Source organism: Oryctolagus cuniculus, chromosome 4 (assembly GCF_051225735.1).
Source record: "Oryctolagus cuniculus isolate XC-2025 breed Fujian yellow rabbit chromosome 4, ASM5122573v1, whole genome shotgun sequence".
Lineage (NCBI taxonomy): Eukaryota > Metazoa > Chordata > Mammalia > Lagomorpha > Leporidae > Oryctolagus > Oryctolagus cuniculus.
Genome location: NC_142870.1, coordinates 57,360,958 through 57,433,046, shown reverse-complemented (window position 1 = coordinate 57,433,046; position 72,089 = coordinate 57,360,958). Strand labels below are relative to the sequence as shown.

The 72,089-nt window shown below is 39.5% G+C and overlaps 1 protein-coding gene and 1 pseudogene across 1 annotated transcript; one reads left to right on the top strand and one right to left on the bottom strand.

Moving 5' to 3' along the window:
* Positions 1 to 31,089: 31,089 nt before the first annotated feature.
* LOC100349261 (3-keto-steroid reductase/17-beta-hydroxysteroid dehydrogenase 7) lies at positions 31,090 to 47,632 on the bottom strand. Its single transcript, XM_008267201.3, is given in 6 exon segments — positions 31,090 to 31,436; positions 31,439 to 31,777; positions 31,780 to 31,815; positions 34,085 to 34,245; positions 34,247 to 34,322; positions 47,563 to 47,632. Coding segments are annotated over 6 exon segments (1,029 nt in total).
* Positions 47,633 to 48,899: 1,267 nt separating this feature from the next.
* Positions 48,900 to 61,607, top strand: LOC100349515 (proline-rich nuclear receptor coactivator 2-like; annotated as a pseudogene).
* The last annotated feature ends 10,482 nt before the right edge of the window (positions 61,608 to 72,089 follow it).

Sequence of the window (72,089 nt, the reverse complement as noted above, 5' to 3'; positions counted from 1 at the left end):
TCTCTCCCTCTGCTACTCTCTACTATCTGCAATTTTAGAATCCTGCCTACTTCTGCAGCTGTTATAGTAAGAAAGCGGAAAGTCCTACTCCCTTTCAGAGGATGCAACTTTGTTACTTCTACCCACTTAGATGTAACCTATGCATTGCCTCAACCCTGTATCTTAGAAAGCCAATATAAATAGCATTTGGAGAAAGGTGATCTAGGTAGTCTAATTTAAGACTTGGGATGAAATTATTCCTTCCTTTCCATACTCTGAGTTTGCTTTTTTGCATTCAGAATTGTATCTTTGAGCTAGAGAGAGAGAAAGAAAGGTTCAGCAGTTAAGAAACACTTGCAAATAATTTTCCGTATCAGAGTAGCTGACGCAAATCTCACTGGACTTCCCATTCATTTTCTTTCTATGTGCCTCCTTGGAGGCAGCAAGTGATGGCTCAAATATGCAGTTCCCTGCCACCCTTGTGAGTGGGAGACAGACTGGGTTCCAGCACAACCCAGCCCTAGTTCTTCAGTTCTTCAGGTGTGCACTCTTCTCCTTCTCCTTCTCCTCTTTCTCCTACCTCTCCCCTCCCCCCCTCCTTCTTCTTCTCTCTCACTCTCTCTCCACCACCTCCTCTCCCTATCTTTCTCTCCTTGTCATTTAAAGTGAAAATAAATAAAAATTTAAGATATATAAGGAGATCAAAAGTGGCTTTGACTACTTGTAGTGTTCTAGGCTTTAGCTACTCTGAAAGCCGAAGGAGCGCACCAGTAATGCCACCCATCAAAACTTACATAGTGCTTACTTGGTGCCCAACTCTTACCAGATTTGTTCCTATGTGTTGTAATATGTGGCAATACGTTGCTATATTATGTTCATGTCACAGAAAAAAAAAAAACCTAGGAACAAAGAAATTACAGAAACTCTTCAAGATTAATCAGCTAACAAGAGGCAGAATTGGGATTAAAATTCTTTCCAGGCCAGAACTGTAGTATAGTTGATTAAGCTGTTGCCTGTGACATGGACATCTCTTATAGGCACTGGTTCATGCTCTGTCTGCCGCACTTTCAATTCAACTCCCTGCTAAGAGCCTGGGAAAAGCAACAGAAGATGACCCAAGTGTTTGTATCCTCTGTCACCCACAAGGCAGACCTGGATGAAGTTCCTGGTTCCTGGCTTCGGCCTGGACTACTTTTGGTCATTGCAGCTATCTGGGGAGTGAACCAGTGGAATGAGGATCTCTCTCTCTCTCTCTCTCTCTCTCTCTCTCTCTCAGAAAGTCAGAGTTACACAGAGATGTCTTCTATCCTCTGGTTCACTCTCGCATTGGCTGCAACAGCCAGAACTGCACCAATCTGAAGCCAGGAACCAGGAGCTTCTTCCAGGTCTCCCACGTGGGTGCAGGGGCCCAAGGGCTTGGGCCATCTTATACTGCTTTCCCAGGGCATAGCAGAGAGCTAGATTGGAAGTGGAGCAGCCGGGACATGAACTGGCGCCCATATGGGATGCCGGTACTACTGGAGGCGGTTTTACCAGCTATGCCACAGTGCCGGCCCCCATCTCTCTCTCTTTCTCTTCCTCTCTCTGTGTAATTGTGACTTTCAAAATAAACCAAATAATGATTTTTAAAAATAATTCTTTCCATCTGGCTCCAGAGTTGTTATGTTCTTCTAAATTGGATTTCTTAAAGAAACGTTTCACTCGTGGAAATCTTTCATTTAGGTTTTTTTTTTTTTTCCCCCCAGAGTGTCTTGGCTTTCCATGCCTGAAATACTCTCATGGGCATTTCAGCCGGATCCGCATGCCTTAAGGGCTGATTATGAGGCCAGAGTGCTGTTAGGACCTTTGCCATTCTATGGGTCTGCTGTGTATCTCACTTCCCATGTTGGATCATTCTCTCCCTTTTTGATTCTATCAGTTAGCATTTGCAGACACTATTCTTGTTTCTGTGATCCCTTTGGTTCTTAGTCCTATCATTATGATCAATTGTGAACAGAAATTGATCACTGGGACTTGTGAGATGGCATTGGTACATGCCACCTCAAAGGGATTGAATTCTCTCCACGAGTGAGATCCCAGTGGATCATCAAATGGGTCATCAAAGAAGGAGGTACCTTTCTCTGAAGGGAGGAGAGAACTTCCACTTTGACCATGGCCTTGTCTAAACATGATCAGAGTCAGTGAACTCAGGGAGCTTCCATAGCCTTGGCAGCTCAGGACAAGAGCCTAGGGTGACTACTGATGTCATAAACAAGAGTGTCAATTTGTTAAGTCAACAACAGGAGTCACTGTGCACTTACTCCTCATGTAGGATCTTTGTCCTTAGTGTGCTGTACATTGAGATTTAATGCTATAACTAGTACTCAAACAGTATTTTTCACTTTATGTTTCTGTGTGGGAGCAAACTGTTGAAATCTTTACTTAATGTATGCTAAACTGATCTTCTGTATATAAAGAGAATCGAAAATGAATCTTGATGTGAATGGAAGGGGAGAGGGAGTGGGAAAGGGGAGGGTTGCGGGTGGGAGGGAAGTTATGGTGGGGGAAGCCATTGTAATCCATAAGCTGTACTTTGGAAATTTTTATTCATTAAATAAAAGTTAAAAAAAAAGAAACGTTTCAAAGAAAATTCTTTCAGATCTAATGGCAATACAATATCATCTATTTCAAATAAGCTAATAAACACAGTGTCTTTGCCTAAAGTTTCCCTTGGTATCACATTCCCTAGAAAATCTCTCAGGAGATGTGATGGTAGCTAAAGTGTTCCTGTGTCAATGCATTTCTCAACCTCTCTCCATGAGTACCTGCAAATAATGTTGTAAATAACTGGGGCACAATTCTGCTACAGAGAAACCAATTTACTTACATTTCCCCCAAAACCCCATGATTCACAGACTACTGCGCCTTGACCAAGCTGTACACTTCCCTGATAAGGATTCATTCACCTTTTCCCTTCCAGTCGTCTTGACTAACTGCCACCTGGAATTCCAAGCCACACCTAAAGTGTTACTCTCACATAAATTTATTCTCTGAAACTTGCAGCAGCACAAGATCCAGACGGAATAGAATTATCCTCTCTTGGGATTCTGATTGGGACCTACAGAAGTGACACTATTACCAATGCAACATTAATTCAAAATTTTTTCTTCCAAACAGAGACTGGACAATATTCAAGCAAACAATTCTACCTACAAATCTAAGTACTCAGGGGAAGCTAGCTCACATCCAGCTTTAGAGTGCAATTGAGTTTTCTGGGGGCAGTCTCCAAGGTTCTGCAATGGCTCAGGACAATCAGGTATTGGGAGAGATATTTTTGGGCTTCATTGAGTGTTTCAGGAATCAACATCTTCTTTCTTGTCTGGACAATGTTAAGCTTAGAAGTTAATTCCAGAGCACAGACAACTATCTCATTTCCAGACTGAAGACAGAGTTGAGTCACAGAGGTGGGGAAAATGGAGCAAAATACATGAATCAAGTCAACCCTGAAGTTGCTAGTCTTCTGGATAATCATATTTTAACTTTTCTTTTATTTCCATTTGAAAGCATCTGACTGAACACATTCACCAAGTATCATTTACACGCCTTCTTAAAATTAACTTTAAAATTGTTTGCAACTGAACTATTAGCTCCTTAAGGACAGGCACTATGTCTTCAATCTGTCTATATCTGCAGCATCTAATTCAGACCTGAAATATGGTAAGAATTCAGGGTCCGGTGCTGTGGCATAGAGGGTAAAGCTGCCTCCTATAGTGCTGGCATTCCCTATGGGCGCCAGTTAGAGTCCCAGCTGTTCCACGTCTTATCTAGCTCTCTGCTATGGCCTGGGAAAGCAGTAGAAGATGGCCAAAGACCTTGGACCCCTGCACACTCGTGGGAGACCTGGAAGAAGCTCCTGACTCCTGGCTCTTGGCTTCAGATTGGCGCAGCTCTGGTTGTTGCGGCCAATTGGAGAGTGAACCAGTGGATGGAAGACCTCTTTCTCTCTCCTTCTCTCTCTCTCTCTCTCTCTCTCTCTCTCTCTCTCTCTCTCTGCCTCTCCTTCTCTCTATGTGCAACTCTCACTTTCATATAAATAAATAAATCTTTAAAAAAAGAATTCAATAAAGTTTAAAAATTAATGGCTACATAAGTGAAATTACCATTAAGTATTCAATAAAGAATCATTACAATGTATTCTGCAAGGGAATTGGGTCAGATCCTAAGACTTTATAGCTAAACTAAACAATTTTTGAATATAGACATGTAAAAAAATCTTTCCCTTGTATATCATTGTTATGGAAAATAGATTTACATATCAGATAGTTTCTCTAGCAGCATGTTCAAAGGTGATTAGGGGTTGACATGTGGCCTAGTGGTTAAGAAACCTGCTAATATGCCCTAATCCGTGTTGGAGTGCCCAAGTTCAAGTCCTAGCTCCAGCTCTAATTCCAGCTTCCCACCAATCAGACCCTGGGAGGCAGCAGGTGATGGTTAAAGTAGTTGGATTCCTGCCATCCACATTGCCTGGCTCAAGTACCACCCCAAACCTGGCTGTTGCAGTAATTTAGATACAGATTTAAAAGCACAGCCTACCTCTTTTCCAACCATGTCCCCACTCTCCCTTCTCCTTCCTTTCTTATTTTTTCTTTTAATTTCTTTTAGTCTTTATTTTTTAAAAGTGTCAAGTTTAAGTGTAATTTCAGGTGCAACTGATAAGAACACCAATGAAATAGTAAATATTACTTCTTTTTTTAAGATTTTATTTATTTATTTGAGAGGTAGAATTATAGACAGTTTGAAGGAGAAACAGAGATAAAGGTCTTCCTTCCGTTGATTTACTCCTCAGATGACCTCAACATCTGGAGCTGCGCCAATCCAAAGCCAGGAGCCAGGAGCTTCTTCAGGTTTCCCATGTGGGTGCAGGGGCCCCAAGCACTTGGGCCATATTCTGCTTTCCCAGGCCATAGCAGAGAGCTGGATTGGAAGAGGGGCAGCTGGGACTAGAACTGGCCAATATGGGATGCCGGCGTCGCAGAAAGAGGATTAACCTACTGTGTCACGGCACCAGCCCATAAATATTACTTCTTTTCTTTTCTTTTCTTTTCTTTTTTTTTTTTTTTTTTTTTTTTTTTTTTTTTTTGACAGGCAGAGTAGACAGTGAGAGAGAGAGAGAGAGACAGAGAGAAAGGTCTTCCTTTACCGTTGGTTCACTCCCCAGTGGCCGCCACGGCCAGCGCGCTGCGGCCAGCACACTGTGCTGATCCAAAGCCAGGAGCCAGATGCTTCTCCTGGTCTCCCATGCGGGTGCAGGGCCCAAGGACTTCGGCCATCTTCCACTGCACTCCCTGGCCACAGCAGAGAGCTGGCCTGGAAGAGGGGCAACCGGGACAGAATCCAGCGCCCCGACTGGGACTAGAACCTGGTGTGCCGGCGCTGCAAGGCGGAGGATTAGCCTAGTGAGCCGTAGCGCCGGCCAATATTATTTCTATTACTCATGTTCAAGATTAACATGCAAGGCTCCAAAAAGGAAATAATGAAAAGAGTTTCGTGTTCTTAGATGACCATCTGCTTTTAGGCTAAATGGAAATTGAGGGTTAAAAAAGAGCTAGACATTGCAGGAGGACTTTTAAAAGAGTCAGTGTGTTATTAGTCTCATTCTTCTTTAAAAGTAGAAATTATAGGGACTATTTCACCCTATACCTGAATTCTAACGGGAGAGACTAGAGTGGAATGGTTAGGAAAATTTATATTTCACATGCACAACGGAGAACAGTGAAGACTAGTGACTAGTTCATACGCATTTGGGTAGGAATGTAGCTAACAAAAAGCAGCTAAGGATTGCCAGTACCTGTTCTGTATCCCCATATGCACTGTAGCCCCATCTGGACCACTGAAACCCCATGTCCTTTATGTACCTGACACCACGACACTTTTTAGATTTCCAAAAAAGAGCACATGAATGGGCAACACTCAAGCCCCACCCCAAACTCTGCTTCTTGGTATGTTCAATTAAGCCATGTCCTAGACACCATTACCCACATTCCCAGATAGTATAAAAGGACAGCATCAAACACTTTTAATAGGAGCACTGTCTTGAGGTTTTTCCACATGCTTTCCTGAGTGTGCTGTTACATTTGCCTTTAAGCAAATTCTGATTTCCTGATCTGTTTTATCTATGTCTTTTCTTTGAATTCTTTCTTGCATGGAAAAAAGAGCCTGTACCAAGCCTAGCAAAGAGCCCCTACCCTCACAGAAATACATCAGCAGTCTAAACAGTGAGGCACCCTTGTCTAGCTGTCTGTCTGACAGAGGAGTGAAGAGCTGTCTGCTGCAACTGGGATCAGTCTGTCATTCCCATCATTTGTCCAGGCCATTAGGAGCCACACAACAGAATAAACTGACAAGGGTCTTTCTTAAGAGGTCATTGGAATTCAGGGGTAAAATTCTTCATTTAACTTAGAGTAAAGACAAATTATTTACAAGATTGTAAATAATCTGAGTTTGTCCTTAAACCCTCCTTTCCACTTATCTCCTGTTCTCCTGCTCATATCGCGAGTTCAACCCCCTTGTATCTTGTAGTGGCTTCCCCCTTTAAATGGTTTGGAAAATTGTAAATTTTTTCTCTACTTGGGCTATCGTGTCCCAGTAGGCAAACTAAAACTTCTCTTGGAGGCAGAAAATTCTTAACAACAGAAAAGGCAAATCCCAATACACAAGCACTTTTTATGCCTTCAGTTTGTTCAAATTTTACTTTTTAAGATTTATTTACTGATTTGAAAGTCATACTCACAGAAAGAGGGAATGAGGGAGAAAGTGAGAGAGGGAGGGAGGGAGAGAATCTTCCATCTGCTGGCTCACTCCCCAAATGGCTGCAATAGCTAGGGCCAAGCTTTTCCTGTGTCACTCACATGTGTGCAGGAGCCCAAACACTTAGCTCATCTTCCACTGCTTTTCCCAGGCCATTAGCAGGAAGCCAGATTGGATATGGAGCAGCTGGGACTTGAATGGGTACCCATACAGGATGCCAGCATCGCAGGTGGTGGCTGCCACAACGCCAGCCGCATGTTCAAAGTTTTTAATGTCTATTATCCAAAGTAAATCATCAAGGGGTGAAGAGATTTCACCTCATAAGTAGCAAAGTCACTATTCAAAGTCAAGTTCATGCAAGAATAGAAGTTGCAACCTACCTTCTCTGTCAGAACTAGTGTGAACATCCTACCGAAAATTGCAATTTGGCCCTACCTAAGCACTCCTACTCCTTCTTAATATGCTCTACATTTTCTTGTTTCCATAATATACATTGTTCTCTAACATAATATGATATTTACCCAATAATTATGTCAATTGTTTATTGTTCTGTCTTCACCTTGAAAATATGTTTATAAGGTAGAAATCTTTGTTCCCTAATTAATCCACTTAGAAGATTTCTGACACATAGTAGGAGTATCCCAGCAATGGACACAGATGAGAATGGACCCTGAAGAATCTAGCAAAACTATCCAGAGTGATAAAGTCACATCATAGAAAGGTAAATAAATAAACCAACAAAGGTAACAACCTGATAACCGGAACCCAATTCAACACAGTATTGGTCAAGTTACAATGTTCTTGTCTCTTTAGGATTAGGAGTGTAAATCAGTAGAAGACGAAAGGAGATGGTCTGCTCCTCTAACAATGCAATAAGCAAGGGATAAACTGCAACAAAACTGAACTGAGAAAAGGGAAAGAGCTGTAATTCAAATGAGGTTTGAAATTTTAATTATCACATGAAGTGAGACCTATAAATTGCTGACCAAAGAACTTTGATTGTCTGAAAGTTATCAGAAAAGTCAAGTGGTTTCCCTTAAATTTCCTCTAGGATACAAGGTAATACCAGCCTCAGCAAGTAAATTAAAAAAAAAAAAAAAAAAAAAACAGTGGGAGGGTGGGATGAAATTGCATTATGATCACATCCCACAAGCCATACTTGTCAGACATCATGGTTATAGTGCCTTCCCAATAATGAGAGATTCAGTTGCAAAATGACTGACTCATTCTTCATGTATAGGAACACCTACAAGGAGAAAAGGAATGCTTATCAGAGATATGAAAGAAGAGAACATTTATTGAATACATGCAAGGGGATGAGAGCAATGTCTGAATTATTTCCCACCTGCTATAAGATAAGTAGTATCACCATTTTATACATGAGAAAATTGGAGTACAGAGAAAATTAATGACTTGCCGTAGTTCAGACTGTTAGGAAGTGGCAGGGCTTGGCTGGAAGCTGGATTTTCACTGACTCTAAACTCCCTGCTCTTCCATTACAGGTCACTGCCTTCCAAACTGAAGCAAACTTACATATAAATCCTCTACTCAATTAGTTTATAATCTTGCAATATCATAAGACCCTGGAGGGTGTCTGTAAATCACTATGATGCAGTATCCTAAGTGCTTTAGGAAAGGCCTTGGGAAGTCAGAAAAAGAAGAAATTACTTCCCACTGAAGATCAGGGAAAATGTCATGGAGGGAATGGAATTTTAATTTCACTGCATAATTATGACAGGTCTGGTTGATATTACTTGCCTTCTTTCCCATCTTTGAGAATTTTAACAATCATATTTATATTTTTCAACTGCTTAAATAATAAACTAAACTAAAAGTAACTTAGGCTTTCTTTTTCTTCCTTTTTTTTCTCTTCCTTTTTTTTCCACATAAATATCTAAGTGAAGAGAAAGAATTAAGTAAACTTCCCACTTCTTTTTTTTTTTTTTGATATATGACACAGCCAATCCATTTTTAAAGTTCTACTTTGCTTATTTTTCATTTATTTGAAAGGGAGAGAGAAACAATGAGAGCTTCCATCTGCTGGTTCATTCCTCAAATGCCAAGAAAAGCCAGGGATGGGCCAGGCATAAGTCAGGAGCTCAGAATTCCATCCAGGTCTCCCATTGGGTAGCATGTAGTATAGTACAGCAGGTGTCACTGGCAGCCTCCCAAGATGCACATTAGCAAGAATCTAGATTGGAGGCCAATTCGTCAGGCCTTGAACCAGGCAGTCTGATATGGGATATGGGCAGCCCAAGCAGAAACTTAAGCCATTTCACAAAAAGCCTGCCCCAAACCCTCCACTGTTAAAGCACTTTGATCTCCTGTTTAGTATTGAACTGGTCTAAAAGTGAGTAAAAATATATAAATCATTATAAAAGTTATTAATTCATATTTACATGTTTTGACAAATATAATTTTTATTTCTACCATTTTTCTAAACCTCTAAGTTATTTATCATGTTAAATTGCAGTATCAATTAAATTCTTGTAAGCTAGAGATAAGAGTAAACATCTGATAAATATCACTTATATATGATAAACTATGACATTGCAAGTCCAAATGTCAAAAAGAGTATAGTTAGGCATGAAACTTGAAGTGATTGAAAATTGTAGAGTAGAACAGGCACTTTGTTTTGCCAAAAATCATGTTTAAATGATACAAATGATAATAATCAATTTTCTTAAGTATATGCCATGGCACTACATTATTGAAGAATTTTTCAAAGTGGGTCTTCTGTAAACATTTAGAGATCTGATTGAATCTAATGACCTCGGTTATCACATGAAATTACAGTATTAAAAAACCTGGGATCTGGAATTGGGATTTGGTAAAACAACACACCCCATATCAAGAATCTCTGAGTTCAAGCCACAGCTTTGTTTCCAATCCAGTTCCCTGTTAATGCATTCCATGGAAAACAGCAGGCTCAGGTACATGGATCCCAAACTCAATTCAAGGCTTCTGGCTTTAGCCTGGGCCAACCGCAGCTGTTGTTCTAATTTAGGAAATAAATCAGTTGATAGAAGATCTCTCTCTCTCTCTCTCTCTCTCTTCTCTCCCTGCCATTCAAATAATTTTTTAAAATAAAATAATGTTGTTTAAAAAAGAAGACCTGGATCATTCTAAATATTCCGTGTGTGTGTGTGTGTGTGTGTGAGTGTGTGTGTGTGTGTATGAGAGAGAGAGAGAGAGAGAGAGAGAGAGGGAGATGGTCATTCTTTCTGGAAGTATTTCTATTTCTCTTTGCTCTTCCAGAATTTAATTATAGTACACCTAGGTAATAATGACAGCTAGCATCTAAATAATGATTATGTATAAGACATTTTTCTAAGGGCCTTACATACGTTAACTCATTTACTCTGTATAATGACTTCTTTGACATACACATTTTATTATCCCTACTATTTTATTAGTAGGTAAACATCAGTTAAGGAAGTTTGTCTTATGTACCATTTCAAATAAGAGGTCTGTCATCTTTAGTTCTAGGATATTCAGTGTCTTTATTTCTTCAAATTTGCCTTCCTTTTATTTTCCCTAGCACTACTATTTTCTTCTGAGGATCTTATTAATTGAAAATTGCCACTATTATTTCTGTTGTACAAATCTGATAGTTTACTATCATATTTTCTCTCATTTCGTCTTTTATTGCTATCTTTGAAGGGTTCAATCTGATTTTCTAGCAAACTAATTATCTCTTCAACTGAATCTATTTTTCATCTTACTTCTCCTGATCTTTATTTCAACTATTAAAACTTTCATACTTACAATTTCTACAGGGTTCGTTCTTATGACTCTTCCCAATTTTATTTACATTTTCCTTATCCTTTTTGGTATTCAAAAAGACTTTTTTAAAATTTTTTCTCCATCTGTTTCAGGAATTATTTCATAGATAATATTTTTAATTTGTCATCATTTCTTTTAATGGTTGTTGTGTCCATATCCTAGATGTTTCCCTATATAAGTACATGACACTGTCTGATAGTATGACTTAGAAAAGAGCCTAAGTTATTATCCTACTGTTGGACTTAAACCCTGGCAGTCAGACTGAGTGGGGGACTCGAAGTACCAGCAAACCTTTCCCCATAACTACACTATTACCACTCCACCAGCAAATCTTTTGAATCACTTTTCAAGATAGCACTGTCTCCTCTGAGCAAAATTCATGTGCTCTAGCACTTGGAGTACTAGCAGGAAAGTAAAAGCCCTGGGAGCTCGCATCTGTTCCATAGAATCTCCCCAGCCTGGCAGAGATTCTCCAGCCCCCGGCATTGCTAGCAAGGCAGTTGCTGCAGATTTCTGTGACAATGTTGAGGTAAGGACAGTCCTAAAGCAATTTATGGACCAGTAAAAGGCATGAAAAATAAAAATCTTTCTCCTAAATTGTCTTCATAAAGTTGCAGCTCACCAGACTGCCTCCACCCCATGCTAGTGCCTGTCACTTATAAATGTCTCAGGGCTGGTTCTGTGGTGCAGAGGGTTAAAACCGTAGTCTACAGCGCTGGCATCCCATGTGGGCACCATTTCTAGTCCCGGCTGCTCCACTTCCAATCCAGCTCTCTGCTATGTCCCGGGAAAGCAATAGAAGATGGCCCAAGTGCTTGGGCCCCTGCACTTACATGGGAGACTCAGAGATCCTAGCTCCTGAATTCGTATCGGCTCAGCTTCAGTCGTTGTTACAGCCATTTGGGGAGTGACTCAGTGGGTGAAAGACCTCTCTCTATGTCTACCTCTCTCTGTAACTCTGTCTTTCAAATAAATAAAAATAAATCTGAAAAACAGGAGGCCTCACAGTGTTTAACTCATTCATTGATCTGGGCTTCTTGGCTTCTATACTTTATCCAGATACTTTGGAGAGAAAACAGCAGCTTGTGTTAGCTCACTCCCTCATCATGAACTAAATGTCATAGTTTCTGGTTTTGATGCTTCTTTCACTTGAGAATGGGGCAGAAGAGAGGAGAATTCAGTTGATCTCATCTAGATTTAGAAAGATGGTTATGTAGATTCATTTCCAGCAGCTAAGAAGATCCTCATCTTTCTCTTTTATGCATCCTATTTCCTGACTCTCTAAGCAGCCAGAATCTCATTTCCAGCTTTCAGAGGTTACATTTCCATAATTGACTTTTTTTTTTTAAGATTTATTTTAGGGGCCAGCGCTGTGAGTTACCTCTCTCTGTAACTCTGACTTTCAAATAAATAAATAAATCTTTAAAAAAAAGATTTATTTTACAGGGGTCAGCAGGATAAGCTTCCTGTGAAACATCCCATGTGGGTACCAGTTCATGTCCCTACTGTTCTGTTTCTGATTCAGTTCAGCAGAGGATAGCCCAAGTCCTTGGGTCCCTGTACCTACATGGGTGACCCAGAAGAAGTCTCTGGATTCAGCCTGACCCAGCCCCAGATATTGTGGCTATCTGGGGAGTGAACCAGAGGATGGAAGATCTTTTTCTAAACTGGGAGCTGGATAGGAACTGCAACAGCCCAGACTCAAAGCAGTGCTCTTATGGGATGCCAGCATCATGATTGTGGCTGATTTAATCTGCTGTGCCACAATATCAGTTCCACATTTCAATGACTTTTAAGCCCCTCTTTTTCTGATCATGGAAGTTTCTGGAACAAACTGATGCACGGAAATCAGAACTTCGATCCTAAATTTCCCATTGGTCAAGGTGTTTTAGGAGGTATTTTGAATCTAACTTGCTTAACTGCTGCCTTAATTAAAAGGCTTCATAGCTTATTCAGTATCCCAAACACAGTGCTCGTACAGCTTTAAAATAAAAAAATCCACAAATAGTCCAGACTCCTTAGACTGCTTCTGATAGACACAAATGGAAATACTTAAATTTGAAAATTGTTTTTGGGAAACTGCCAGTCACCCCACAACCATGGCTATTACAGTTCGAGGTTCAGGATAATCTAAACTCAGAAGTCACTCCTTCAAAATATTCTTACTGTTAATGAATTATACAGGTATTGTACCTTCTGTGCTTTCCCATTCAAAAGGAGAAAAGCTGTTCCTTTAATCTGAAACAGAGTCTGTGATTATGGACCAACTAATTAACTTGTCTGATACGGAAAGGACGATGCAGTTTCTGCTTCTAGCTTTTCTCTCTTCCATCTGGAGAAGCTGCCGCTTATAAATGCTGTGACTGCTGTTGTGCAAAAGCTTGCTGTAAGAATTTGCTTTAAGCTCACTTCTATAACTACCATTAAGTTCCCTTAGCAACAGCGAACATTCGTAAAAGCCAGCCAAACTAAGTTACCAAGTTAGAGTTCCACATATCCTTATTTACAAAAGACAGTTTTCTCTCAGCATTTCTTAGCGTCCTTACAGAATTTAATATTTTAATAAAATATTCCTGTTCCTGAAAGCATATGATGTCATGGAAAACAACTCTACTTCTCCTTATTGCTTCTCTGTGTGACAAAACCATAGGGAGAAATGAATCCCTCTGAAAATCTCAGGGATTACAAGGGGCTGAGTTGGGGGGTTTCTTTGCCATTTTAATTAGTAGCTGATTTCTCTCTTGCAGAGGGACAATCACTATTGTTTTGCTGATTTGATAGTACCTGAGTCAAAGTATAAAATAAGTTAAAACTCAAAATATTTGGTGGGATTTCATTTAAAAAAGTAAAAACCTTAGTAATAAATATTTGAATATTTTGCAGATAAGAAAAAAAAAACAGCAGTATGCTTCTCATTATCTAAGAGAGGCTTGTCCTAGCCAAACATTGGATAGACACACATACTTTATCTACAAAACTAATAATGGCAACCACATTAATATTGATAAAAAATAAATTGCTTTCCAAGGAGGAAACAAAGACTACAAAAAGACATCTGTGATATATGGCTCATGAAGTAAAAATTTAGATCCAAGACACAATGGATGCTGACTGGTTTATAAAATGTCTTTACTGCATTGGGTTCAAGTGCCAGTAAGTATTTTAGATCATCAATACCATCATATTTAATATGTGCTTTTTTAGAATATTTAAATAGCTGATGCAATATTTCATTTATGACCATCCTGAGTAGGGTTGCTTTAAAGCGTTTATAGACTCTAAGGAGGAAGGAAGTATGGTCAGGTGGTTAAATGTAGATAGGAAATCAACAGTATTTCTGACACCACGTACACCAGTCTGTGACCCTGAAAAACTGTCATGAAATCTAAGAATCTAGAATAGACCTCTGAGATGTAGTCTCCAGCTCCTGCCAGGGTCACACTCTTCCCCTAGGAATAGCTGTAGTGAAATCAGAAAAGACCCCCTAAAATTCACACTAAAATGTGGCCCCTTAAAGTTCCCTAGAAATGCTATACAGGGTGCCACATGTGCTACTGGAATTTGGGGTGCCTTACGATTTCACCACGGGCTTATTACTAAATCTCTGATATTAATAAGCCCAAGAGGGTTCTTGTCTAATATTTAGAGAAGAATTCTAAATACCGGCACAGATAAACGAGGCAGCATGGTACTTTTTAAGCTTTTATTGAGTGCAAGAGGTATCTAGGAAAGTGAGGGCTTTAGTTCAGGTAGGAGAGAGCAGAAAGTCTGGAAGCTAGGGTAGCATCCATACCACTCGGAGAGCAGGCCACAGCCACGTGCAGCAAGCACCTTGAGCTGCTATCCACCGCTTATCACCGGCAGCACCATAGAGGCCGAGAGAGCTTCTGCGACACTCCCTGCCTTTTTATATAGTTTCCACAGGGGAGTGGCTTGTGGCCAGGTGGGCACTCAGGTGTGGTCAGGTAGAGCCTGATGTCACATGGGGCGTGGTGGGGTATCAGGTAGAGTGTAAGGTCACAAAGAGGCATGGCGAAGGTATCAGGTAGGGCGTGAAGTCACACAGGGGCGTGGCGAAGGCGTGGTCTTCCAGCTCACAAATCTAACCAATTTTAGCCTGTATGCCTGCCTGCTTCAGTAGGGTTCTGCTTACACCTTTTATATCACACTTGGCCGATAATAGTAATAGCCATCATTATTAAGTGCTTACAATACTCTAAGCACTGTCCTAAATACTTTACATGAAACAGCTCATTTAGTCTCAGAATTTTCCACTGAGGAAGACACCATTTCTGTTCTCATTTTTACAGAGAAGAAAAGCAATACCTATATGCTTTTAGTGCCTATATGTATACCATAATTCCAAAGCCTATGCTTTAGCCTTTTAACCCTACATTGGTATCACATCTAACTCTGTTTCTAACAATTATATTCATTGAGGGAACAAACTGACATTGCCAATTATATTTGAAATACCTCCTAAGCACTTAGCACAGTGTTTGGTGGGCATGTGAAAATACTAGCTAATAAATTCATTACATAGTTTGCATTTGACATTCCTATCCCACCAAGATCTTCTTGCTCTCAGCCCCAAGACAGTAACTTCTACAGACTATATCAGCAAGGTCCCTTGGTTCTTTGGTTTCTTGTTGGGTCTGGCCAGAAGAGAGGGTGCATGCTATTGAAGGATGGGAGGAGATGTAGGTTACTTCATTCCACCACTCTGGGGACAGTAACTCAGAAGTGGCTGCCTTGTTCAATATAAAAGCATAGCTATAATTATAGAGCCTACTCTTTTGGGGTCCTAATAGCTACTCATCCCTCATGGACCTTCACACCTTTAGAGATAATGGTATCCATTCCTTGTTAGTCCATAGGTAAAGAATCATCTCTTTTTATTTTTTAACCTTTTTCACAACTTTTTAATTAGTACCTTTATTAAATTCTCGTTAATTATCCTGTTTGTGCCATCTGTCTCCTGCCAAGAAACTGACTAGTAAATTTAAAAAACTAAGAAAAACCAGGCAATTTGATAATGATCACCATTTATATCTCTTTCCTCAAATAATAATAGTCAACATTGTTGAGTACATACTATATGCTAGGCAGTAATCTGAGCGCTAATAGCCAGTTGGCAATAGAATTCAATATATGATTTAAGAAATGTGTTGCATTCTACATTCATATCATGCCTATCTCATTACACTTGGCATGATTTTTGGCAAGTTATCTAACTGATCCAAGTATCAACTGCCTTATCTAACAAAAGGAATGCCCACTTCCTAGATTTGTTACCAAGTACCTGGCAAGTGGTAAGTTCTCAATCAATTCCTATTGGAATCTGCTTCTCTTCACTTAGTCATTGCCAGTTTCAAAAGAATTTAACCCTTATCAAATAAACAAGTGAGAAATCAGTAACATTCAAACTATTCTCAATTTAAGGAAGACATCCTAGCGCTAGACTTACTTGCCTGTATTCTTGTCTTTATTCTAATGAATATTATTTAGATGTCTTGAGGAATATTCAGAATTGACTCCACTTCCTCCTCTAAAAAGTAAATGTAAATCTACTATTCCTCAGAAACAATCCATTCTCAAAGAGACCATCATAAAACCCAAGAGACTTGGGCTAGATCTGTGGCATAGCGGGTAAAGCCACAGCCTGCAGTGCCAGCATCCCATATGGGCGCCAGTTCAAGTCCCAGCTGCTCCACTTCAAATCCGGCTCTCTGCTGTGGCCTGGGAAAGCAGTAGAAGATGGCCCAAGTCCTTGGGCCTCTGCACCCACCTGGGAGACCTGGAAGAAACTCCTGGCTCCTGGCTTTGTATCAGCTTAGCTCTGGCCATTGCAGCCGGTTGAGGAGTGAACCAGTGGATGGAAGACCTCTCTCTCTCTCTCGCTCTCGCTCTCGCTCTCGCTCTCTCTGCCTCTCCTTCTATCTGTGTGTACCTCTGACTTTCAAATAAATAAATAAATCTTTAAACAAATGAGAGAGAGAGAGAGAGACTCAAGCCCAGAAATGTAATTTTCCCTCTTGAATAGCCATTTTTCTACTGTCACTAACCAATCTTGTGAGAATTTGAAAACAAAAGAATCGTTTTCTTCCAGTTATCTATAGGACATATGAAATCATTTCACTTTGCTTCCTTTTTTATCAAATTGTAATTCTCTGTCAGTAAACTCAGTTTTGCACGTCACAGGAAAATAGGGAGAAGTAACCTATTTTACTGAAAATTGTCATTATTTCTTTCCCATTTTTTTCCTATCATGACCAGAGAGTTATTTCCTGTTTCAGTCAGCACAAATATTCTTTTACCCTCTCAAATATTCACCTTTTTCAGAGCATCTTTCCTATGGATATTCATCAAAAGTTTTACAATCTTTATATAAGCAAGAGGCACTCTTGTATAAGAATATCAACAAAAATTATATTTGTATCCTCAGCATGTTTAAATGAAACATCAGAGAGTGCTAAGATAAAACAAAACATTGTACCTCACAATGCAACACCAAAAAAACTAGTCTGCATCTTTGACTTTTTTTTAAGATTTGTTTATTTATTTCTTTTTTTTAAGGGTTTTTTTTTTAAAACTTTTATTTAATGAATATAAATTTCCAAAGTACAGCTTATGGATTACAATGGCTTCCCCCCCATAACGTCCCTCCCACCCGCAACCCTCCCCTTTCCCACTCCCTCTCCCCTTCCATTCACATCAAGATTCATTTTCGATTCTCTTTGTATACAGAAGATCAGTTTAGCATACATTAAGTAAAGATTTCAACAGTTTGCTCCCACACAGAAACATAAAGTGAAACATACTGTTTGAGTACTAGTTATAGCATTAAATCTCAATGTACAGCACACTAAGGACAAAGATCCTACATGAGGAGTAAGTGCACAGTGACTCCTGTTGTTGACTTAACAAATTGACACTCTTGTTTATGGCCTCAGTAATCACCCTAGGCTCTTGTCCTGAGCTGCCAAGGCTATGGAAGCCCCCTGAGTTCACTGACTCTGATCATGTTTAGACAAGGCCATGGTCAAAGTGGAAGTTCTCTCCTCCCTTCAGAGAAAGGTACCTCCTTCTTTGATGACCCATTCTTTCCACTGGGATCTCACTCGCGGAGATCTTTCATTTAGGTTTTTTTTTTTTCCCCAGAGTGTCTTGGCTTTCCATGCCTGAAATACTCTCATGGGCTTTTCAGCCGGATCTGCATGCCTTAAGGGCTCATTCTGAGGCCAGAGTGCTGTTTAGGACATCTGCCATTCTATGGGTCTGCTGTGTATCTCAAAGGCAGAGATATTGAGAGTCAAAGGCAGAGAGAGAGAGAAAGGTCTTCTAGCCACTGGTTCACTCCCCAAATGGCCTCAATGGCCAATCTGAAACCAGGAGCCAGAAGCTTCGACTGGTCTCACACGTGGATTCAGGGGCTCAAGGACTTAGGCAATCTTCTACTGCTTCCCAGGCCAGAGCATAGAGCTGGATCTGAAATGGAGCAGCCGGGACTCAAACCGGAACCCATATGGGATGCCGGCACTGCAGACGGAGGTTTTATCAACTACACCATAGCATCGGCCCTAAGTCTGCCTCTTTGACTTTATTCACTTCCACTCTTATCCTAGTGTATCTCTGGTTGCTTCTGTAGAGCAGCAACCTGTATATCTCTGCCTAAATGTTTTACACATGATCTTGCCTCTTCTTGGAAAACAATTTTCCCCATAGAGTTACAAAATGTATTTGGGTTTTTAAGCCATCTCAGATGATGCTGTAAAATAATATCTCTCATGATACCATACATTCCCTCTTTTATCTATTTTATAATTTCTTTAAAATAGATATTCTCTGATATCATTTGTTGCTATCATTTCTGATACATAATTAGATCTCAGAGGGCATGAACTTAATTTATTTTGTTTTTCACTGTTATCTGTTCTTGAACCAGCACCTAGAACATAGCAGGTACTCAGAATATACTGATTGACTAGCTTGATCAATAAATAACTCCTACTCACCTTTCAGTTACATAGTTTATTTTAAATGTTAAGAACTGGATTACTTCCTATTTTATCCATTCCTTTATCGGTTATGGGTAAAGGAATAACAATATTACTCTATGAAGATTAATTTCTGGATTCAAAAAGGTACTATTTGGGTGCTGGCACTGAAGGTAGCCCCTTAACTCACTGTACCACAATATCAACCCCTTGAGTGAAATTCTTTGAATTCCCCATATCTTACCAGTCTATTTGGTTCTTCTTCAGATTACCAAGAAGGTGAGTTTTGCATTTGATGAGTTCTTAAGGGAAAGATAGGTATCTATCCCTTTTTAGGAATCATTATGCTCTGCCTCATGGCCAAAAAACAAAGTGAGTTGCTGGCAATGAATCTATTTTCTATGGACTGCAGTAATTCAATTTTATGCTATCATGATATAAGGATCAGAAATCAAATATCAAACAAATGTAGATTCACTTTCCAGCTCTATTACTGTGTGACCTTGAGTCAATTACTTATCATTTATGGCACCAGTGCTCTGGCATAGCAGGTAAAAACGCCGCCTGCAGTGCCGGCATCCCATGTGGGTGCTGCTTCAAGTCTCAGAAGCTCCACTTCTGATCCAGCTCTTTGCTATGGCCTGGGAAAGCAGTAGAAGATGGCCCAAGTCCTTGGGCCCCCTGCACCCACGTGGGAGACCTGGAAGAAGCTCCTGGGTCCCGGCTTCGGATCAGCTCAGCTCCAGCTGTTGCGGCCATCTGGGGAGTGAACCAGCAGATGGAACACCTCTCTTTCTCTCTCTCCCTCTCTCTCTCTCTCTCTCTCCTTCTGCCTCTCTGTAACTCTGCTTTTCAAATAAATAAATAAAACTTTAAAAAAAAAAAACAGGAAAGAAACTTTGGCTTCCTCAGAGGAATATTGAAATTTATCAGAGCTATTATGAAGATGAAGGAGATAACATGTACAAAGCAATGGGCACACAAAAGGTACTCTAGAAGCATTTTACTCCTGTTACTATCTTCCAGAAACCACCTACTTACTATGCATACTGTAAATCATCGCTACTCAAACTGTGGTCATTTGCATGAATTAACAAATGATTTCCATACTCAGAAAATGAAGTCTACATTGTGGTCTGCTGACAAAATTTCAGGATCTCATTCAGTACGAAACTTCTCCCTTCCCCAGCTGAGGCTCAGACCTGTGCAGTGGGAAGGAGAGTGGGTTTGCCTCCACTTTCCTGCTCTGCTCCTTTCCCTTCCATTGTTCTCAGACAGAGTTTCAGGGAGCATGGGTGGGGAAATCTTGACAAGGAGGAGTTGGTGGAAAGAGAGGAAGGTGAGGAAGGTGAGGATGGGAGTTTTGCTTTGCCTGCATAGTTGTAATTTGACACAAGGGCCTGCTGTTTGTGGCAGATATTCAAAGCTGACTCTTCATGAAGTATTTTGGGTGACTTTAAAACTTCTGACACTGAAATTCCCCCCATGCCATGGTCAGTGCTTGCTCTGATCAGGCACTTATAAATCTGCCCCTTCACCAGCCCTTGTCATTCAGACCATCTCAATCCTTGTCTATTCAGGACAGCTGCAATAAAAATATTAAAGATCAGGGGATTTAACAACAAATTGTTGTTCACAGTTCTAGAGGCTGGAAGTTCAAAATCAAGAACTGGAAGATTCAGTATCACATTAGGGCCCAACTTCTGGTTCATGGGTGTCACCTTCTCCTGGTATCTTTACACATTAGAAGGGGTGATGAAGCTCTCTTAGGCCTTGTTAATAGAGTGCTAATCCTATTGTGAGAATGCCATCCTCAGGATCTAATCATCTCCCAAAGGCCCCCACCTACAAATACCATCACAGTGCAGGTGGGATTTAAACTTGAATTTTAGGAGAATGTAAACATTAAGTCTATAGCACCCTCCTTTGGCTCTCTCCAGGTAGACCTGTTGTACAAGAAACAAAACCTCAGACCCTCAGTCTAGGTCATCTTGAATTTGGATCCCCTGATGGAATTTATTTCCATGAGAAATATGCATACATCCTTCCTCCAAGAAACTTCAAGAAACCTTTCCAGCACAGCACTGCCTTTCCTGCCAGACACTGCTCTGGCAATATTCTCACTCAAATTTCCAACGATTTATTTTCAGCTTCCTTGATACTCATAGGAGTAACCCTACAGTAAGTAAAGAGTTCAAAGAATAATATGAGGGGAAAAAAATCTACTGTTCCTCAACACTAGAGACAAGGGTTGTAAACAACCATGTTAATTTCACTCCTATACATTACATTTTAGATACTCTATTAGTTACCACACATCAGGGAACACATATGGTATTTGTCTTTTGGGGGCTAATTTCACTCAGTATAATGGTTTCCCGTTGCATCCATTTTGTTGCAGCAGACAGGAATAGATCTTTGTAAAAATTAAGAGTGGGAATAGGAGTGAGAAGAGGAAGGTGGGAGTGAAATCCGCAGGGGCGGAGGGAAGGTATGGTGTGAAGAATCACTATGTTCCTAAATCTGTACATATGAAATGCATGAGATCTTTTTATCAAATAATTTCTTAAACCTCTGTGAGTTTCCATGGCCCTATGTGCTGCAGCACATGCCCAGTTATAAGCAGGTTCTCGAAGCAAAAGCAGACATATTTACTTGAAGTGTTGGAGAAATGCTTGTCTTCTAACCAACTCACTCATCTCATAAATAATGTTCCTTGCACACAATACTCAAACTTCTTCAATGGAAGTTGGTAATGAGCTCTTCTCTTGACCATTTACAGTACTTGGCTTATCCTATTTTCAGCTTCAGATGTTCAGCTATACCTACATAATATAGCTCTCTGAACTTCCACCACACTGAAATTATCACAAGCAAAATGGTGATAAACATTTGCAGAATGTATATTATAGAAAACACTATGCTTATCATTGATCCAACTCCTTTTCTGGATGGACCTCTTGTTTTTTCCTATACCCTCTTTACCTGGAAAGCCAGTATTGACAGTCTGGTGGGTGTCCTCTGATAACTTAAGATCATGAAAGCATAGCAACAAGAGATTCTTATTATTCTTTGTTTTACCAACAATAACCATAATCTATATGTTTATGCATCCTTTCTTTTATTATTTACATCTATAAATTGGAATTTCTTCCCAGTTAACTGCCCCAGAGAACGTTTCATTTTCTTCTTAGCTGCATTATTCTTTGTTATGGATTAGCACTAATTTATTCAAACCATTCTCCTTTTGATAGACATCACTTTGCTTTCAGTTTCATATATCCTAGCATTTTCTTTTTCTGTAGAATAGATTCACAGTTGGAGTAATGCTCACTTGCAAGGTGTGTACAATTTAGATTTTAATAGCTGTTGTCAGATTTGCCTCTAAGAAGGGTATAAGAAGTAACATTTCTACTTACAAAGAATGAACCTGTCCTCTTTCTATAACCTTATGAGGAGAGTTATAACTTATAATTTTTATTAACCTTATAAGTGTAAAGCACATGCCACTCTTTGTTCACTTTTTCTATTGTTTCTATCATTTTCCTATCAACTAGTAAAAATTCATTTTATTTTAAAGTTATTGATCTTCTATGCATTGTGAATATTTCACTTGATCAATCACTTGCTATAGACATTGGTTATGATATATTTTATCACCAAATATTTCTCTAAGCATTTATATGATTAAATATAATTTTTTTATTTATTTCAGTTGTTTTTTGCATCAGGGAATTTTGTCTTCATTATATGAGCTATCAAAATTCCTAGATTATATGTAGATTTATACACACATATACATACACACACATCTATAAATACACATGTGTAAAACCACAAATGGTGCAGCTGGTAAAGCTACCACCTGCCACACTGGCATCCCATATTGGCAGGAGTTGGAGTTCAAGCTTTTCCAGTTCCGATTCAGGTCACTGATAATGTGCCTGGGAAAGCAGTGGAGGATGACCCAAGTGGTTGGGCCCCTGCACGCACATGTTAGACCCAAAAGTTCCCAGCTCCTGGTTGCAGCTTGGTCCAGGCCTGGCCATTAAGGCCATTTGGGGAGTGAACCAGTGGATGGAAAACTTCTCTCTGACTCTCCCTCCCTTTCTCTCTATAACTCTTTCACATAAGTAAATAAATATTTTTATAAATAGCCACATATTAGTGAATATATATTTTCATATCTTATAAATATTTAATTTAAATGTTTAAATTTGATTTTTTATTTATTTTTTTTATTTTTTGACAGGCAGAGTGGACAGTGAGAGAGAGAGACAGAGAGAAAGGTCTTCCTTTTGCCGTTGATTCACCCTCCAATGGCTGCAGCGGCCGGCGCGCTGCGGCCGGCGCACCGCGCTGATCCGATGGCAGGAGCCAGGAGCCAGGTGCTTTTCCTGGTCTCCCATGGGGTGCAGGGCCCAAGCACCAGGGCCATCCTCCACTGCACTCCCGGGCCACAGCAGAGAGCTGGCCTGGAAGAGGGGCAACCGGGACAGAATCTGGTGCCCCAACCGGGACTCGAACCCGGTGTGCCGGCGCTGCTAGGCGGAGGATTAGCCTAGTGAGCCACGGCGCCAGCCTAAATTTGATTATTTAATATATCTTTAGTTGTTAATGTGAAGTCAAATCCAGGTTTATTGTCTTCTTGAAAGATTACCAATTGTTCTAATTCATTAAAAGCATTATTTACCTAATGAAAAATTACATAGTCGTATCTATTATTTCTGAGTTCTCTATTTAGTTTCATTTGCTTATTTTCTTGTTCTTCAATGCAAACATCACTTGCATGCTATAGCTTTATGGTGCATTTTAATAACTGATAAACATTTCTCCTATTTGTATTTACACATTATTTCCTTAGCTATTTTCAGAAAGTTTATTGTTTCATATCTAACTTTAAAATATTTATATATATTTTAAATAAAATGTTATTTTAAGAAAATATCACCCCATAAATATTTGAGAAACCACTCTGTGTGAATGGAAGAATGAAAATAAGTCAGTGGTTCTTGCCTTACATGAGACGACAATGAGCAAAAAAGATTCTTCAGAAATACTGGTGAAATGTGTTCACTGTTACTTAAGGAAGTCTTGAGGTCTTGCATTTCCTCAGTCATTTCCCAAGGCCCTGTTTATGCTGATGCACCCTCTATCTGCTCAGAATCACTTCCAGAAATTTAAGATATTTCAGTAACAGTGTGTGTGTGTGTGTGTGTGTGTGTGTGTTGCATAATGAGGGGTCAATGGACCCAAGGGAAATAGAAGACTGAAACAGAGAAACAGAGGAAAGAATGGCTATTTGTGGTAGGAAGGTTACCTTAACTTTCCTCCTCTATTTGCCTGCATTAAGCAGGTCTATCGATTTAATTTCAGCAAATACAATTGACATTCCACTTTCACCTTTCTCCTTGGCCTCACTCATTCATGCACATGTCCCTAAGCACTGTAGAAGTCATCTGTGAAGAAAAGCACTAACTGCTGCCCCTTGACATTTTGTTGTTTTAGGAGTCTAATTCCTTGGAAACAACATCAAGACGAATAAAGCCATTCAGCTTTTAATCACAGATGATATAAATCATTATGTCAGTTAACTCTAGGATCCATAAATCTCTAAAAATGTGGATTTATGACATAGGGATGCAATTTACCAGTATTGGCTTTTTAAATTTGATTAGAATAATGAGATATGATGGAACACATTTTTGCAATACTGCTAGCAACTGTACCAAAAATGGACTCTCACAAGCTCACAGTGTGCTGTGGTATTATGCATTAGTTTCACGTTTTCCCTGTTCAGACTAATTGCTCCTTTAATCTGTGATTGCTGACACACATGTGCAGTTGTGCAAGTTAATAGGAAGGAAGATGGTCCTGATACTCTTTAGTTTCATTATATTCTGTTTTAATTGCCTTCACTGCTAGGGCACCATTATTTTATTTGATGGTTTAATAAGCAGCAAATCCAACAATAAAATGTACGTGTATAAGATAGTTGTGGACAAACCTTCAAAGTTTGATACGCTCAAACAAACTCAAGGCCAAACAGATTTATATGAAGTGTGGATAATGTTGTGAAGGGTAGTTGAGAGTCACCATCTAGAGCCTGCTCTGGTTTGCTTTGTTTGTTCAGATCACCTATACCCTGTAAACTTTGAAAATCTGATCTCTCAAGTTCTGATACACTTACCCTACTCTCACATTACCCAGGCTGAGTCAATTGCCCTGCAGCTGACTGATATGCTGATGCATTTTTAGAATGGAACAGAGTGAAACTGAACCAATGTAGTGGCTAAAATAAGAAACCAATTTAACTCCATTGTAAAGACAGACACCCAAATCATACCCCAAATAATTCGAAATGTTGCGCTGCAATACTGAAAACACATATTTGTTCTTTTCTTGGCATGCGTTTTCCTTGTGTGCATATCACAGTCTTTTCCTCCTACTCACAGAAGTTCTCGTTGTCCTCTTGTTCTGAAGGTTTCGGAGCTGTTATTATATCTATAGTCACACGTGATGCCTCTGTGAAGTTTGGTTCAGCGTTTCCATTATAAACCCCGTAAGCCTCCAGAACAGACTTATTATATTGTCTATGAAGGAAAAATTGCTCTGAGCTGAAACTTAGTATGTATTACATTCATTTTCAGTCCAGAAGGCCCTCTTTTTCTTTAACATATAATAAAATAAAATTCGCTGCTATTGCTTTTATTTTCTTTAGTTACTTCTGTCAGTATGATAACATGAAAATATAAAGTAGAGAAGCAGAAACCATTCATCCTACACTTTGCCTGTTTTCTCCTAGATGCTGTTCCACTTCCATTTCCAGCCTAACGTCAGTTTCTGGTCTTAAACTCCATGTCCTGAGGGTTCTTTTCAACAGGGCTAGTTGTGGTAACTCCATGTTAGATTTCAGGGAACTAGGAAATCAGGAGGTCACACAGAGGGTTTTTATTTCCATATATTCAAAAGCAATCATGGGTTTAAAAACATAAGATATAAAACACTGCAAATGTAAAAATTACATCAGAATAGATCATTGAAGAGATATTGTGCCAATTCAAGCAATCATGTTTTAAATCATACAGGATGTTTCTTTACATTGTTTTACTAGTTGATGCTGGAAGGAAAGGCAAAGAGTTGCACAGGCAGGCTGTGTAAGGGGAGTTAACTCCTGGACATGGTTAGTGTTATCCCTTAAGGAATCTAGAATTGGGAGTTAGGGAAGCAGTAGTTGTTTTTTTGTTTGTTTGTTTGTTTGTTTTGTCCCACACACATTGATTCAGAAAATTTTTCCATTGGCTTAGCACTCATAGTTCTAATATGTCTTCATAATTCACATAGCGCCCTGGAATTCATGATAACTAAAATGCCACTTCCTTTGGTCTGAAGAAGAAGTAGGTCTCTCCTGGCAGATACTTTGAAGGGCGGGGGTGTGGGAGAACAAAGAAGATCTGTTCAGAAAGGAAGTAAGTGAGGCACCACCAGCTAGTTGGAAAATTATAAAGTGTTTGATTCCTGTTTCAATACCTCATTTGCTATGTTTGCCATCCATCTTCTTCAGGCACCACCCTGAAATCCATTCTGGTTTCTGTGTTTCTTCTGAACAAATGGTTTCTAGAGTTTCTGAGGAGGTGCATCAGGGTTCAGGAATCACATGTAACTCTACATTTTCCATAAAACCACTTTATCCTGAGAGAAACGATGCCATGTCTCTTGACACTGTGCTCTTCATTTTGCACGTAGATATTTTCTTCTTTCTCTACTCAAGCACCCCCACAGGCAGTGTGCAAGAGAAGCCAAGAGACAATCGAATATTTTATCAAGAAGAGCAAGTTCTCTCAAGCAGAAATCACAGCACAAAATGTAGGCATCGTCAGCAAACTAGTAAAATAAAATGAAGAAAGCTGATATTTTAAGAGAAGCTCCCTAAACAGACATTTCTTCATGCAGACCCCAGATGAAGTTTGTCTATTAGCAACTCTCTTTGAGAACCTGTTTTAAGCCCATCAGTGTGCCATGAGTTGAGGAGAAAAGTGTTACCTGGAAAAGTAGGCAGCAGCATTTTTGCTCCAAAGCATTTAACAATCTCATTCATAAACTGACAACAATGGCATGAGTCTCAAATCTAATATTTTCAAAGCCACTTGGTCAAGTTCTGAGTACAATACACATGGTGATAAATAGTCATGAATACCTGTTGAAATGAAATTATTTTAATTTTGGGGGAAATTTACTAATCCTAAAAAAAACACAATGGGTTGACACTTTATACATCACATGGTTCAAAATACTGTCACAGTAAGATGATGGACTTGAAGCCAAAAAGACTTACCTTTGTTAGTTTATTAGTTCTGTGAACTTGGCAATCAACTTGGATGCTTTTTAGTTTAAGTTTTCTAATCTTTATGAGAATGAAATGATTTCTTTTTTTTTTTTTTTTTTTTTTTTGACAGGCAGAGTGGACAGTGAGAGAGACAGACAGAGAGAAAGGTCTTCCTTTGCCGTTGGTTCACCCTCCAATGGCCGCCGCGGCCAGCGCGCTGCGGCCGGCGCACTGCGCTGGTCCGATGGCAGGAGCCAGGAGCCAGGTGCTTTTCCTGGTCTCCCATGGGGTGCAGGGCCCAAGCACTTGGGCCATCCTCCACTGCACTCCTTGGCCACAGCAGAGGGCTGGCCTGGAAGAGGGGCAACCGGGACAGAATCCGGAGCCCCGACCGGGACTCGAACCCGGTGTGCCGGCGCTGCTAGGCGGAGGATTAGCCTAGTGAGCCGCGGCGCCGGCCGAGAATGAAATGATTTCATCTTCAGATAGATATTATGTGGATGATTTTATAAATATACACAAAATGCAGGTGATGATAATACACCCCCTTCTACCTGAGTCTGAGAACAGAACAGAAGGTTGCTGCACTCAGCTTATATTTGCATTGTGGTGATAAGAATGACAGGGAAATAGGACTGTCTTTATTTTTGCTTCCTGAGAAAAAAAGGAAGCACATTCTTAAATGTCACTTTCAAAACACCAAGTGTTGTGTGTTTTCAGTGTTATATTGGGAAAGAAGATTGACTAAATATGAGTCCCTAATATCTGAATAGATCCTACTATGCTTGTAAAAGTCAGAATTCAAGGCTGGTGTTATGCATAATGACAAAGCCTGCAACACTGACATACCATATGGGTGCTAGTTCAAGTCCCAGCTGTTCCACTTAATCCTTCTCCTTGCTAAACACCTGGGAAATCAGTGGAAGACTGAGAGCTTGGGTCCTTGCATGCATACGGGAGACCCTTTGGAAGCTTCTGGCTCCTGGCTTCTGTCTGGCTCAGCACCGGCCATTGTGGCCATTTGTGGAGTGAACCAATGAATGGAAGATTTCTCTCTCTCACTCTCCCTATCTATCTATCTATCTATCTAAATCTGCCTTTCAAATAATTTTAAAACATTAAATTAATATTAAACAAAAATAAAAGAGCTCATTAGAAATCACACAGTCCATCAAGAAACTTACATTTCACATTTAAAAAAAAAAGATTTTTTTGGTTATTTGAATAGCAATTACAGAGTGGAGGGGAGAGAGAAAGAGAGAGATATATCTTCCATTCTTTTGGTTCATTGCCCAAGTGGCTGCAATGGCTGGGGCTGGGCCAGGCCAAGCCAGGAGCCAGGAGCTTTATCCAGGTCTCCTATGTGGGTATAAGGGCCCAAAATCTTGGACCATCTTCTATTGCTTTTCCCTGGCCCACTGGGGAGCTAGATCACAAGTAGAGCAGCTGGGACTGGATTCAGCACCATGTGGATGTCTCTGTTTCAGGCGGCAGTTTAACCCACTATGCCACAACACTGGCCCAACATTTCACACCTTCATTCATTTTTATTTTGCTCAGTCCTGTTAATATATCCTCTGTAAATCTGATTAGAAAATTGTTGATTATACTTCCTGAAAACACAAGTTATAGTACTGCTTTTCCTATCACAACTGCAGAATGACTTCAGACCCAAACTCCAGAAAGTTACCCTCATATTTCAACTCAAAGCCACCCAAAAATATTGGAAAGTGCTAGCTGATTGCACCTTTGAAATCAACTTGTGCTCCAATTTAGTTCTCAGTTCCTTCTCTTCATGCTTTACCAATCGTTTGGCCCTTAATGGGTCTCTTTGGCTGTTTATCACTCTATCCCCATCAATTTTCATTGCTCTCTACAGCTTCTTTATCACTTTTTGTTGTCAAGAACATAACTACTTTTGGATCAGATGTTTGCCATAAATTCCTGAAATAGACATCTAGCCCATAAAGAACAGAAATGAATAGGCTAGTTTTAAATGTCACCGGTAGATAGTTCATCTCAGTAGGCGTGATTGTTAATACTTTCACATCTCTAGTTTAAAATTGAAATTTTTCCAGTGCCCCAGGCATAATTATTTTCCTCCAAATGACTTAGAAACTGGTATTACAGCAACCACCTACACATTAAATTTGACCAAAACACTGACATAAAGCAGAATCACAAAAATCTATTTACGTACGCTTCTTAGTGTTGGCAGCCTTGATTTCTTAGGAAATATAATTTTATTCAGATGGAATAAAATTTGATAGCATTGGCAATTACCCACTTCTTAGATTAATGTCCATATGTGGAAAAAAAAGTAGAATTCTGTGATTCCAAATGTTGAAAAAAAAATGGCAATGACACTGAAACTTTATATACCATATTTCAGCTGACAGCACAATTTAGGGTTGAGTTACACACCCTTAAAATGAAAGCTTCCAATAGAAATGCTGACAGGCCCTTTACTTATAGGGAAGTATTTGCCTCTAGAATAATAGCAATATATTATATTTAAGTGGATCCTTTTATAAAGCACTTTAAAAACTGTCAGCCTGTATCTCTCCTTCTTATACACATATCTCATATGAAATTCAATAGAGAAGCTATATATCTATTATTTATTTAGTTAGTTATTACATATTTATTACATTTATGAGATTCACCCATCATTTATTAGCCTCTGGGCACCTTTGCAAGTTTCAGAACTAAAAATAAAAATAAGAAAAGTCTATGTCATTATGATTTGCAAGTTATTCTAGATATTTTGAAAATAAGACACAGTATGTCCAGCTTTATTATCTTAGAAGTTCAACACATAATGAAGAATACACATGCATACATCCATGGGAAAAAAGAAAATTTAACCCTGATGTAATTTAGAATTATTCCATGGGTCAGAAGAAAGACAAATGCAATAATATGAGATCTAAGGCATCTGTTAGCTTCCTTTATATATTTCAGTGTTGTGATGCATTATTACATATTAGAGGTTAGTATAGATGAGATATTATGGAGAAGTTCACATAAATAATTTATACAATTTTATCAAACAAATTTACATTATCTTATTATTTTGCACTTTTAGCATGGTGCACAGGTATAAAATGCCAATCTTCACAAATTGAATATTGAGTTAAACTCCTGGGAGCGCCGATAGCCAGGAAGAGCCCCGCAGTTGCAAGACCTTTTATAACCCAGTTAGATTCAGAGTGTTTCATCTAAGAATATTATTTTCTTCATATTCAAAACTGAAAGAAATAGAATTCATGGATAGATTACACAGCTTAAAATGATAAGTAAAGAAATACCTCCCCAAATCCTGCTTTTACGCCCGGTTCACTGCAGCTCCATGTCCAATTGAGTAGATTCCAGATCTGAGTTCCCACTCTGCTGTCCTCTTGATTCTTTCATTGAGAAAATACTAGGTTCAGACCATTGGGAGATTAGAATGACAGGATTTTAGCAATTTGACATATGTTAGATTTTATTTTATTGTTTTTCAATTTAAACATTTATTGAAATAGTTTGAGTGAATACTTTTTGCTGCCAGCTTACATTGACTAAACTATATTCATGAAAACAAGTTCATCACTAATGAACAAATTTCTAAATGATGTTGAAGGTCAGGCATGAACTACCACAATGTCATAAAAGATGTCTTTAAAATAAGAAAATAGGTAATTTAAATAACTCAAAAATATATATATATATATATACACACATACATACAAACATACTTTTGTTCCTGAGATTAACTACATTGGCATTTGAATTAGGATTGCTAGGATACTAACAAATTTATGACTGTTGGAAGCAGCATTTGTAGGAAGAAATACAACAAATGATCTAAGCAAAAATTGCCCATAAAAAAAGGAATAAGGCTAATACTTCCAGTCACTGAGTGGGCAGTACTTCCTCTTGGAGAGGTAGGCCAAGAGGAGGTCCAGCGTGGGTCTGTGTCACAGGCTGTCAAGTCCTTACTATATCCCATGGAGTTGATCTAATGGATATTTTATTGTACCCACCTTTTATTTCAAGTGTACATACACACACATACACACACACATACCTTCATAGTCTTACAAATAATTCTGAGAAGAAGGAAAAGAGGCTTAGCTCAAAGTTACTACAAATGCATATCATGTAGCTCAGTGGAAATCCACACACCCTGCAGTCCACAGAAGGCAAATGATGCTTCAGGCTTTGCCACTGTCAGCTCTGGGGATCTGCCATTGGAATGGAGACTTTAACATGCTTTTCCAAATCCAATCAACTTTGGTAATGTTTTTCAGCATTATCTTCATCTAGGTCCATCTTTTGGGTCACTACATAATTGCTTCCAAAGCCTGTAGCAGCATTCAGGTATTTTGACAGAGGACTGAGAGATTCAAGCTTTTGATGGAAAAGCCAAACCAGTTCTTCTGTTCCATTGTACAGCACCAAAATGAAAACATTTGCAAAAAAGTGAAGCAACCATATGATTGGTAGCAGCAGTGTCCATATGAAGGGAGATAGAATTCCGTATGTCATATTGGTCAACACTGTACCTGGGCACACAGATCCTGGTGGTTGTAATGCCTGTTCAAAGCCATGCTGAGAAGGTCAGTCTCATATTTGGAAGAGCTATAGGGTCACTGGCCTTTGCTGTGCGGCATGTCCTCCAGGCTGGAATTAGGTGTCCTTGCTTTGTGAGATGATGTCCAGATGAGCCGGGATGTATTTTCACTGCGACAGAGAAGATGTTCAAGTTCCAGAATCACGATAAAGTGGCCAAAGATACTGGTTTCCAACACCTCCTGCAGCCTATCAGCAGTGATCACTTCACCCTAAGTCAGCAATCCTTTACCTGTGGAGAACAGATGAATCACTTTTCTTGAAAAAAGATCTGAGACAAGTGCTTTGGATTAGGCATGAGCCCAGCATTAAGATATACATAGCCTGTCGCTCCCCGTCTTCGTGGAGGAACGACACAGGACCCTGCGCTGTTCTTTTGTCTGCTCGGCCCTCCCCAGGTTTGCTGCTGGTTCTTCCCGGGTTGGCTATCAACCCTTCCATCTCCGTGGAAGGGCAGTTCCCCCTGCCAGTTTCCCCACTTCCGCGGGGGAGCGGCACACCGCCGGCCAGCTCTCTCGGGGGCTGCACAGGTGTTCCTTCAGATAGATGTTCCTGGTGCATGCCGTCTCTCTCCTCCTTTATAGTCCTCTTCCACCAATCCCAACTCTGCTACCCACACGACGAGTACGCTGCTCTCCTCCAATCAGGAGCAGGTCCTGCTGTTTATTGGTTGAACTGGAGGCAGCTGTGTAGAAGCTGTTTCCTCCTCTCCCAGTGCCATATTGTGGGAGAGCAGATGCATAGAATAAGTCTTAATTCCAGTAACTTAATCTAGTCTGAGTTGCTCCCCACAGATCCCCCTTTCGTTTTATTTTTGGCGTTGATACGCGCCTGTCTTTGGTGCCCCACGGCACACACTCTGCTCTGCTTGCTAGAGTTGCCCACAGGTGCTTACAAGCCCTACCAATCAGGCAAACCGAATCCGGGTCCTTTCTTCGCCATGTTGTGAGGAGGTTTTTAGGCGCTGATGCGTGCCTGTGTTCGGTGCCCTGCAGCGCATGCTCTGCTCTGCTAGAACTGCCTGCAGGTGCTTACAAGCCCTAGCAATCAGGCAAACCGAATCCAAGCCTTCTCCTTGCCGTATTATGGGGAGACTTATTGATGTTAATTCGTGCCTGTCTTCGGTGACCTGCAGCAGGTAAGCTGCTAGCCGCCAGCAGGTGCTTATCGTCTTACTAATCAGGCAGACCGAATCCAAGCCCTCTCATTGCTGTGTTGTGGGGAGGCCTTATTTTTCTCTATTTCTCTACCTCCGGGCATTCCTATCTCTCCTATTTTACTTCTATCTGCCAGCATTCCTATTTCTCTCATTTTACTTTTAAACTTCTGTTTCTCTTATCCCCGCGGCATCCCGGCGCCCGCCCCGAGGTTGCTTCTCGGCACCTCACCCCATGGCGGCTTCCCGGCTCTGAGCCGCTTTCCAGCTTCGCCACACTCCGTGGTCTCCGCGCCCCTTGGAGCCCGCACCACGGCCCCGCACTTCCTATCTATTCGTCCCCCGCGCGCTCCCTCTGTGCGCGGCAGCTTCCGCGAGTCACACAGCCTAGGTCACGTTTCCGCCACCGGTATTCAGTCTAAGTTCCCCGGGCTAACCTGGCGAATTCAACCTAGCCTACGTTTCCACCTTATGGTTTGGCTTCCCGTCTTTTGCTCCTCGGGCTAATCTGACGGATTCCAACCTGGCCCGCGTCTCCGCCTCTGGTTCCAGATTTTCGCCCCTTGTTCCCCGGGCTGACTCGACGAATCCCAATCTAGCTTACATCTCCGCTTCGGCCTGCCCCCGCGGCTGCATCCTCCCTAACATTTTTCTCTACCCGGTATGTTTCCTAACTTTTCTTCCCACAATATTCCCCTCTCATTTCTCCTGGCTTCTCCCCACAGTCCGTATCCAAGTCTAAGTTTCTTCTAGGTTTCACTTTCACTTTCAACCCTAACATCCAATCCTAACTTCTTTCCCACAGTCCGTATCCGAGTCTATGCCTAGGCTTTCGATAGCTTCTTCCGCCACCTTTTCCGTCTGGCTTTTCCCTAGGCTCTTTGCTAGTCTCTCTTTCCGGTATTTTCCCACTTCTTTCTGCCTCTTCCCTCCTAAGTTTCCTATCCGAGTCACGGCACCATTATGTCGCTCCCCCTCTTCGTGGAGGAACGACACAGGACCCTGCACTGTTCTTTTGTCTGCTCGGCCCTCCCAGGGTTTGCTGCTGGTTCTTCCCGGGTTGGCTATCGACCCTTCCACCTCTGTGGAAGGGCGGTTCCCCCTTCCACTTTCCCCACTTCCGCGGGGGAGCGGCACACCGCCGGCCAGCTCTCTCGGGGGCTGCACAGGTGTTCCTTCAGATAGATGTTCCTGGTGCATGCCGTCTCTCTCCTCCTTTATAGTCCTCTTCCACCAATCCCAACTCTGCTATCCACACGACGAGTACGCTGCTCTCCTCCAATCAGGAGCAGGTCCTGCTGTTTATTGGTTGAACTGGAGGCAGCTGTGTAGAATCTGTTTCCTCCTCTCCCAGCGCCATATTGTGGGAGAGCAGATGCATAGAATAAGTCTTAATTCCAGTAACTTAGTCTAGTCCGAGTTGCTCCCCACAATAGCCCAATCTCTGAAAAATTTGCTTAAGTTCCTTAGCAGCCTGGAACACTGACTGTAGGCTGCTGACATCCACAGGCAAAATGGTGACGTGGGTGGTGTGGTGAGAGGCCAGCAAAGCAATGCAGACAATTTCAGCTTTGCCCATATTCCTGTACTCCAAACAGGTGAAGTTCATTGTCTACCATCAGCAGCCACTTGCAAAGGGCTAGACCAATGCCACTGTTTGCCCACAACCACCTTCCTCATCTGCACACACCCAAAACACTGAGCAGCAAAGCAGGTCTCAGCAAAAGCTTTCAGAAGTGCTGCTACTCTATCCTTCCTCAACTGCATCTGTGAGCGTCCCTACCAACCAGGGCTAGGTCAGGCTCCACCCCTATGTCACATGTTATATGCTATATAGTATAGATTGGTTTCCATGTCCTGGAATTTCACATCAACATAGTGTAACTTTGAGTTAGTTACGAACCTGATGATTCAACATTCCCACTGTCTTTAGCAGAGAAGTAGCTTTCTTCCAATGGTAATTGAAATTGTTTTGATATAGTGGGATGAAAAATGTTCTACTAAATACAAACTACACACACTGCATACAGATTTACTCTACTTATCCCTCTTCTGGTGGAGCTCATTCACACCATGACCTCGATATGCCACCTTTGCTTTTCCATTGATATCCTGGAACTCTGTTGTCAATATCTCTAATTGCCTACTGCTTAAATCAACCAGTACAAATTAAACTAAGCTTGACAAAACTCCCTTTACTCCTGACTACTCACCAATCAAAATCTAAATGTAGCTCCACAGGGGCAGAGAGCCAAAGCATTAATTTACTATACCTTGGAAAGTACATATCAATCCCCTGGTTCAATTTCTTCAGCTCAGTACAAAGGAACTTTTATAAGTATAAGCTTATGAAATACATATGCAACCAAACCTTGCCCAGGACATTTGCAGGAAATTATTATACATTTGATTTTCAGGTGGTGTAAAGACAGATAAGTGGGGTAGTTAGGCAAAATAAAATGAAATAACCTTTAGGAAACTGAAGGTTCATTTTTTGTCCCAGAGTGTTCAACACACAATTATGTTTCTAAGTATGGAAAAAAAGTAAAGAGATATTTCATTTTAATATTTAAAGATATATGCATACATATAAGATATTTTTATGACATTCTAGTGATGTTTTAGAATGATATATTAAGAGCTATACAATTATTTGTATTTGTCTCTGAAAGTCTAGCACCTTCAGAATAATTTTATAAATAGCAACATTAAACACTTTTAGAGCTCTGAAAATATACCAAAGACAAAAAGGTAGATATACAGCTGACTATCCAATCCCCCACCATCCCTACTTAGATTTAAATTAATTTCTGACTAACGCAGAAGAACTTAGCTCATGATCAGTGCAAGGAAAAAGTTGATAGAACAGAGGAGACAGGATACAAACTCACAGCCAAAATGAATTTATTCAGGAAAAATAAATTCACTGCAGAGTACACACAGACCAAACATGGGCTGGGCCTTTTCATATCTTAGGGTGAGGTGACAAATGGAAGTGAGTTTCTCCACACAGGTTTTTCAAGTTTGGTGCCATTTCCAAACTTGGAGAAGAATGTGGGGGATGAGGTAGGGAACAACAAGAGGTGTGAGACTGAATTGGTCTCTTGAAAGGATGCAGGGATGGGGCTGGTGCCATAGCGCAGTAGATTAATCCTCCACCTGCGGTGCCAGCATCCCATACGGGTGCCTGTTCTAGTCCCAGCTGCTCCTCTTCCAATCCAGCTCTCTGCTATGGCTTGGGAAAGCAGTGGAGGATGGCCCAAGTGCTTGGGCCCCTACACCCACGTGGGAGACTGGGAAGAAGCACCTGGCTCCTGGCTTCAGTTTGGTGCAGCTCTGGCAGTTGTGGTCATCTGGGGAGTGAACCAACGGAAGGAAGACCTCTCTCTCTGTCTCTCCCTTTCACTGTCCGTAACTCTACCTCTCAAATAAATAAATAAAATCTTAAAAAAAAAAAAAGAAAGAAATGATGCAGGGATAAGAAGTAAATTCAGATTTCAAAGGATGCAGAGGTAAGGGGTAAATTCCAAATTTATCTATTTTCTGGTAAGGAGCTAGAATGGCTGAGGCTTATGTCCTTGTTCTGCTATCAGGAATGACCCCTTAAATTCTACACGAAAATGTAGCCCCTTAGAGTTCCCCAGAAGCGCCACCTGGGGTGCCACATATGCTACTGGAATTTGGGGTGCCATACGATATTACCACATGCTTATTAATAAATCCCCAATATTAATAAGCCCAGGAGGGTTCTTGCCTAATATTTAGAGTAGAATTCTAAATCCCGGCACAGATAAACGAGGCAGCATGTTACACTTTAGGCTTTTATTCAGTGAGAAAGATGTATAGGAGAGTGAGAGCTTTATTTAAGAGAGAGAGAGGTAAATCTGGGTTCATATCGAGTACTTGGAACCAGCCACGTGGAGGAGCATCAAAGCTAGGAAGCCTAGGTCAGGTGGCTGAAGGCCATGCACCCTGGAGGTGCGGGGCTACAGCAAGCCCCCTCCTGGCAAGAGGCCAGAGAAGAAGAGAAGGGCCGGACACACTGTGTTCCAGGCTTTTAACCCACTTTCCAAAGGGGAGTGTTTATTTAACCTGATTGGCTGGTGGGCACCCAGGTGTGGCCAGGTAGGGGCATGAGGTCACACAGGGGTGTGGCGAAGGCGTGGTCTTCCAGCTCACAAACCTAATCAATTTTAACCTGTATGCCTGTCTACTTTCAGTTCCATTAGTCAGAGCTCTTCAATTCTCACACAGGAACTTCTTAACATGCAGTGTACCTTCAGCCCTCCTAACAGAATCTGATTTTTGATCAAGTGTGGTAATGTTAGAGGAAAGGTTCATTCTTGTTACCAGAGTCCCTCTTTTAGACAAAGGATACCAGAGTAGAAGATGCTACATTAAAACAATAAGACTTAAAGTTTTAGGATGAGTCCATGCAATTGCAGGTGTTCATTTAAAAAATAGAAGCACAACAATTATTGGGGGATTGTTTAGGCATTTGCATTTTATTTGTGAGAGAAAATTGATAACTAAAACCAAAAAACAAGGTAAAGGGGAGGACTATCAGGGATGGTAAAGGATGGCCAGGTTGTTGGGAGATTTTATCCCTTCTGGGACTTTGTTTTGCACAACAGGTGGCCAAGGGGAATTGCATCCCATTATCTCACAAGTGCAGGAAGCTTTGCATTTCAGCCCCCTAGGGTGTTCTAGGCAGGCCTCCTGCTATTCCCCTGTTATTTTTGCAGGCATTACTGCCAAAGATGCTATTATTCTGGTTTACAAGAGTTGATCACTGCAGCGAATTTAAGACTGTAGATAAAATGGAGACTTTCTGCTTTTTTTTTTTAAAGGGATAAGTGGAAACAACAGTTCTCACACCTACTTATTCTTGGACAATGCTCTCCTTTGGAGCATCATTAAGTCTTCCTAAATTTCCATTTATATTATTGTTGATTGCTGATTACTTAGTTTCTGGTGTTTAAACTGAGAACTTGTTTCCCTTTCTTCCTTAATGGAATGCTAACAATTCCAGAGGAATTTAGGTCTCTATTGCTTGCCTTTCTGAATCTGGATTCCAAACAAAATGCTTACTCATGAATATTCATTGACTACCCAAGTTTGATAGTTTAGAGCAGAACTGTTCTGTGAAGAACAGCAACTGCTTAATCTCCTGTGAGTAGAGATGTTTCTCCTTTCCTTTCTATGTATGTGATGCCACATTTCTCAATATGTCAACGTATCACTGAATCCTATCACTGCCAGATCCCATACACCAATCAGCACCAGCTGCGCAAGCTCACTGCTTCAGTTTACCATACTCTGTTTCACTAGTCATGCTTCTTGACCTATCTGTTTTCCAGGCAAGACTCTGAGATCAACCTAGGGAGAACACACATCAATCTTGTTGATGTTCTGTTGCCTTTGCCTACTGGAGCACCTGACACAGGTGGTGGCATGCAATTAATTTTCCTGTACAAATGAATAATGAAATTATTTTATTAATATAGTTGCATTTGTTATGTGTGTTTGTAGCAGAGCAACAAGCGTTTATAAAAAAAAATGTTTCCCAAAATGTACAACCTAGCAAAGGTTCATGGAGTAGACTGAACTCAGCATTAACATGCAAAGTTAAGATTCTATTCCCTTCATTTGATGGGAATACAATTGCAAAGCTAACAGAAAGAATTTGAGGAATATTTTATTAGTCATGATGTTCAGTTAAAACAAGCCTCTGCTGAAACCAAAGCAAATAAATTAAAGGCATAGCTAATAAGGTCAGGAAATTGCTAGTACCAAATATACCTGGGAATATACCTTAAGTCTCCAAATTACTCTTAACAAGCTTAAGTAATTGCTTTATAAATGAACGGTCACCTATGACTAGTTATTACACGGTAAGTGTTTCCCTTTCCTCTCTGGGAGTACAAGCTGTGAATTTTCCTTGCCTTCCCTTACTCTCACCCATAGAACTTAAATTTGCACTATACCTCATACAATGTCAAAGGGTTCAAGGATAAAAGCCTAATCTGTCTCACACAGAAAAGAGTACTGAATACTATTACTCAGCAAGGTCAACAGATTGCCTGTTGTGGTTGCCTTTGTGGCACCGAAGTTTCAGCCATTGCTTAGGATGTCCACATTCTAAATGTGAGTTACTGGTTCAAGGCCTGCTACTCTGTTTCAGATCCAACTTCCTGCTAATGTGCATGCAAGATATCATGTGATGACTAAGTACTCAAATCTTACTACCCGTGTGGGAGACCTGGGTGATTTTCTGGACCCTGGTTTCAGCCTGGCCCAGCCCTATTTGTTGTAGACATTTGGGGAGCAAACCAGTGGTTAGAATATCTCTATCTCACTCTTTCTCCTTGTGTCTCTATGTCTTTTAAATAAATGAATAAATCTTTTTAAAAAGTAGATTCCATATTATTTTAAAATGTTATTTAAATTATCTCCATAAGGGACACAATTTTCAACTAATTCTGTTCTCAAAGGAGTCATTATTTTTAAAAAGGATTTATTTTGTTTATCTCTCTATAACTCTTTTAGAGAGACAGGAAGAGATAAAGAGAGGTATTCCATCTGCTGCTTCACACCCCAAATTGCCATAATGAACAGGGATGGGTCTAGCCTACACCAGGAACCAGGAGCTTCTTCTGGGTCTCCCACATGGGTGCAGGGGCCCAAACACTTGGGCTATCCTCTGCTACTTTCCCAGCATATTAGCAAGGATTTGGATCGGAAATGGAGCAGCTGGTACTGGACTAGTGTCCACCTGGGATGCTGGTCCTTCAAGTGGCAGTTTAAACCACTACACCATAGTACTGGCCCCATAAAGAAGTCAAATTTAACATACCTCTTGCCTGTCACATGATGAGTAACAAAAACACAGATGAAATGGTCATGAAAAACAGGAAAAAAAAAAGACTGAAATTCACAAGTTGTACAAAAGCTGGTCTAAGATATTTGTTTCCGATGTGTAGTTCCAGAACAGTCTCATCAGCTTCACCAGGAAGGCTCATAGAAATGCACATCCTTGAACCCCATGCCCAGACTAGAGAATCAGAAATTCTCAAAGTGGTACCTAGCCATCTTTAGCTGGACAAACCATCCTGGTAATCCTGATGCACAATAAAGCTTCAGAACATTTTACCTAAGGTAAGAAGTCAGTAAAGGCAGATATTTTTAGAAACTATACAGCAGGAATCAATTGACCTCTGTGGGTAACTTCTGAGGATTCTACTACTCCGAACTTAGTGACTCTGATATAAGAAAGTATTGTAGGGGTGGAAAGGTGTGATGTCTTTCTTCACTCATTCTAGGGTCATCAGTGCCAACACTCATAAAAAAGGCAGATTAACAAAAGAAAAGCATAACAAATTTATTTAGGTAAGGTCTAACAGCAGACATGTGGATGGAAAACGTACACACACATAGAGCAGAAAGAGCATATCAATTTTCTATTATATTATAAATATATTATATTTTGTAAATATAACCTATATCAACAAAGAAGGTATGCTTGGCAAAGGAGTATTCAGATTTACCAACAGATAAAATCAGAGAGTCTGTGAATCAATCTCACATTTATAGATATTTCTCATGAAGTTTACAGTCATACAAATCACTAGGATGTGCAAAAAGAATTGATTTGATACATTGAACTTGTAAATATGGTTTTCTTTATAGCAGTAACATGAAATTAAAAGTTTATTTCACATGAGGAGTAAATATCAACACCAGGAAGAGTGAGGCTTTTAAATATAAAATTCAAAACTTTAAAATTGTTAATTTTTCTTCTGACTTTGAGGTGTAGGGAAAGAAAATGAGCAAATTCTCAACTGGGTTCCCTATAAGAAAAGATTAACAAGAGAAAAAGCAAACACCTAATGGCATGCATATCTCTCTCATATAGGCAGAGCAGAAAAATTAAAGTAACTCTCTAAGAGGTGGCTTTGAATTCAGGCTTGAAAACCATTTTAGGGGAAAACAAATGACTTTTCTTCCCTTTTCAGTTTGGCATGGGCACTTTCACAAATGCAGACTCTAAGAAATATGTAAATCTGTGTATTTTTATACTTAGCATTGAAGAAGAGTGAGCAATCAGGGAGAAATATGATTGAAGGGCAAAACAGTATGCTATGATAGTAATACACTGGGAGAAACACAGAGGGCCTATTTATTCAGATTCTTCTTAATCTACTTTCCTCTGAGGACAAGCAGCATATTCCTAAGTGAGGGTTTTACCACCTGCTTCCCTGGAGAAGGGCTACTGGAAGCTAAACGTGCCCTTCCTCTTTCTGCTGCTTTTTCAAATGTCAAAGTGTTGGGGTAATTTGTTCAACAGAGTCCCATCACTCTCTTCATAGGGGAAAGGGGGATGGATGTAGGAGAGTACGCAATTTTTAGGAAAGATAAGTGGTTCCTTGGAACAACAGATGAAAGCTTTAATAGTTTGTAACAAAGTTTGTTTAATGTTGGTGTTGACTTCTAAGTTTCCTCTCCTGTGAGAAGAGCCTTTTTCCCTGGTCGATGAAACTCTTGATGACAACTGAATTGCCTTTGGAGGATATGTCTTTGAGCAGATGAGTGGGGAGGGGTACAGAGAAAGCTTCTCCTTGCATTTGCTGTTCTTCAGGTACCGTCAGCCCAAAATAATCGATACACCAAAGTGGCATAGTTTAGGGTTACATATTTTGTAAGGCACAAAAAGTCATCCACCAGAAATTTAAAAATTAATATTACGTATGCATATATAAATATATATATTTAAGAAATTCTGTAAATTAAAAAATATATTTCAAAAGAACAAAACACAGTCAGAGAAGATATTTAGAACAGAATAAGTGACAGAAGATCAACATCAGGATCCAACAATATTTTTTCTAAGCCTGTGTCCTATACTGGTGTGCCTGGTTTGAGTTCTAGCTCCCAACAGGATTCTTTTAATCTACTCCCTGGGAGGCAGCAGGTGGAGGTTCAAATACCTGGGTCCCTGTCACTCCCATGTATGGGTTCCTGGCTTTAACCTGGTCTTGCCTGGGCTGATGGAAACCTATTGGGAGTGAAGATCCCTCTGTTTCTCAGCCTTTCAGATAAAATGAAAATAAATAAAAAGGTTTTGTGTTTTTTTAAAAAAAGAGGCAACTGTATAAAAATATAGTCAAAGCAAATGAAGTACTTTTTGCCAATAAAAATATGAAGTGACAGTATCACTTGTAGTGAGGAAAGTGTAAGGAAGTCCTTTGATGAAACATATTTTTACTCTATTCAGTGGGCTAAAGTTAAGAAGTTTAACAATATTTGTGTATTGAGGAGAAACAGATTGAGAGAGTCTCTATATACAACACTAATAGGAACATGATAGTCACAAAATTTCTTGAAAATTAGTTGAAATTAGCTTTATAAGCTAAATAGTGATAAGTTAAAGCTCTATAATTTCATTCCTGATAAAATACCCAAGAAAAATTTTTGCTTGTGTGTATCACAAGACAATGACAAAATAATTCACTACAGCACTGATTGCAATTGTTAATAACTGGAAACAATGCAAATGTACATCAATAAGAAAATTAATAACTATATTGCAGCAATTAACCACAATAGAATGCTATATATATAGCATGGACTAACATATAATAATTTAGTAACAAAGTTGAAAGAAGGAAAAATTCCAAGTCTACAATATGACACACTTTCTATGAAATCCAGAAATAATTAAAATTAATGTATATCCTTTAGACATAGAAATATTATCAAAAGAATGGTGAACACAAAATTTAAGACAGTAGTGAGCTACATGGAGTAGGTGGAGGGTGGAACAGTGGAGTTGAGTTTATTGGATTTTTTAGATATTCATTTGAATGCTCATTATATTATTTAAAAATCACTTGATCTTAAGAAGACAATCAACACAGGAATGATAATGATGAATAATGACCTAAAGATATGGTTAAACTAATTCTATATTTCTGAAATCTTTAAAAAAATAAGGAAAGAAAGAAGAAAGAGGAAGAACGAAGGGAGATATGAACAAAACATAAAATGTCAAAATAAGAGGAAATTTTTATGAATTTTTTGAAATACTCAGTTTTTAATAGTCTAATTCCTAGAGAGGTGTTGGAAGATGATGTCAACACTCCATCAAAAGTATTTTATCAGCCTATGTCAAATCTAGTCTGTTTAGCCTACAATAAATTAGATCTAGCCTATATTAAGTCCATAATAAATTATATAGTTTTCACTCCAATATGGGTTAAGGCATTATTAAATACATTCCTGATTAGATAAAATTTCCATTTCAAGGTGTTAATGAGAACTGAATTGTCTGCTTATGAAAAGCAGAGAGGTCACCTTCTTGAGGCCATGGAGTTCATAGTCTGCAAGGGTAACGGAAGAGAATAGAAAATAAGCTGAGGTCAGAGTCAGATTTAGGTTAAAGGCACTAAAGCCTCAGTCTCCTAAAAACTCTTCGCTTGCCCTAAGCTACTAACAATATTGTCACATGATCAGATTTTGTAGAAAATATTGCAAAATCAAAATATCTAGACTAACACAGCTATTTTTTTCCATTCTGAATTCTCCTGTCACTTGACATATTGAGATGGATTGGAGTAGCTACGGCCATTTTGAAAATCCAGCAAAAAAAGAAACTCAGTGAGGTATATATTTAATGTGAGTTTAGTGGGATACCTTTATGTGGTTTCATAGTCATTTCCACTCATGATTAAGTTGCTGCTGGCTGTCTCAGTGTAACAATGGCTTGCAGGAGCACCCTTATGACCTCTTGTCTTGATTCTCAGCACACAGACATATTGCTCTATAAATGTTATTTCCCAATGCTATGTACCTGAAGTCAGTGACAACTGTGGAGGAAAGAAGATTTGAGACATATTGCATCAAAAGTCAATCTTTGGAAAATTCTTCTAATCACCAGAAATGTAAAATCATAAGCAAAATGTTCAATTCTCATTAAAACCTAAAATGTAAATTTATATTTTTATGCATTATATATAAGTGAAAATGTGTAACTTTTTAAAAATTTCTATTTATTTGTTTTTACTTATTTGAGAGAGAAAATTTCCATCTGCTGATTCATTCTCCAAATGCCTACAATAGCCAGGGCTATTGGCTTGGCCAGGACCCAAGTACTTGAGCAATCACTTGCTGTCGCTCAAGGTGTACATGAGAAGGAAACTGCATGTGTAACACATTTTTATGGGAATTATACGAAATAGAATGTATGGAATCTGAGATCACAAACTAATAGAAGCCTTGGCTTTCAGTGTGATGGAGGCATGACCACGTCCAGATACGTGGAGAAAGTGCATGGAAAAATGTAAGAAGGAATGGGACAAGAATGAAAAACAAACCAGGGCAGGCACTGTGGCAGAGGAGGTTAAAGCCCCAGCTTGCAGCGCAGCATCCCATATGAGTGTCAGTTTGAGTCTCGGCTCCTCCACGTCTGATCCAACTCTCTGCTAATGCACCTGGGAGAGCAACAGGAGATGGCCCAGGTCCTTGGGCCCTTGCACCCATATGGGAGACCCAGAGGAGGCTCCTTGCTTCAGATTGGTTCAGCTCCAGCTGCTGTGGCTATCTGGTGAGTGAACCAGCAGGTGGAAGACCTCTCTCTGTGTCTCTACCTCTCTCTATAACTCTTTCAAATAAAATGAAATAGATCTTAAAAAAGGGAAAAAGCAAACCCAAATATTAAATTGATGACTACAGTGTATCTTATTTTAGCTTTAAATAACACCAGAATATCACATCAAAATATGACTCTTTAACATTCAAAACTTATTTTTGAGTTTCAGGCAATTAGAAAGCAGTAAATGAAGGAAAAAAACGCTTTCTATTCTCTCATGCTCTCTGTTTCTACCTAAAGATGGGGCACAGATTCTCCCTCACTGGAATCCGCTCTATACTTTTATCAGACCAGAGATAGCACCAGGGAAATCTGCAAGCAAAGCTTCCCACAGTCTCACATACTTGCAACCCCCAAACTACTCTGCATCCTGTCATTTTCCTACAGATTTACTGTTCTCTTTTGAAGATGCTATACAGCAAAGCCCTGAGCCACCATTTTGCAATAATTTGCATGACATTTCTCTGAGATGTGTCCTGCACACATTAATAAACATGTTTTTCCCTTAATAATCTGTCTTTCGTTATATGAGCGTGTCCCAATTAAGAATGCTTGAAAGTTGAAAAAAAAGTATATTTCCTCCCATAAAGTCCAGTGAACAATATTTATACATCCAGTACCTCACAAGGAAACAATCCATTTTCCCAACAAAAACGTCATTAAAGGGGCTGGTGTTTTGGGCTTGTAGCAGGTTAGTCCTGTGATGCTGGCATCTCTTACGACTGCCTGTTTGAGGCCCAGCTGCTCTTCTTTGGTTCCAGCTCCCTACTAATGCACCTGGGAAGACATCGGAAGATGGCCCGATACCTGAGTCTCTGCCACCAATATGGGAGACACAGATGGTGTTCCATGCTCCTGGCTTTGGCATGACCCATGCCCAGCTCTTATGGCCACTTGGGCAGTGAACCAGCAGCAGATGGAGGATCTCTATCTCTCTGCCATTTCACTTCTCAAGATACTTGCCTCACACGTCAGGTGCCGGGAATTGTTTCCCACCTTCATCTTTTTTAAGAAGAAATATCACTAAAAATGACATGCATATAATCCATACTGATCTTCAATCAGAGCAGGACTCTGGATTTAAGTGGCATTTACTGTTTTTTTCCTACTAACTCAACAATTGTGTATAACCTAACTTTGTATAGAGACAAATTCTGAGACACAAATAATAGATTTAATGAGGACTTTTTAAAACAAAACCCTTGCTCAATCAGAAAGTCATTTTGTACTTCTTACCTCTTTTTTTTTTTTTTTTTTTTTTTTTGGTAACTCAATTTCCATGTCAACCAAAGTGATAATCCATCTTTTCTCCCGGGGAAAAGATGAGAAATGAATGGGTTAATTAAGACTTAAGAAACCCAAGACCTGCCTCTATCTTTTCTGAGTGCTCAAGACCACAACTATGCATGTGTGAGTAAAGCTTAAGGAAAATAAATAATACCTCCTGGTTGATATCCTACTCTGAGAAGACAGATTTATTCCAACAAGGTAAGAAGACCACTGGTCACCGAAGCTTGGGATTGGAGTCCCAGCCTGGCTCTTCCCTTTCACAAGTTCAGAGAAGTTATGAGCCTCAGTTCCTCCAGTGTACAAAATGAGCATCGGATAACAGAGGTTTGGCCCATGTGGTCTCTGAGATCTATTCTGGTTTTCACAAGCTCCTATTGTGGGACCAGAAAACACTCTTTCAAAATATACATGTGAAAATTATTGTGGTTCCAATTCCAAAGTTAGATAAAGCAAGTAACTGTGACATATAAGACAATTTAAACTTAATTGTCCCTGAGAACAAGTCTTACATATTACAGAGAGATCAGTCGAAGATTCATCTTTAAAAGTTTGACAATTTCCAAAGGAAAATGCCATTTCATATGTCAGTTGTTACATGACTCATGACATGACATTATTGACTAATGAAACGAAGTGGTGGATATTAATAGTAGTAAGGGAAGTTAAAGGGCACAGAGAAAAGAAATAAAAACCATTTGCTATAAACTAGTTACACTTTAAAAATTCAAATAAATGATAATTTTGGGGGGAAAATTAAACCTAATGCAATAGAGAAAGTCACTGAGATAAAATTTTACAAAAAGTCTGAGAGAAGCTCATACTTCTGAGGCATGAACATTTTAATTTGGAATGCAGTTATTTTCCTGCTATCTACATAAGTGTTTCATTTTTAGCAAGGGCAAGGAAAATTAAAAATATCTAGGCAGTATGTATGTTATAACTGTAACTACTGTTTATTTTAAATCATTTCATTCCATTTTCTGATTTTTTTAGCAGCTGTTGCCATTGGTACATGTTTATAGCAATCAATCAACCCCTTGCTCCAACATTTGCAACAAAATCCAGAAACCATAAGCTGCAATGTATGTATCAACTTCTCTTGGCAGCAATCAAGAGAAATCAAATAAAAAACATTTTATGTTAAAGGGTAAAAGTTCCATCCACATTTGCATTTATATTTAGCTGTATTAAGTTTGCAAACTCAAGTTTGTAGATGAAATAGGAGCAAAGTTTTCTGAAGATTTAGCCTGAGAAACACATATGATTTCAAAAATTTGTAAAAGCTGTAGTCCCATCATGCTTTGCCTATAAAGAAAATTGTCCATCAACATGTTAGCTAATTTTCAAAGGATGACTTATGCCAACATCATTCTGAGAACATTTTGTCACCCCCTATTGCTAAACAATGTGCAATACATGACGCTTGCTTCACTCCCTGTTTAGCAGGAACAGGTTTTTGGATATTCTTGGTAATTAGCTCCCAGAATTTAGATAGCTAGATAGGGTGAGAGAGGTGGTTAGATTCAAAAGACATAAAGTAAAGAACAGCCTCAACAGAAATATGATAGCTCACCAAATATTATATCGAATGTCATGATTGTTTTTCTGCATTCAAAATATTTTAACTAACATTTTAACACTTCTAGAAGGCATATATATATATATATACATATTATATACATATATAAATCTTGTCTTTGCTTTACTAGTACGTTGACTTAAAATGGGGTGGGGTATTAAGGAGGACAAATGTTCTGGGCGTAAGATTTGGCAGGTGCGAATCTCTTGGAAGGCTGCACTGTTTCCATTTACTCTCACACTACTCTCCCAGGGCTGCACAGTTGAGTCTCTTTAGTTTATGAAATAGAGACACAAGAGTCATTTGGCCTAGTGGTTAAGATACTTGCCTCACACGTCAGGTGCCGGGAATTGTTTCCCACCTTCAGTTCCTGTCTTCAAATTTCTGCTAATGCAGAACCTGGAAGATAGCAGTGACGACTCACGTCAGCCATGTTGGAGACGTGGCTCTCAGCTTCGCCCTCAGCCATGTGGGTTTATGCTTAGTGAAATAGTGAATGGGGTCTCCTCTCAATTTGCTCTCTTTCTGTCTCTGAAGTAAATAAATAAAATTTGAAAAAGAAGAAAATCCTTTGTTTAGTAAAAGGATCTCTCTCCTTCAAGAACAATTAATGCTAAAGTAACCAAATTCATATTTATAATTTTAATTATTATAACCATTTCATTTTTTATCTGCTATATAGTATATATTACATCCAGTGTACCACACATCTGGCACTGGATTGTCCTTCAATGACTATTTGTTCTTGAATACACGTATGCGGTTTATAATTATGAGATGTGTTGACATTTTCCTAGCAAGCAAACATTGTAAATAATTGCTTAAAATGTGCTTATACCTATGCATTTATGACATAAGATAATTCATCAGAGTGAAAAGTTAGAATTGAGATAATGTATGGATTTAATAGAAGACACATATTAAGTGTTAACTTCCATGTTCTCCCTATGTTACACTGCCTCTGGATATATTTATTTATTTATTTATTTATTTATTTATTTGGCAGACAGACAGAGCTCCCACCCATAGATTCACTAACCAAATGCCTACAAGAGCTTGGAGGCTGAAGCTGTGAGCCAGAACTCAATTCAGGTTTCCTGTGTGAGTGGTACGGACTCAATTACTGGAGCCATCACCTGCTACCTCCCACGGAGCACCCCGATTGCTAGGCCAAATGCATGCCCCTGCCTGTGATTTAAAAATCCCTAAGTCCTTATGTAACTTTCATTCACACAAGCCACCAAAACTCCAATAAGCCCATGATAGCTAGGACAAAATTCAATTTGATCGTTTTGTTTTGTTTTGTTTCTCCAGATGAACACTTGTCAAATAAATGAATAAAATATGTATGAGTGAACAAATGAATTATGAATGCACTAATGAAGGAACATTCCCAAGATGCATCAATTAATATAAAATGTTATTGAAATATGACGTGTATTTGTTTATTTAGCCATCTCTTGATGGATGGAATAACAGTCTCCTATAATGAAAATCATTTGTTTGTGACTTAGTAGTGAAGGATAAATTAAATGATTTACAGGGCAGGCATTGTGGTGTAGTAGTGAGGTTACTGCTTTAGGAAACCCACATCCCACATCAGCATGCTGGTGCAAGTCCTGGCTACTCTCCTTCTGACCCAGCTTCCTGATAATGTGAGTGGGAAGGCAGCAGAAGATGGTCCAACTAGGCTCGGCTCCGGGCTTCACTCTGGTCCAGCTGCTGAGGCCAACACCATGAGCACGTGCCATGGTGCTCGTCCTCATTCGCAATCCTTGGGGAGCAGCCATTTGCCAATCGTGGCAAAGATGAAGTCTGTTCTGCTTCAAGTAGACTATGTTGATGGAGTTTATTCTTTCCAGGCCCAAAAGATAATTCAGGAGATGCACATATATCTGATTTCCAGTAGAGAGGGTTTGTGCAAAATCAGAAGAAAGATGAGGAGAAATATTGCTGTTTTAGATTGACAGTGATGAAAACTAAAATGCTGTGGAGCTGGCCTTTTGGCCTAGCAGAGTCCCAGCTCCTTCTGGATTCCAGCAGCCAACTAATGCAAACCCTGAGAGGCAGCAGGTGATGGATCTTGGGCCCCTGCCGCCCATGTTGGAGACCTAAGTTGAACTACCAGCTGTTGGTTTTAAGCCTGGCCGGCCTATCCCTGGCCATTAAGGGTGTATGGGAAATGAGCCAGCAGATGGACACCCTCTCTGTCTGTTGCTCTCCCTCCTTTTGTCTCTCTGCCTCTCATATAAATAAGATATATCAATCAAAATGTTTGAAGTCGTGCAAGTATACTGTGTTATAATCTCCTGTACAATATTCAGATAGTCTAGAAAGGACCAAAATACGGATTTTGACAAAAGGCTATCAGCCAACATCGACAGCAGTGCCTGTGCCCGGGTATCTCATTATCCAGGGTGATTTTAGGAGTCTCATGTTTTTTCATTTGTCAACTTTAAAAAATCAAGGAGTTCTCATCCTACAAACTCACAATTTCTGACACCTCTAATGTAGATAGCATTCGGATTCAAAACGGGGTTTTCCTTTTTTCTGAAAAATAAAATTCATGTCAGAACACATCACAGCCACGAGAATTCCAACTGTAATATCGGTTGGTCTCATGTGAGCTGTGTGTCCGCTTGTGTACTGACTGCAGCCCAGAGTCCCGCATGCAAGAAAGGTGGACTTGAGTCCAGGACCAAGAAAACACGATCCACTCTGAGTCACCACCGACCAGGCAAGGCTTCCAAGCCAAGTGGAATATCCAGCCCAGAAAATCAGTTAGGCTTTTCAGTCACAGCACCCCCTGCGACAAACGTGTGGAGCACCGCATGACTTCCTCAACCAGCTAGTTTTCCTGGCATCTGAATAAAAGTAAAAATAGAAAACAAAGAAAAAGTGACAAGCTGAAACCTGCGAAGACTGGCAAGGTACAGGAAATGGGCTCCAGATTGTGGGGAGGGGGTGGGGTCTGGTGGGCTGACACTGCCATCTAGTGGCCGCATGGCAGCTCGGAGAAAATCATAAATCCGTCTCTGCATGGGAGCCAGCCTGTGGTGATGACAAACGTGTTGTGCCTTAGTCAAAGATTTCCAGCTTTTTTGGTAAACTGGGGAAGGACAGATAGTGAAAATCGTACCATGGGAGACTTCAGCAGACCTCATCCTGTCTTCAAACACTGGTTTCTCCTTCCCATTTTTGACAAATTTAGAAAAAATAAAACGATTTCCCCAATTAAATTTAGGACAAACGACCAAGAATTATTTTCACCTAACTAGGTCTTGAGCCATATTTAGAACATAATGATCTATATGAGTTTCAAAAAGGGTTTTTGTTTTTGTTTCTTCCCTAAAATTCCAGCTCAAGTGGCCATCAAGTGACATCACTGCCTCACCCACAGGCAAAGATAATATTCAGCCAAAATTCACTCACAGGTAAAGACAATACTTAGCCAAAATTTTAGTTGACAAGTGTCTATTCGTACTAACCTGAAGTGGTAAAAAGTGTTATTTTTACCATTTTTGCCACCATGACTGTCATCACAAACCTTAGTATGAATAAGCACATGAAAGATAATAATTAATAATAAAGGTAATAGCTTAAGCATTCAGTTAAATTAAGTCCACATTGATCTTTCACGCTGAATTCCCATTTGTTTGATGACACATGTCTCTGAGCCAGGGGTGGTGGGAAGCAAAGATTGAAGATCTAATCATTAAAATATACTCTAAACTAATAACTATACATTGATTAGAAACCCGTATAAATTTGTTAACAGGATCTTAGTGTTACTAGCTCTCGTTTATGTGTAGATGAATGAAGAATTCTAAAACATGCATAAAAGGAATCCTGCCTCTGAAAGCCTCCTTCCACTTGGAGGGAAACCAAAGTGCACAGAACAAAATCTTAGCTTGGTTTTTTTACCTTTACCACGCTTGACCATTTGACAGATCAAATTTTGCTTTCCAGATTTTGACTGTTGATGAAAACATTCCCTCATTTCACTTTGCTGAAGGACAAGGTTTAAACACCCCACTGAGCAAGAATAGCTGTCTGCTGCTACAGAGCGGCTGTGGGTTAAACGATCTTGTGTATTTAGGACACCTATTCGATTGATGGATGGGGCAAAATCTTCCAGAATTTACTGAAAATATATCTTGGATGTTGTACAATTGTGGCCATTTTTCACCTTGTGTGGGCCATCAATAATAATGAAAAGACTCCTTAAAATGAGAAACAATAATCTCATTTGGTGTTGAAGTAGTCACAGATCCAAAAAGCATTTCTAAGTAAATGATCAACACTGTTTGCTGCCCTTTGGCTGTTTGTTCTAATTTACTTCAAGCTGCCAAAGATCTGCTTCCTTGCTTCTTTTCATCATTTCTTATGGGACCCGTGATAGAAACATGTGCCTCTCCACCTCCAGTCTTCACACACTCCTACGTAACTACACCGTGTTATCTCTTCTCTGCTCACCAACACTAGACAAATAACCAACTTTCTGTGTCTGAATTTTATTCAACAAAGTGTGTTGAAACCTAGCATACCTTGTCAAAATAAAGGAGCCTAGGGATAGCAAGCAAATTGCTTTAAAATTCCTGTAGTAAACCATATTCATTCGGATGTAAATTCTTCCAACTATTAAAGGAAGTTTTGCCCCAAATTAAGCATACCCAGAATTACCATACCTTAGAAAACATGGACGGATATAATACATTATGCATATAACAGCATTCTGATACAAATTTACATTGCTTAACATAGTAAATGCATTTCCAAAAAGTGCATAAACTCAGATCATCTTTTTCTATTAAATTATAATACATATTACGAAGTATATTATGTTTATTTCTATTCCTCCCGCTATTGCCAGTGACTGCCAACCCATACCCTTACACTTATTTACTTTACCTCTGAATGAGTAGCTACTAAAACAAAAATATAAAATAGTCATAGAGAACAATTACATTAATATTTGCAAACTATGCAACAGATAAAGGGTTAATAACCAGAATCTACAAAGAGATCAAGAAACTCCACAAAAACAAAACCAACAACCCACTTAAGAGATGGGCCAAGGACCTCAATAGACATTTTTCAAAAGAGGAAATCCAAATGGCCAACAGGTACATGAAAAAATGTTCAAGGTCATTAGCAATCAGGGAAATGCAAATCAAAACCACAATGAGGTTTCACCTCACCCCGGTTAGAATGGCTCACATGCAGAAATCTATCAACAACAGATGCTGGCGAGGATGTGGGGAAAAAGGGACACTAACCCACTGTTGGTGGGAATTCAAACTGGTCAAGCCACTATGGAAGTCAGTCTGGAGATTCCTCAGAAACCTGAAGATAACCCTACCTTTCGACCCAGCCATCTCACTCCTTGGAATTTACCCAAAGGAATTTAAATTGGCAAACAAAAAAGCGGTCTGCACCCTAATGTTTATTGCAGCACAATTCACAATAGCTAAGACCTGGAACCAACCTAAATGCCCATCAACGGTAGACTGGATAAAGAAATTATGGGATATGTACTCTTTAGAATACTATACCGCAGTAAGAAACAACGAAATCCAGGCATTTGCAACAAAATGGAGGAATCTGGAACACATCATGCTGAGTGAAATAAGCCAGTCCCAAAGGGACAAATACCATATGTTCTCCCTGATCGGTGACAACTGACTGAACACCAAAAAGGAAACCTGTTGAAGTGAAATGGACACTATGGGAAACGGTGGCTTGATCAGCATAGCCCTGACTGTTAATGAACAACTTAATACATTATCCCTCTTAGTAGTTTTTTTGTCTGTTCTACTTAATATGACTGGTTTAATTCTGTAATTAATACACAGTTATTCTTAAGTGTTGAAATTTAACTGAAATGTGATCCCTGTTAAACATAAGAGTGGGAATAAGAGAGTGAAGAGATGTACAATTTGGGACATGCTCAAGCTGACTTGCCCCAAATGGTAGAGTTAGAAACATACCAGGGGACTCCAATTCAATCCCATCAAGGTGGCATGTACCAATGCCATCTCACCAGTCCAAGTGATCAATTTCAGTTCACAATTGATCATAATGAAAGGACTAAGAGTCAAAGGGAGCACATAAACAAGTCTAGTACCTGCTAATACTAACCGATAGAATAAATAAAGGGGAGAGTGATCCAACATGGGAAGTGAGATACTCAGCAGACTCATAGAATGGCGGATGTCCTAAACAGCACTCTGGCCTCAGAATCAGCCCTAAAGGCATTCCAATCTGGCTGAAAAGCCCATGAGAGTATTTCAGGTATGGAAAGCCAAGACACCCTGGCAAAAAAAAAAAAAAAAAAAAGAAAACACAAAACCCTAAATGAAAGATCTCTGTGAGTGAGATCCCAGTGGAAAGAACAGGTCTTCAAAGAGGGAGGTACCTTTCTCTGAAGGGAGGAGAGAACCTCCACTTTGAATATGACCTTGTCTAAACAAGATAAGAGTCGGTGAACTCAAAAGGCTTCCATAGCCTTGGAAACTCATGACTGGTGCATAGGGAGATTACTGATGCCATAAACAGGAGTGTCAATTTGTAAAGTCAACAACAGGAGTCACTGTGCACTTACTCCTCATGTAGGATCTCTGTCCTTAATGTGCTGTACATTGAGACTTAATGCTATAATGAGTATTCAAACAGTATATTTCGCTTTGTGTTTCTATGGGGGTGCAAACTGTTGAAATCTTTACTTAATGTATACTAAACTGATCTTCTGTAAAAAAAAAAAAAAAAAAAAGAAGAAGAAATTATTAATTCCCAACTTGACTCTCGCTGGGATTAAACATGACAATAGGTCTGATCTGATTTCATCATCATTTAAAAAATCATCTATTATTTTTCACTTTATGTTTCTGTGTGGGAGCTAACTGTTGAAATCTTTACTTAATGTATGTTAAACTGATCTTCTGTATATAAAGAGAATCGAAAATGAATCCTCATGTGAATGGAAGGGGAGAGGGAGTGGGAAAGGGGAGGGATGCGGGTGGGAGAGATGTTATGGGGGGGAAGCCATTGTAATCCATAAGCCGTACTTTGGAAATTTATATTCATTAAATAAAAGTTAAAAAAAAAGAATTAATCTTTTTGATCATCAACTTCTTAATTTATGATTTTTCTCAAACATTTATGTCATCAACTCAATTAATAATTAATTTTAAGCTCTAAAATTCTCTTGTTCTTATCTACCAACAGATTATTTTATAAGGAGCAAAATGTGTAAAAAGGAAAATATGTCAGATCTACCATATTAATCTCATAGTATCTGTGTAGGTGTCAACGGAGTTATCATGGTTATAGGAAATAAAATACTATTGAAAGACAGTTCTTCATGGGCCTCTTACATGTGTAGTTATGTCTTGTGAGCAGAGTTACTGATAGTTTTTTTTTTTTTTTTCAAAAATGTCTTCAAAATATTCTTTTTAAGAATGACAAGCATCTCTGAAGGCAGAAGTAGTGTCACTTCCCAGGCAGGAGGCAGATGTGTTTGCTGACCAATATAATGAAAGTAAGGAAGCAGTTGAAGTCTCCCTCTGGGCAAAGGTTTACAAGGCTTGCTTGCAACTCCCTTAAAGATTGGAATTTTTCAGCGGCGACACAAACAGACTGCATCACAGCAGTCACCTGGCACTATCTCCTGGTGACCTTCTTGGGATTTGTGGGGAGAGACGATTCAACGCAAATAGGAAGCTTGTGCTGCTTCTTGTGCCATGAACCATCAAGTTCTTTGTCTCTACCCCAGGAATTTCATGTCTTCTGCCAGCACTCCATGACTGCTATAAGTAGGGTCCTAGCTCAGATACTCAGGGTTCTTGACATAAATGTGAAGCTGTAAAAATTATTTGTAATCTTTATAATTCTGAGATAGTATGATTACACTAGAGAGTTACCTTAAAAGCTGAAAGTATATGTGTCTCTGCACTGGGTCCATGTATGTAGTGTGTAAGGGAAAAATAGGTGAGTCAGTCTACCCCAAAGTTAGTTTTCCTAATATGGACAACAGTGCAACATGTCTGTGTCCAGCTAGTGCCTTGATACCCCAGACTTATAACTCCTGCAGCCCTCACAGAGCAAACAGAGAGGTACATGGTTCTGAATAAAAGTGCGACATGGAGACAGGCTGCACTGTCTCCGCAGTCTACCACGTCCTAGCTGTGTGATCTTGGACAAGTTACCTAACCTTTCTTTGGGGTTAGTAACATGTACTCTATTGGGTTGTTGTTAAAATATGGGAGTCAGGCACTGTTACTGTTTTCAGTCAGAGAAGTCGATCAAATAGAATTATTTGGTTTCTATCTGATTTTAATGAGTCATAAATATTTGAGAGAAACTATATATGTCTGACGTAACATCTTAGTCTTATAAAATTTAGTGCTTTTCAGGTATTCTTTTCCAGATTTATTTCATGTATTAACACCCACCTTCATCAACATTAACTGGAAGTCTAATGTATCCCTCAAAATATCTATATAATTAATTTAATGAAAATAACATTGAAATTTCTTAACAATAACTCACAACTCCTTCTTTGCCTCACTTTTTATTTGTGCTAAGTTTTTAGTTTTTACTGTCATTATTAGGTATACATATTAAGTATATATTTTCAGATGAGGATTTGTTGGTAATTAATATATATTGACTGTTTTTCCAAATTTTTTTAAGATTTATTGATTTACATTTAAAGGCAAAATGAGACAGACAGACACACACACACACACACACACATGCTTAGAGAGAGAGAGAGAGAGACTTTCCATTTGCTGGTTCACTCTCCAAATGCCCACAACAGCTAACAGCCAGAGCAGAACCAGACTAAAGACAGGACCCAGGAACTCTATCCAAGTACCCCACATGGATGACAGAGACCCAAGTACCTAGTCCATCATCTGCTGCCTTCCCAGGCACATTAGCAAGAAGCTGGATCAGTAATGGAACAATCGGGACCCAAATCTGCACTCCAATATGGAATGCAGGCATTCCAAGTGATGGCTTACACCATTTCACCACAATGACTACCACTTCTGCCATAATCTTAAAGTAACTTTTTCTAAAAACCCTCAAACAAAAATTCTTTTATAGAAAAAAGATGCCTGCAGTGCTGGCATCCCATATGGGCATCAGTTCTAGTCCCGGCTGCTCCACTTCCAGTCCAACTCTCTGCTACAGCCTGGGAAAGCAGTAGTAGATGACCCAAGTCCTTGGTCTCCTGCCCTGAAGTGGGAGACCCAGGAGAAGCTCCTGGCTCCTGGCTTCGTATTGGCACAGCTCTGGCCATTGCGGCCATTTGGGGAGTGAACCAGTGGAAGGAAGACCTTTCTCTTTCTCTCTGCCTCTCCTCTCTCTGTGTAACTCTGACTTTCAGATAAATAAATAAATCTTTTTTTAAAAAAGAAATAATGATTACATGATGGTATTGGGGGGAAAGCTTTGATGCTATTGTGCTGTAATCAGAGTTTTAGACTCGTGCTATCAAATTGATTTTTTTCTGTAGGAATCTTAATCCTGAAATTGGCTTTTATGGTTAGTAATTATATTTAATTGCAAAATAAGAATCATTAATTTCTTGGTTAAAGTTGAAAATAAATGGCTAATTATTTACTTGCCTTCCGATCCACGCATATGAGAATCTTACAAACTCTAATACTCATTCTCAGAATATACAAGCAAAACTTGGAAATAAGTTTTTTAGAATTACAAAATAATAATACAGCATACTATAGTTTACAAATACCATCAGTAAAGAAAAATGTATAGGGATGGGTGGTTTGGTGCAGTGGTTAAGACACTGTTTGGAATGGCCCAAATCCCATAACAGAGTGTCTGGGTTTGAGTTCTGGCTCTAATTGCAACCTCCTGTTAATGCACACCCTGGAAGGTGGCAGGTGATAGCGCAAGAACTTAGGTCCCTTCTGCCCATGAGGGAGTCCAGACTGAGTTCCTACCTTCTACTTTCAGGCTGGTCAGCCCTGGCTGTTGAAAGCATTTGGGAAGTAAACCAACAGATACAAGATATTCTCTCTCTCTCTCCACCCCCCACCCCGACCCTATGCTGCTGCCTTTCAATAACTTATTTCTTATTTAAAAATAACATTTTATTAAAAAAGAAAAGTAATCAATTGATTAAAAAAGGTAAAGCCCAGTAGTCATAAGCTCCATAAAGTAGTCAAGTATATTTTATTGTCCATATATTTTTATTCCCTTCAAGATCACTTCACTTTCCTATACATGAATCACTGATCTATTGAAGTACATACTAAACACTGTCTTTCTTTCTAAGGATAAAAATTAAGATCAGAGTCAGTAATATTATCCATACTCCAAAATATATTTTGATAAGTAATGAGAACTCATCAAGAAGGAATCACTGGACATTTTAGTCTATTAATCAAGAACACTCTTCTGGTATTACATGTACTGATCTTCTTGTATTATTTTTCTCATTAAACCTTATACTGTATGTCTACTAATTTCCTGAAAGCTTACTCCTAACCAAAGGTGTGAAGTTTGTATTATGTCTGCCTAGGCATTGTCAGGAACAGCAGTCTATCGGGCCATTCCAGGATTTTCAAAGTGGTCAGAATTCAAGACATGGTTCCTCCAGGATCTGAATTGCCATCTGTTACAAATGCTTGCTCTCCCAAATCAACAGACTCACCGGGAAAGGCACAGGAATCTGGACTCTTGTATTGTTCTCTACCCCTCTTATCCAATTGAGAAATCAACAGAAATCTGAAGTTTGAGGTTTTATTTGCAATTTTTTTCAGACATATAAACCTGTTCTCTAACTGACAAAGCTGTTTTACAACCCAGACTGTTTTCATCACTAAGAATTCAGAAAAATGTTTATTTCTTTTCTTCAAAAATCTCTAAAAATGGTGAGGACCAGGTTGTAAGAGGGTGCACGGACAGATGTGGAATCATACAAAGAGCCTTTGCCAGTGATCCAGGTCTAATGTGGAATAGACTGTTGTGCCCACGGCCGCCCTGAAAACTTTGCATATTTGGGCTAAGGACGTGTTAACATGCACTGCCTAACAGCCAATAATGCAGCTGGGAGCAAAACAAATCACCCAATACAGCAAAAATATTATTGCCAAGCAAAACATTTCAGTTTTACATCTAAGATGTTCTTTCAGAGCTGAACTTTGAGAAGCATTGGCTTGTTCACCTCCTAGGGAGGGAGACTGAGGCATGGGGAGGTTAAGTGAGTTGCCCAAGGTCACTCAGGAAGTCAGTAAATTAACCAGAAATAATACCCAGGGCTCTCGCCTCCTTCACCACAGTTCCAACCACTGGACCACATTTCCTGGTGGTGACAAAGCTTCAGACCACAGCGGCTTGCCAGTAGCATCAAATTGCATTTGCTGGGGTAATTTACCTCTTTCAGAATTAAATAATAATACCATTTTGCCTTAATCTATCACCTTTTGTCCCAGAGAAGCCCAGAGTGCTAAGTACTTTAGTTATGAGTTTTAGCAGCTTATATATAAATCACTTCACACACCATTAACATGCAGCTGTCCTTGGAGTCAGTGTTGCATCTGTTAAACATAAGTAGCCCAACTGTTAAACATTTATTGAGCACCAACGATGTGCTAAAAGCTAGGTGGCAGGATTTGCATTTCAGGAGTTAAGAGGATGACTAAGAATTATAGGAAAATTACTTTAAAAGTTGATGACAGATAAATAGACATCCATCAGGGTATCCCTGGAACACAGTTCTGTCTCTGGTGTACACAATCCTCAAGTAGTCTGAAAAATTGCCTTTGATTATAAAAAGAACCCTTTAGTAAATGCTCTAAAAATGGGAAGTTACTGTTTCAGATCACAGGGAAAGCTGTTTCATACCCATCCCATGGCGTCCACTTGTCTTCACCTGACTGCTCATGTTCATTTTTCCTTCTTCCTTGTGTTCAGGCACCTGCAATGACAAATTTCATTCTATTTTTATTTTTAAATGATTTTTAAAGTTTATTGTATTTATTTAAGAGACAAAGAGACAGCAAGAGAGACATAGAGACAGATGGACAGATATCTACTATTCACTGTTTTACTGCACAAATGTTCTCAATACCCAGGACGTGGCCAAGTCAAGAATTCATTCTGTGTCTCCCACCTGTGTGACAGAGAACCAAGTACTTGAGCCATGGCCTGCTGCCTCTCAGAATTCTCATTAGCAGGAAGCTGGAATGGGAAGCAAAGTCAGGTCTCAAACCCAGGCATCCAGACATGAGATGTGTATATCCCACGCATCTTAAACTGAGGCAAAATCCCTGCCCATACAAGGACAAGTTTGAAACAGTCACGTCCAATAAGTTTATGTAAAATTTTACCTGATATTTTCAGAGAAATACATTCTGTACCTAGAAGCATTTCTCCACTGAGAGAGAAAAATGGATTCAGGAGATAAAGCACATGTGAATGCACATTACATATTGGCACGGTTAATAGAAAGATAATTTTATGATGAATGGCAAAACATATTTGTAAATTACTTTCTGACAATAGTTCCCACACAATCCACTTTAAAATATGACCAGCCATAATAAAGTCACCTTATAGATACATAATAGAAATTACGAATGAGATTCATCAAGATTACTTTTATTTGTCTTTTGAAACACATCTTATGAAAAGTCAAGGGAAATAAAAGAAACTTCAAAGGAACTGAAAATTTCGTACGGGGAATTGGTTTCTACTGTGACAGAGGCTTATAATACTCCTTTTTGAGGCCCAGGGGAGTAAGTCTAATCTGGAATTCCCTATCTGATCTTGGATGATTTTATTTGCCTTGTCCTAAAGCTTGGGTTCTGAAGACCTGATCACAAGATAGAGACTCAGCGAGTGATGGAATATGTGGGACACCTCACCATCTACATACCTCTAATATGACTGTGGCCGTGTAGCTAACTGTGTGTTTCCCAGTTTCCACCCCAGCCTGCTTCCTTCTGATAGAGAGGTTGGATGCTGAGCCATTTGCCATCCACCCTTCTTTTTGCTTTCATCCTAAATAAACTGTCTTCCCTTTTTCCTCCAAAATCTTTGTCTTCCAAGTCATTAGCTTCTCTTACAAGATATGCTTGTTTGCAGGTTCGGTAATACTTATTATATCTGATGAGTGTTCTGTGACTGGGAGTATTTTTTGGTTCCTCAGATGCTTTGCAGCACTTTGGGCCAAATGATTGCTTTTAGAATTGAGCAAGTCGATGTGGTCTTCAGCAGAGAGAAGGAGGCACAAAAGCCTGGTAAAAGAATCTATTGGAGGAGCTGCAGATATGAACCAAACAACTGCATCATCCAAGATCAGAGACCCTAAGGCAGTCAGCTGCTAGCTGATCAGTGCGTGTGGATTTTGATCCATGCCTCCTCTCTCCCTGGAAAAGGAGGGTGTCCAATAATTTGAGAGGCAGCCCTAGTTCTGAGCTTCGGATCACTAGGATTTCTCTCACACTTGTGTGCTCAGGAGACTCAGATGTTGGTCTCAGCTCCTTGCCTTAACTCAGCAGATTGGCTGGTGAAAAGTACTGTATTGAGACAAAGGAAAGTGACACCTATTATCCTGGGCTTTGCAGCAAAGAAGAGGACAGGTGGTAGAAGCTTGCAATCTGAGAAGCAGACTGAAAGGAGACAAAGAAGCTGAGAGATGTAACATTCCAGCTCCTCAATCTAGAAATGTTTGTAAGATTGAACAACAGGGGCAGGCCGGCACTATGGCATAGCAGGGAAAGCCGCCGCCTGCCCTGCCGGCATCCCATATGGGCGCCAGTTCAAGTCCTGGCTGCTTCTATTCCAATCCAGCTCTCTGCTATGGCATGGGAAAGCAGTAGAAGATGGCCCAAGTCCTTGGGCCCCTGCACCTGTGTGGGAGACCGGGAAGAAGCTCCTGGCTCCTGGCTTCAGATCAGCTTAGCTCTGGTGATTGCAGCCATCTGGGGAGTGAACCAGCAGAAGGAAGACTCTCTCCCTCTCTCTTTTATTCTCTCTCTCTCTCTCTCTGTCTTTGCCTCTGTCTCTCTGTAATCATGCCTTTCAAATAAATAAATACATCTTTAAAAAAAAAGAATGAACAGAAAATTTAACAGAAGACCAAGGATTAGAATTCCCAGATGAAGATGATTCATAAAAAAGAAACAGATCATGGTTTTAACTCGTCAGCAGCTGCATGGCAGGCCAGACACAATGGAGGGGAAAACAAGGTTTCTAAAAATAACCAAAACTGGAGCTCTAACTTGTCAAGTTGTGGCTTACTTTTTAAGCCACAAGCTAATAAGAACTATGCTACAGCGAAATTTAGTGAGCTGCCATCCCCAGATGCTCTTCTCAAACCACCAAGCCACTGGGTTCCTCTTTCCATTAATCCTTCAGTTAAAGAAATAAGGACATTTCAATGTAAAACCTTACTTAAATTATAGGTATAAAATCAGATAAAATGCTAATATTTAAACTGTTCTGGGGCCGGCGCCACAGCTCACTAGGTTAATCCTCCGCCTAGCGGCGCCGGCACACCGGGTTCTAGTCCCAGTCAGGGCGCCGGATTCTGTCCCAGTTGCCCCTCTTCCAGGCCAGCTCTCTGCTATGGCCAGGGAGTGCAGTAGAGGATGGCCCAAGTGCTTGGGCCCTGCACCCCATGGGAAACCAGGATAAGTACCTGGCTCCTGTCATCGGATCAGCGCAGTGTGCTGGCCGCAGCGCACCGGACGCGGCGGCCATTGGAGGGTGAACCAACGGCAAAGGAAGACCTTTCTCTCTGTCTCTCTCTCTCACTGTCCACTCTGCCTGTCAAAATAAAAAAAAACAAAACTGTTCTGGAACAAATTTGACTAAGGAATTTAATCTGTTTGTGCAAAACTAATTAGTGAAATCAGACATCATCTCATTCATTTTGCTGTGTGCACTGTGATGTAATGGTAGTAGTATCAGTACAACTTAAAATGACTACATAATCAGACTTTATAGTAAGTGCTCTCCACTGAGTAACTACGAAGTGAAACCATTCAAGTTTAGATTTGCATCCAACTTTAGATTTGAGGAAAGGCAAAGAAAATAACTTTTCTATTGTCTGTTGGGGGAAAGTAGCTAAGATTATCATTCATGGATCAGTAGACTGACTTGTTCAAAGTTAGCAAATCAAATTAACAATTGCCTAAGCATGCAAGGTTGGAGAACTAGTTGAGCCTTTGAAAACTTACATCCTCAAAACACTAAAACCATTACTATGTCAACAGTCTAATGCACTACCAAATGAAAACTGTGAATTTTCCTTAATAAATTGCACTTTAGTAACTCACACAGTGGTAAATGTGGGAAGAGCACTCCAGCATTAAAATGAGTCATAGAGCATCCCAATGGCCCTCTTAACTACATTTGGATGGGTGTCTGCCAACAGATGCACCAAAACTATTTTTTATAGAAACCATATATAATGGTCACTCAATAGTTTTCAAGGATATTTTTGTATTACAGCACTGCACAAGCTATTCTGATGAAGAGTTAAAATTGTATATGCGCGGGTGTAAAAAGTTAAGCTTAAGCTTACAGGTTTAAACCTTCCTGGTGCATGTGAAAATAAGACAGAGTGAAGTAGCACCTTGACAGTAGGGGCTCCATTTTGGAGCACTTGAGACTCCATACTGGGGAAAGCACCCCCCCACCGTGAGACTCTGGTCTGAAACTACGATCCCAAATAGTCGGACAATAGCAGTGCACTACATCACCCTTGGCAGAGCACAAAAAACCCCTAGCATGATTGCTCAAGCTTAAAAGTAGAAAGGTTGCACCTGGGTTACCTGGGCTAATAATGAAGATGTGATTTGTCTATGTCTTAAGATCATATTTGCTGATTGTAAGATTTTAGCAACCGCTTAGCAACTGTGTATTCTCTCCCCACTCCCGATTTTGCAGTTTTTGCCTTTATAAACCCTATGCTGTAGTTCCTCGAGGCTCCTCTGTTCTTGTATGTTCAGAGAGCCCCAACATGTTGGATCAATAAATCTTTAACCCTTTGCTGGTTGCATGAGAGAAAGTCTCTTGGAGTCGTTCCTCGGGCGATGGGCATTTTCGGACCCTAACACTGACAGTGATCTGGCCTTTCAACAGTCCTGCAAAGCTTGCTTAGAGTGGGGAATTTTATAAAGTGAAATATTTTTGTTGCTGTTGTTTTAATTGTTTAAAATGTATTTGAAATGCAGAATTACGGAAAGAAGGGGAGGGATAAAGAAAGATCTTCCATCTGCTGGTTCACTCCACAGATGGCCCCCCATGGCTGGGCCTGAGCAAGGCTTAAGACAAGAGCTGGGAGCTTCATCTGGGTCTCCCATGTGTATGCAGGTGCCCAAGCACTTAGTTGTATTCCACTGCTTTCCCACGTGCGTTAACAGGGAGTTGGAATGGAAGTGGAGCAGTCAGGACACAAACCAGTGCCCATATGGGATGCTGGCACTGCAGACAGCATCTTAACCTGCAGCGCCATAACACCAGCCCCCATGTGAAAGTTTTAAGTACCTAGGAAAGAAAGAGTTATGTAATCTTGCACCATATGTAAAGTTTTCTTAGCCTTTATCCTACAAAAAGTATTTTAGTATGGATTTGCTGAATGTACTCTGGCCTAATTTTAAAGGTCCAAAATAATTTGTTTTTAAAGTTTGCTCCTGTACTAAATTGCTAGTGTATGTAATGGTTGATATGGATGTAAACTATATTTCAAAGGAAATCCTAGTGAGTAATGAGTTTTACAATACAACTTAAAAAGCTTTAAGCTGCTAAAACACTTCCTGTTTTTAAGAGGTGTGAGATGCAGTACAGGAATATTTTCTGTTCAAGCCCAAGATGAGTTACTATAGAGTTCCTCCAGTCTTAAAGACTCCCTTGCCTTTCACCAATTCTTATGATCTATGACATAAATGCACTTAACGGTGTGGTACTAGTCAGGTTTTGTGTGTGGTATGAACAAGTAATCCAGAGGATCACCTATACAGAGAAAGCACGTCTTGCATGTAATACCTTGATAACATGTGTTACCAACTTGAAAGGTCAGTGATAAATAAAACCATTAACTTAAAATTAAGCCAGTTACATTGCACATCAAATTAAAATTTCTGAATGTTAATGCCTTATTTTCTATTTTGGCACCTTTTTTTCATGGTCATAAGCAGAGTAATCAAGTTTTATTTCTTCAGGTATACCAGATGAATTAATGACCAAGTCAAATGTTTGAATAATCTGAAGATACATTTAAATAATACTTCATCTGCATGATATGAATGTGAAGCATGAAATTAAAAAAATTAATTGCCCCCTCCCCCAAATAAAAGGTCACATCATCCAAAACACATGGCTTGGGAATAGGAAGAAGAAGCCATTGCTTCTTCTGTCTTCTCTGCTACCAAAATAAAATGAAAGGGAAACAATCCCCAAACCCTGCTTTGTTGTTTTGTTTTCTCCTGGATTCACAATGGAGGCATTTGAGGAATTTTTATGCAAGCAGCTAATAAAATCTTCCGAAAGGAAGGTGATCTGAAAGAGTGAAGAGTTTGCCTACAAACAATAACGTTTAATTGTGTTCAAGTACCATTGTGTTATTAGTTAATATGAGGTCTAACCTGGGTTAATACATACCTTAAAATAATTTAAAATTATTCCTCACTAAAATACACTTCTCAGTCCTTAATTTTTCAACATATATGTAGGGCTAATATATATATACACTGTGTATGTATAATGGAGAAAACCTGCTTTAGCTGAACAGAAGTAAAAAGGTCTGAGAGAAGTAAACTAGCAAGGTGCTCAATATGATATAACCACAAAAAACCATGGCTAAGAAGGTGGAACAAAGGCTTAGGCTGCAGTCAGTTATCTGTTTGTTCAACATTGCTTATCAAGTCTCCAGATTGTGCTAGCATAAAGGAAATCCAGTGATCAATAACAACATATTGTCTTTGTCTCAAAATATTCAGAATTAGTGACAAAACAGATATAAAATTAATTCATTAATTAACTTATCATTCAATGAGACATATACCAAAATAAATGTATTTATACAAAGTGATATTTCAAGCCAGAGGAAGAGGAGAGGAAAGATATTACAGAAAATGTTTAGGTTCTAAAAGAATAAATAGGATTCCACCAGCAAAAAAGGCTCAGGAATTGGGGGGGTGGATTTTAGAAGCAGAGTACCCCCAAAATACTGGAGCCAATTCTTCCATTCTACTTGTTATAGGTCAAACAATGCCCTGATGTCCCCAGAAATAGGATGTCCCCAGAAATAGATTGTGCCCAAAAGAGACCATTGTAGTAAGAGGGTTTAAATACTCTTATTATAGAACCATCAGAATCAATGGGAATCCTGCTCACCAAGGGGTGGAGGGAGAGAAAACTCATCTCGGTTGTCCTCAGATATTTAAAGATTATCACACAATAGAGTTTCAAGAGAGAACAGCTGCTTGTCCTGTTTAGCTTCAGAGACCATAATAAGCAGGGATGCTTAGGAGAAATTACAGAAAAGCAGATTTTGGCTTGACACATGGATGGACTTCTAACTGAAGCTATTTCCAAATACAATGGGTCATTGCCATGACTGGAGGAGCTGAAGCTGAAAAACATTATCAACGTGAGTATTGCAGAGGAAATTTAACTTGTGGGTGAGTTAACAGACATCTACAATCCTTATCTCTTCTATGAGTCTATAATTAGTATTGTCAAACTGGTCCTGATACTGGTAGGCTTGGCTTGCTCTGCAAGTAAACAGTGTAAGTTACATTAGGTTTATGTTTTGCACAGGCAATCCCAACGTTGAGAACAAAAAATGATACATAAAACAGCATCTCCCTAGGGTTTTTAAGAAGTAGACAAAATCTCCCTTGTGATGCTGAGACTATGGTTTATCTTGCTCTATATAAAGAAAGGTAAGACGTTCAAGACAGATTGATCAGATAGAAAAGCAAAATGTGAAGGGATTAGCAAAAATGTAGAGTCCTTTGGCATTTCTCCTCCTTTCCTATGATGCCCAGAGAAGGATGCATCTCCTCTCAAATTCCAAGCTAAGTGAGAAGAGGCTGCAAGTCCTCTGAAACGGACAATGGCGGTTAGTTCCAAGGAAGAGATAGTGACTTAACATTTCTGAGTTTGGGGACTCTGGGCTGGATGCCTTCATAGAACACATGTTTTACACAGTGAAAAAGCTGTTTGGAAAAGCAGACATATGTTCCCTATAATTTCACGTATGAAATTCAGTGTATGATTCTTTCCTGAAAGAAAGGAGAGGAAGCTGTATGAATGGCACAAATTTGCAGAGTTTGGTAGAACAAGGACATTTGTGTTTCCGTGTAAACAAAGCAGCCACTGCAGAAGAGAACTGGACTAGAACATGTAGAAAAAGATTCTGCCTTGGCGCTACTTGCTAGCATGAGGGGGCTCAAGGATGAAATTGTTGGGCATGAATTGAGAAAGAACAGTTCAAAATACAGATCTTCAGCACAGAGTCAAAAAACTGAGGGTGGAAAGTATTTCCCAAAAAGCGACAGAAGTTCTCCATGAGACAGGACTGCATGACAGAACAGTAAAAAAAAAGAAAAAAAATAAGAATTATAAATAGACAGCAAGTTACATGTTGCCTTTTCCTCAAAATTTCCTTGTCTTTATATGTAAAGGAACCTGAAGCAAAAGAACAAGTGTGGGAGGACTTTAAGCAAAGAATGCAAAAATATCTAAAGCCATGCTCTTCCCCACCACTGCTGTGAGAAGTCCTGAGTCAGGCCTGCTCAGAGAGAGGCAGAAGTTTAAAGTGCATGGTGATCAGGTTTTTCTCACGTTTATTTTTTAGATCAAGTTAGTCTACTTATATCTGAAAAGGATAAAATCCTAATACCAGAATAGTTATGTCATTTGCCCAGGATATTCTCAAAAGATGGGAGAGATTCAACAAACATAATCATTCATTCACTTAGTCAGAATATTCCTATAATTTCCAGTATTATACAGCAGATTTCATAGCAAATTTAAAGTAAATTCCAAATTAGATTTTATAATATATTAAAAGAAATGCATTCATGTTTATTTTTCAGCTTCCCCATAACTGGAAATATATAGCAATGATAAAAATTAGTTTGGGGGAAAAGAAATGAGAGGAGATAAATGAGCAATGGTAATTAGGTTTTGCTCTGATCCAACTTCACTTTTTTTTTTTTTTTTTTGCAATAAAAAGCAGTAGAATTCCCATTCTTGGAAATATTGACTGTAGTGTTGGTAATTGTGAGCACATTCCTGCTAAGGCTACTTAGCTACAATAGGAGCCAATACTTGCTCATGTTACAATTCTACATTACATGTGATGACTTAGTTATGCGCAATTCATTCAGAACTGTTTCCTATAGGCTTCTCATTGAGTATCACAAAATCCACACTGTGTTTACACTTTAGAGTCCATAAAGCAGATGAGAACATATTATGCTTACTGTTATGGGGAACAATTTCAATTAGCCTCCCATTCCAATCCCATTATTAGTGGCCTTCTATAGCACTGTGCTGAGGATGATTCCATGATCACGGCAGGGTGCAGCAGGAGCACCAGGAGCAGTCAGCAACATGTCCCACAAACAAAGAGAAGGGAGAGCGGCAAGTGGGCCATGTGTTCGTCATCTCTGGATTAAAGCACTGATTTTCCTTTCACTGGAGTAATTGGTACTGATGTAAAAGAAGACTATTGATTGATATTGAAAAGGAAAGACAACTGAGACTTGGAAATGGACAGGTAGCATCAAGTCATTTTGCTGTTCCCCAAAATGGCATGATATATTTGATCTCTTCAGTTATTTTCTGTTAATCCAGTGTCAACAGCATATATTTGAGGAGACAAAATACGTAGAATTGAAAATGAGCAACTGGCCAGCACCGCGGTTCACTAGGCTAATCCTCCACCTTGCAGCGCCGGCACACCAGGTTCTAGTCCCGGTTGGGGCGCCGGATTCTGTCCCGGTTGCCCCTCTTCCAGGCCAGCTCTCTGCTGTGGCCAGGGAGTGCAGTGGAGGATGGCCCAAGTGCTTGGGCCCTGCACCCCATGGAAGACCAGGAGAAGCACCTGGCTCCTGCCATCGGATCAGCATGATGTGCTGGCCGCAGTGCGCCAGCCGCGTCGGCCATTGGAGGGTGAACCAACGGCAAAGGAAGACCTTTCTCTCTGTCTCTCTCTCTCTCACTGTCCACTCTGCCTGTCAAAAAAATAAAAAAGAAAAAGAAAAGAAAATGAGCAACTGAAGACCTTGGAGTTGAAAGCTCATGGGCCTGTAGAATATACAGACCAATGCCTAGGAAGTCGCCACTGTACTGGGCCCAGCATTATTTTGAGGGGCATAGGGATACATGTCTATGTATTTACCAATAATTTACTAATCATTAAGCAAATTAATTATTAGTAAATATTTACTAATAAACTAATTAAGTAAATTATTTTTAATAACTTACTAATTATTTACTAATAACTTAATAGTAACTAATTTTGCTTCATAGCAACTATAAATTAGTAATTATTATTAGTAAACAAAATTAGTAATTATTGAGCAATTGCTACAAGGGAAAAGAGAAGTTTAGGGTCATTTGAGTCTGTGGTCACAACTTTGTTGTCAACTAATTGACAGGTAACACTGATTCATGTGTATTTTGTTTGAATACATTTAATACATATTTTTAAATTGTTAACATTAAGCTCCTAGGCATGAGCACTGTGATTCATGTCTGAATGAAGCTCACCTAAAATGTACATGTATTTTCTCCATAAAGCAACCCATAGCCTTCTTGCCCTGAGTAACATTGCAACAGAACATCTAGGGGTATTTCCAATAGCAAACCCATGGGCAAACAAGTAACAGAAAAGAAAAAAAAAACATGGAACTAAGTGGACTTCAAAAAGAACATGTGTTTACAGAATGAGAATTGAGATGAAATGACAAAGAATATGTGCATTGTGCAACTCAAATTTTTATCATTCTATACATGTCCACAAATGACAGTAAAAGCATCACAAACATTGATTTTGGAATTGCAAATAAATTTTAGCAAATAGGAGAGTTCAAAAGTATGAAATCTGTGAATAATGAAGATAAAGTGTGGGGGGCAGTATATGTAAATGTTCCACTAGAAATAAAGATGCAGCCTTTGATCTCAAGAGCTTGTGTTTCATTTAATATTAGAACTTTCACACATGAAATAAAGAAAATGCAAACTGGTTAAGTAAGGAAACTAAACTCAATGATCACTTTGCTGATAAAAAAAATAAAGGAGGAATCTTTGGAATACTTAGAGCATCTATAATAATAATAATAATAAAAGAAGTGGTGCTTTTTCCAGTGTCTGAGTGTTGGATGAATTTGTCTAAGAGGAATTTAGCACACAGGGACTTTGAGGTGGGCATCCAGAGTGAACAGGGGTTTGGAGGGACAAAGGCTGCTCTGGAGTCTCCTGGAGTGCCCCAGAGCAAGCTGAGCATAGGAGCACAGGGGAGGCAGAGCGCAGACAGAGCCAATTAGATCACACTGAGCAGCAGGTCTGAGGGTCCACTGCATAATCAGAAATACACTCCAGTCTGACCTTCACATTCTGATTCCAGACCCGGCCTCCCATAGAGTAGCTGCTGCGCATTTAATGTATGTGTGTATTTAGTTAAATTAAGCACAGGGCACTCTGCACAGATGGGCACTTGACAGATCTGTTTCTTGGTTATTCATTCACTCCCGCGTTGCACAAGTGAAGTGAATGATTACAGTTGTTCCCCGTTTCCCGGCAGTCTCACAGTGTGGGCATAGTGTTCCTGCATACTGCCATTCCCTCTCCTCAGGATACAGGAGAGAAAATGACGGAAGCCGTAACAAATATTAGCTCAGGTATATTACTAAGCACTCCTAAGGGAGTGGAGACTAAATAAATCTGTTATGTGGCTTTCAGGGTATGTGGTATAGTCAGGGGCAACATCCATATGGACTTTATTTCTCAATACTTCCTGAGAATGAACCTATGATTAAGCTCTGTGCTGTGCTGAAAACAAAAATTAATTTTGTGCTGGAGTATCATAGTCATACGTGCGAAGTGTTTAAATATCCTTCATTAAATGCACTATTTTAAAACATAGGAGTACAAATGTTTTGTAGTTTTACTGTTCCTACCAAAATTCATATTTTCAAAGCTATCATAAGAAGATGATGGGATGAGGTGGCAAACTTAGGCAGGTCTTAGGCAGGTCTCTGGGGCACAGAATAGAAACATTTTTTGGTAAGTTAGGATAATAAATATTTTAGACTTTGCCTAAGAGTAGTCTCAAGTGCTCAGTTCTCCCTATAAACCAGTCGTAGATACTGCATAAAGAATGAGCATTGCTGTGTTCCAAATGGGCATTAATATTTGAATTTTAAACATGTTTCATATTTTATCAAATATTCTTCTTTCGATTTTTCTTAACTATGTGAAAATAGACTATAGTCATTGTGACCTTGTGGGATGATACAAACCATGTTTGGCAAAGGGGCTGTAGTTTGAGGATTCCCTTAGGTAAAATAGGAAAATATAGGAAAAAGCCCATGGTGCCTTACAGGTGTAATTATGAATCTTGGTAAGAGAGCAAAGTTCTTCATTGCTGAAAGGCTTAAGTACTGACCAAAAGGTATAATCTCTAGAAACTGCCTTTGGCTACTTTAGCAATTTAGAAAGATATTCCAAAGTAGTACCAAAGTAATTGGTCCTTCAAAAACTAAACAAATAATTCTGCCTTTTAAAAGAATACCACTGGATCTTATATTCTTCATTCTGGCCTGCCTGCACCATCTCCCTGGATTTCATTAAATTAGTCTCCTTGACCTTTGACAGGCCCTGCTTCACTGAAATTTCTTTGAAAAATGGCAATTGCCTGGGAGCGTGGGGGGCAAGAGGTGATGTAGGAGGAGTAGGATAAGGAGATACTGGAAGTTGGAGCATGGTGTCTGGGCACCTGAGCATCTGATCAGCAATACAATAATGATCTAAGAATCACAGAGAGATTTACATTGTAAGGTAAGTCTGTATATATCAAATACATGAAACTTGTAGAAGTTAAATAAAATTTTAAAAATAAGGTAAATAGGTGAAATATAGGGGGAAATAATTGGATCAATAAAGATAGTTAAAACTGAAGTGACTCTCACATATGGCTTTGTATATGGTCAACACTACAGTTTGGTTCTGCAAAGATAAACTTTGTGAACTAATCTATTCCACCCCATGTGTTGCAGTAGGAAGTCTTGTTCTTCAAGACATGTTACAGAGCTACATTTTGGCCTCATTTAAAAGCAACCAACCTTCCTACAGTCATGAAATTTACTAACATATTTTAGGTTACTGCTATGCACCAAAAATTCCACATACAGAATTTACAGAGACTTACATCTCACAAAACCCTTAATACTGACCATAACTGATGACTGCCTCAAAGAAAACTGAAACAAGGTTAAGAGCCCTTTGACTTGCTCAAATGAGCAAGTCACAGAAACAAGATTCAAAATTATGTTGTCTAACTGGCCCCATTACACTATGCTGTCACCTTGTTGATTTATAACATGAAAATATTTGCAAATTACATCATGAAAATATTTATAAGTTACACCATTTTCTGAAACTTCCAGGACCCAATCAAAACCTAAAAAGTACATTAAAGAGGCCTCTAAATAGCCCCTAATAAATGTTAGTGTTTAGGAATTCAATGTTTTGCATATTTCTAACAGGCAAGTTTGTCAAGCATTGCTCTCAGAGACCAGCTAATTTTATAAAAGATATCATTTTAATAAACTTAGTAATCCAGTTTTCCAATTCCAACTCCAAACAATGTATTATTTAAAAAGCCAGTGAGATCTTGGAGAACAGCGGATTTGATAGCTTAACAA